The sequence below is a fragment of the Somniosus microcephalus genome, chromosome 11 (assembly GCF_052327205.1).
Source record: "Somniosus microcephalus isolate GS21.2 chromosome 11, FLI_Smic_1.0, whole genome shotgun sequence".
NCBI classification, from domain to species: domain Eukaryota; kingdom Metazoa; phylum Chordata; class Chondrichthyes; order Squaliformes; family Somniosidae; genus Somniosus; species Somniosus microcephalus.
The window spans coordinates 25,618,044-25,690,132 of NC_140997.1; the positions used below are offsets into that span (position 1 = coordinate 25,618,044).

Consider the following 72,089-nt stretch of genomic DNA (forward strand, 5'->3'; position numbering starts at 1 on the left):
AAGCCACTTCCATCAGCAAAATCCCTGGAGTAGAGAATTGATTTTTTTTTTTAATCAGTAAGCTGCAAAAGAAATATCCTCTTTACAAAGCAAACAATATTACAACTTAACTGGTTCAGAGCTCCCGAGTGAACAGAGATTCATACTTCAAGCAAGAAAAATAAAGCATATATTGCATTAACAAGAAACATCTGAAACGGTAATGTTACGGCGGCGAAGTGGGAGCAGCGCCGAGGAAATTCTCGGCCATACCTTCTCCCAAATAAAGTGAAATTGAAGATAGCAGCAATTTTCTTCCCAAGTACAGTCACAGCAGCCATTTTAAAAGTGTTACAATTTCCCCTCACTGACCCCAGGATGCCTCTGCCTCAGTCCAATGTGTACTGCAGTCTCCGGGGATAATTTTGACTTTGGGTAATTGTGTAAAACAGGTGATTTCGATTCAGCCGCCCTTTATACATCTCTCTGAATTTTCATTTCCATTGACCTCAGCCCAAGTCAAATTTACCTCCTCTGTTCCAGTAAAGGGAGTTGGGGAACGCTATTAGGAACTAGCGGTATGCTTTTATCATGAATAAATTGCTCTATAGTCCTTTATTTGTCTGAATTGTGCACAATAATTCAAGCCGAGAAAAGTAAAAAGCCCTGATTTTAACCCAACAAGAATGGGACGTGCGGGGGTTAAAATTAAGACAGCATGACACTCACTGGATCCGTGCTGCATATCTGCCCCACATCATTTTTAACAGGTGCGTTTTGGGCAGCGTGTGAAGCTCTTGCCCCAAGCAGACAAAGGGCTCATTGAAGAGGACCCCACGTGGAAACCTTGGGCGTGCCCCGCCCCGCCCCGCCCCAGGCTTCCCACAGTCTAGAGTTACCTTTGCCAGGGACTGTTCCCATGGGTCCCCGCGGGGCGGCAGCCTTCTGGCTGAGGGGGGTGATGAGGATACAGACGTGTTAGCATCCTGAGAGAGGGCAAATTATTCCATTACCATTGTATAGCTGTCCCTGCTATTGGGCTGCAGTTCAGCATTCCCACTGATCTGCGAGAGTGTAGACTGTAGGAGACCCAGACACTGACTGAACCTTATCCATACAAAAAGCAGGACAAATCCGACCCGGCCAATTACCGTCCCATCAGTCTACTCTCAATCATCAGCAAAGTGCTGGAAGGTGTCGTCGACAGTGCTATCAAGCAGCACTTACTCAGCAATAACCTGCTAACTGACACCCAGTTTGGGTTCCGCCAGGGCCACTCAGCTCCTGACCTCATTACAGCCTTGGTCCAAACATGGACAAAAGAGCTGAACTCAAGAGGTGAGGTGAGAGTGACTGCCCTTAACATCAAGGCAGCATTTGATCGAGTGTGGCATCAAGGAGCCCTAGCAAAACTGAAGTCAATGGGAATCAAGGGGAAAACTCTCCATTGGTTGCAATCATACCTAGCACAAAGGAAGTTGGCTGTGGTTGTTGGAGGTCATTCATCTCAATCACATGACATCACTGCAGGAGTTCCTCAGGGCAGTGTCCTAGGCCCAACCATCTTCAGCTGTTTCATCAATGACCTTCCCTCCATCATAAGGTCAGAAGTGGGGATGTTCACTGATGATTGCACACTGTTCAGCACCATTCGAGACTCGTCAGATACTGACGCAGTCCGTGTCCATATGCAGCAAGACCTGGACAGCATTCAGACTTGGGCTGACAAGTGGCAAGTAACATTCGCACCACACAAGTGCCAGGCAATGACCATCTCCAACAAGCGAGACTCTAACCATCTCCCCTTGCCATTCAATGGCATTACCATCGCTGAATCCCCCACTATCAACATCCTGGGGGTTACCATTGATCAAAAACTGAACTGGACCAGCCATATAAATACTGTGGCTACAAGAGCAGGCCAGAGGCTGGGAATTCTGCGGCGAGTGTCTCACCTCCTGACTCCCCAAAGCCTTTCCACCATCTACAAGGCGCAAGTCAGGAGTGTGATGGAATACTCTCCACTTGCCTGGATGAGTGCAGCTCCAACAACACTCAAGAAGCTCGACACCATTCAGGATAAAGCAGCCCGCTTGATTGGCACTCCATCCACCACCTTCAACATTCACTCCCTCCACCACCGGCGCACTGTGGCTGCAGTGTGTACCATCTACAAGATGCACTGCAGCAACTCGCCAAAGCTCCTTCAACAGCACCTTCCAAACCCGCGACCTCTACCACTTAGAAGGACAAGGGCAGCAGACGCATGGGAACATCACCACCTACAAGTTCCCCTCCAAGCCACACACCATCCTGACTTGGACCTGTATCGTCGTTCGTTCACTGTCGCTGGGCCAAAATCCTGGAACTCCCTTCCTAACAGCATTGTGGGTGTACCTACGCCATATGGACTGCAGCGGTTCAAGAAGGCGGCTCACCACCATCTTCTCAAGGGCAATTAGGGATGGGCACTTAAATGCAGGCCTAGCCAGCGATGCCCACATCTCATCAATGAATTTTTAAAAAGTTGCCTATTTAACACATCGACTATATAGAGCAGTGGAGACAAAAACCCTGGAATCATTTAATAAATAGTCGGATGCTATGATGGGGAGATTTTAGGCTCTCTATGGATGAATACACTTTGATGAGCCAAATGCCTTTCCTCATCTCTATTTTGGGTTATTAATGTGTCGATCAAATTTGGGCAACTGCCGCACTGGATTGTCAGCCGAGGCAATGTGCTTATTTCTGCATTAACAAATCTGCTAGACATCAAGAAAATACCAAAAATGGGATTTCATGAAAAAGCATGGGAAGTCATAAATCTTTGGAGCTGTGCAATATAAATTTGGGGGATGTGATAAAGTTAGATTTATGATCAAAAAAGGAGTGAAACAGATCACAAGCCCATGCTTAAGTGTGGCTTTATTTTATGATGAGATACATCGAAGGGGGGTGTAATTTAAAAAAGCCCACACAATAAAAATGGAGCAGCCAGAGCACCGCCCTCACAGTTAGGGCAGCTGGGGGCGGGGCTGAGCTGAGGCAATGACCTCAATTGCCTCACTGCCGTAGATCAGCTCTCACCGCATGCTTCACGGCAACGAATTTACGGCGCGGTCGGCGATGGTAAAATGGTGTCGCGCTTTAGCGGGGTGCTGCAGCTGACGGATTTGGACGATTTTATAACCCCGTCTCAGGTAGGGATCCGGGTGGGATGGGGATCCGGGGCCGGGTCGGGAGAGACAGGCCGGTCGGTTTACAGCCGCGGGACACGGGCCACAGTTTGACGGGAGAGATGCCCAGAGCTCCAGGGCCCGGGCTTTATTACACCTTCAGCCTCCAGGTTGAATTTTTTTTTTTACTGTTGATCAAATTATTTAATTGACTTCCAGTAGCGTTGAGGCGAAAAAGCTGGAATCATTAAAAAAAAACCAACTTGATGCCGTACTCGGGGTTAAATTGTAAGGTCTTTCTGACTGGATGAATTAAGATAGGCTGAATGGTCTTCATCATCTGTACATAGCTGGTTGTAGAGAGGAGTGGTTATTGTTCTAGAGGAGTGGTTTTTCTAGAGGAGTGGATATTGCTCTTATTGCTATAGAGGCGTGCATATTGTTACTGTTATAGAGGAGTGCTTACTGCTCTTATAATACAAAGTATTGCCCCAGTTAGATCCCAGCCCTACACTCCTCCATTCTGGGTGAAAGTGATAGCGTCCTCGAAGTCAGCTGAGGAAGTTCAGCCATAAGGTGAGAGTTGCACAGTGATAAATCTGGAATCTCTGAAATAGAAACACATAAACAAGGATACATAGAAGATAGGAGTAGGCCATTCTGCCCCTCGAGCCTGCTCCGCCATTCAATGCGATCATGGCTGATCATCCAAATTCAGTACCCTGTCACTGCTTTCTCCCCATATCCCTTGATCCCTTTAGCCTTAAGAAATATATCTAACTCCTTGAATATATTTAATAAGTTGGCCTCAACTGCCTTCTCTGGTAGAGAATTCCACAGGTTCACCACTCTCTGGGTGAAGAAATTCCTCCTCATCTCTGTCCAAAATGGCTTACCCCTTATCCTTAGACTGTGACCCCTGGTTCTGGACTCCCCCGCCATCAGGAACATCCTTCCAGCATCTAGTCTGTCTAGTCCTGTTAGAATTTTATAAGTTTCAATGAGATCCCCTCTCATTCTAATAAACTCTAGCGAATATAAGCCTAATCGACCCAATCTCTCTTCATACGTCATTCCTGCCATCCCAGGTATCAGTCTGGTGAATCTTCGCTGCACTCCCTCCATAGCAAGAACATCCTTCCTCAGATAAGGTGACCAAAACTGCACACAATACTCAAGGTGTGGTCTCACCAAGGCCCTGTACAACTGCAGCAAGACATCCTTGTTCCTGTACTCGAATCCTCTCGCTATGAAGGCCAACATACCATTTGCCGCCTTAACCGCCTGCTGCACCTGCATGCTTACCTTCAGCGACTGGTGCACAAGGACACCCAGGTCTCATTGCACTTCCCCTTTACCCAATCTGTTGCCGTTCAGATAATAATCTGTCTTCCTGTTTTTGCCACCAAAGTGGATAACCTCGCATTTATCCACATTGGGCCGATGCATGGCAAATGTAGTATAATCACCCAACCTGTCCAAATCATACTGCAGTTTCTCTGCATCCTCCTCACAGCACACACGCCTACCCAGCTTTGTGTCATCTGCAAACTTGGAGATATTACATCTAGTGTGTATGTATGTGTATATATATATATATATATATGTATATATATATATATAATTATTGTGAATAGCTGGAGTCCTAGCACCGATCCCTGCGGTACCCCACTAGTCACTGCCTGCCACTCGGAAAAAGACCCGTTTATTCCAACTCTTTCCTTCCTGTCTGCCAACCAGTTCTCTATCCAAATCAGTACCTTACCCCCAATCCCATGTGCTTTAACTTTGCACGCCAATCTCTTATGCGGGACCTTATCGAAAGCCTTCTAAAAGTCCAAATACACCACATCCACTGGTTCTCCCTTATCTATTCTACCAGTTACATCCTCAAAAAATTCCAGTAGATTAGTCAAGCACGATTTACCTTTTGTAAATCCATCTTGACTTTGTCCGATCCTGTCACTGTTTTCCAAGTGCTCTGCTATTACATCTTTTATAATGGACTCTAGCATTTTCCCCACTTCCGATGTCAGGCTTACTGGTCTATAATTCCCCGTTTTCTCTCTACCACCTTTTTTAAATAGTGGGGTTACATTAGCTACCCTCCAATCCATGGGGACTGTTCCAGAGTCTCTAGAATTTTGGAAGATTAACAGTAATGCATCTACTATTTCTAGGGCCACTTCCTTAAGTACCCTAGGATGTAGATTATCAGGCCCTGGGGATTTATCGGCCTTCAATCCCGTCAATTTCCCCAACACCATTTCCCTACAAATACTGATTTCATTCAATTCCTCCCTCTCATTAGACCTTATGTTCATCGACATCTCTGGGAGGTTACATAAGAAGTAGGAGCAGGAGTAGGTCATACGGCCCCTCGGGCCTGCTCCGCCATTCAATAGGATCATGGCTGATCCGAATCTAGACTCGCGTCCACTTCCCTTGCTTCTCCCCGTAACCCCTAATTCCCTTATCTGCTAGGAAACTGTCTATCTCCATTTTAAATTTATTTAATGTTGCAGCTTCCGCAGCTCTCTGAGGTAGCAAATTCCATAGATTTACTACCCTCTGAGTGAAGAAGTTTCTCCTCATCTCAGTTTTGAAAGGGCAGCCCCTTATTCTTAGATTATGCCCCCTAGTTCTAGTCTCACCCATCAGTGGAAACATCCTCCCCGCATCCACCCGATCAAGCCCCCTCACAATCTTATATGTTTCGATAAGATCGCCTCTCATTCTTCTGAACTCCAATGAGTGGAGTCCCAACCTACTCAACCTTTCCTCATACGTCAACCCCCTCATCTCCGGAATCAACCGAGTGAACCTTCTCTGAACCGCCTCGAGAGCAAGTATATCTTTTCTTAAATATGGAAACCAAAACTGCACGCAGTATTCCAGGTGTGGCCTCACCAATACCCTGTATAACTGCAGCAAGACTTCCCTGTTTTTATACTCCATCCCCCTTGCAATAAAAGCCAAGATTCCATTGGCCTTCCTGATCACCTGCTGCAGCTGCATACTAACTTTTTGTGTTTCATGCACCAGGACCCCCAGATCCCTTTGTACTGTAGCACTTTGCCGTTTCTCTCCATTTAGATAATAACTTGCTCTTTGATTTTTTTCTGCCAAAGTGCATAACCTCACACTTTCCAACATTATATTGCATCTGCCAAATCTCTGCCCACTCACTTAGCCTGTCTATGTCCTTTTGCAGGTTTTTTATGTCATCCTCACTCATTGCTTTCCCTCTCATCTTTGTATCGTCAGCAAACTTGGATATGTTGCACTTGGTCCCTTCCTCCAAATCATTAATATAGATTGTAAAGAGTTGGGGTCCCAGCACTGACCCCTGCGGAACACCACTAGTTACTGATTGCCAGCCCGAGAATGAACCATTTATCCCAACTCTTTGTTTTCTGTTAGAGAGCCAATCTTCCACCCATGCCAGTATATTACCCCCAATCCTGTGATTTCTTATCTTGATCAGTAATCTTTTGTGAGGTTATTTATTTAAAATTTTTTTTTAACTATAAACCCCCCAACTGTCTCGAACAGTTTAGTGGCCTTGAACCGCGTCTGATTGCATTAAAAGAGGGCAATGTAAGTTAAGAGAACTTGCCTGAAAGTACTATTCTCAGTATAAAAAGTTTCTGCTAAAACTAACATCTTAAAAACGAAAACAGTTGTGTTTGGGCGAGCACTTGTTCCTGATTGATGATTGTGTACTTTCACAATCGAGTACTGAAGCGTTCAGTATTTACTTCTGTTTCAGCATTGAAAGAAGTGTAACCGCCAAATTACAGCGAAATGTATGCTGATTTTGCCGTTGCCAATGTCCTGGTAATTTCATTATCATACGCTGGAATGCAAAAACAAACTGAGATCAATGTAAGCAATCGGGGAATATGTGGAACTTACACCATATGCCATCTTTTATTTATGCAAATGATCAAATCCTTTACGCATATTAGTCACAGCATGTTTAAGAAAATGTGGTCATGGAAGCTTTTCAATTTTTAATGTAACTCATGCCATAAAAATGTATTTGAAGATCCAGAGAATACCGTGTGGGACTCAATTTAGAAGAATTCTTTTTTTTTTTTTTTAAATCGCTGCAAAATACCAGAAATGTACGCAAAAAATTTTGGGGGGTAAATTGGAACCCGTTCAGGACTGGTATAAATGCAGGAAATACACACGCTCTGGTGTTTTTGGGGGCAGAGCTATGTCAGTGAGCCAGAGGGTGTCACTAGAAGTGCCACTAAATTAGCGCAAAAGATCGAGGAAATTTGGGCAGAGCATTAAAAACAGGTCGAAGTGACTTGCGCCCAAATTTCCTCAATCTTTTTGCATTGAAAGTCAGCGTTACGCAGTTGTTTCAGTGAAACTTGCCAGGAAATTCCGGGCCAGAATCTCTCTCTCTGGACCATTTGTCTCTCTGGTGCGTGTGCAGACTCCCAGCTCCCGGGGTATTTCCCCTGCTGCAGCGATTCCTCCCCTGACACCTTGGCCTGTCTTGCCTGCACAGCTCAATGCCTTCCTCAGCCAACCCCACTCCTGGCCTCTTGCTACTAAATTTCATTCCACGTCACAGACTACCTGCAAGCAGTACCATGTGTGATACTATCCTGAAGTGATTACAGTCAGCAATAGAATTGATAGTTTATATTCATGACTGCATTATCCGAACCCCAGGGTTAAATTTCTGCCTTGCAATCACTCCTGGATAACTGCAATTAATTGACATTTTTCATTGCAATACTTCTCATTAATATGCTTGTTGGCAGGTATACAAACTAATTGAACATTTAATATATAGTTTTTCCACATTAATTTAAATTTTGCTGAGAGACTTTTCCTTGTTACACCACTTATTTGTGTTCCTGTATTTTACGTTTGCTTAACAGAAGGATCTGTGTATTCCTGATTTGTACTGAAATTCACAGCAAGGGAGGCTGGCTAACTTTGCTGTATTTGTACACAGTTCCACTAGCCACACCTCCCCTGGAGTGATCAGTCCCGTACTCCAGTTTCAGACTTTTTCCAAACTGGGTTGCAGGACAGATATTAGCACCAGAAAAGAAGCCAAGAGCAGCTAACGGGGGTTGTATCATTAGCTTCGCCCACTTCACAGAAGGATCGTTTTATTCAAAGTACTTATCTTGCTGTAAATCTGTCGGCTGAACATGAAGCTGGAAAAGTGTGCCGACTGCCTCAGTAGGGTGAGAACACGTCATTGTGAACCTCTCGGAGGAATGTTGTTTGCTACTAGAAGTAACAATACGGTGCTAAATAATGGAGCGAGGGTTGATTTTCAGCTATCATGAATGTATCTTGCATACTTGGAGATAATGTTGATCTGTAAATATCGTGCATGTATGTTCTCAATGTGAAAGTGAGGGTACAGTTTGTCGAGTACTTGTATTCCGCAGCACTGCTTTTCCTTTTGTAAAAAGGTTAACACGTTAGTTGGAGAAGCACTTCGAGAGAATGTTCAGCAGACGGTGTTTTCCTCTGGGACCACTCTGACCTACTAATCTCGCTCATTGTGGATCAGCCTTGCTGCCGTTTCAGAAACTAAAGGAGGCATTTTCAGACAGGAAATTTGTAAACTTGCCTTTCAAAGTACAGAAAATGAGACGCTGTAAAACTCTCCTGTATACAAGCGTTTGTTGCAGGCGCCTTCTCTGCATGTCCTGATTCTTTTATTATATTGGCACAAAATTAGAGATCAGAGGCTTCCCCGCGGGCGGATGCCTCCGACCTGTAATAAAAAATCTACGGAGGCTTGCGATCCTGGGCTTCTCCGGGTACGCCTGGGCAGATACCCACATATCCCAGGGGCGCAGGCGGTTAGCAACGTGGGCCGGCCCAACCAATAAAACAAGGGAATCCCCATTCATACTTATGGAAGTTCCGTATGTACAGAACTCTCAAGTTTTTAAAATTTGTTTATGGGATGTGGGTGTCGCTGGCAAGCGGGCTGCTTTGCCCTGGATGGTGTCGAGCTTCTTGAGTGTTGTTGGAGCTGCACTCATCCAGGCAAGTGGAGGGTATTCCATCACACTCCTTACTTGTGCCTTGTACAGGAAACTTTCGATTTACCAGCACCTAAATAACCGGAAATGTCGGTTAACCGGCAAAATTCAGGAGTAGGTTCAGGTAACTTTTATTACTTGCCTTCCTCCATTTGTTGCTGTGCAAGGGTGTGGCTGCAGCTGTTGCTAAGCTACAGAGACGCTTGCAACTTGTGGCCATTGTTTTGAACCTGTTGCTAAGCAACAGGATTTGTTGCTTTATTATAGCTTTCGGTTATCCGGAATTTTTGATGAACCGGCACCACGTCGGTCCCGTCCATGCCGGATAAAAAAAAAAGTTTCCTTTGGGGAGTCAGGAGGTGAGATGGGAATCACTTTATAAAAAAAAAAAAAAAAATACACGAACACATGAAATAAATAAATTAAAAAAAATACATATTTAAAATGCCATTTAAATAAATATTTTAAATAAAAAGGTAATTTTTCAAAAAAAAATTATATGTTTTAACGGGGCTAAAAATGCACTTGCCTTATTTGAGTTTTTAATGTATAAATGATTTATTTTTCTATTTTTTAAAACTCATATGCTGGTAAAAGCAGGCCTTACAACCTGCTTTCACCAGGTGTAAGAATTTCACAGGCATTCAACGGGTGGAAGTTGGGCAAATAGTGCAACACTCCGCCCACAGAGGCCCGTCTCCCGGGGATGCGGAGGATCTGTCGAGAATATTCTTGACATCGCAAGTTCCGGGTTTTAGCGCACGCGCTTCGCACGCCTGAACCCGGAACTTGTGCGGCCCCTACGGACGCGTACACGCCTCGCACGCACCCAAAATACAGCCCATTGTGCCAGCAACCCTATATATCCAATCTGTTATAAAGAACTTGTTTTTTGTGTCTGGTGGGCCTGATTAGATGTAATGGGCTGCACAGTAAATTCTGCCACATTCTCTCTTAACCCTTCCAATACTGCAGGGTCATTGGATCCTGAGTTTTGTATGGTTTATGTGACCCTGCTGTTCAGTCAGCTAATGTTGACTTGCGAACGGTTGGCATTCATGCCTAACTTCCATCGGTCACCAATTTACACCGAGCTCTGCTGCCAGTCTTAAATGAAATGGCTTGTGGGACCGCATGTTGCTTTGGCCAAGGGGACCCTGCAAGGGGCATTTCTGTTGTTCTCACGCACGTCCTTTGCTACCCCACAGAACAGCATCAATGCATTTGTTATAAAGCATCTTTTGAACTAATTTTAAGGGGAGAGGGAGTCCCATTTACAATCAGAATTCAAAGTTAAAATATGCTTTTATTTTTATAGGAATGTGTGAAACCAGTGAAAGTGGAAAAGGTGGCGGGGAAATCCTCTGGTATAATCAGAATTGAAGATGATGGTAGTTATACTCAGCTGAACCAGGTAAAATCTACAAGTTCCTCTGGCTGTTATTAGGGCGCACTTGCGTTCCAGCGGAAGTGGGGTTAATGTTTGGGCACAGAAAACTTGATCATTTATTCTTTCCTGTGTTTCGTGCAACTAATGCAGTTGAAATCAGGTAAATGAAGGAAGAGCAATCGGACCTAAAACAATGTCTGCAGCATGAATATACGTCTTTGAAAAAAACAAGGCAATTAAAAAAAAAAAAAAGTGTTTAAAGCTGAGATGATTCTCTTGATATTTATTTAAAACTAATAGGCCTATTGAGCACCTTGTGCTTTTTTACTCTGGAAAGAATACTGTTGGGAGGCAGTTTGCAGTTGTCTACACCGGTATCCTGCTACAGGAGATAATTATCCCTCGTTAAATGAAATCTAGGATGGGAAGGTGTATTTTTTTTTTTTTACCTGCTCTCTCTGCATGCTTGTTTGTTCCGTTACCTGGCTTGTTTTCATTTCAGGATGGAGGTATCCAGAAACTTGAAAAAGCAAAAATAACCCTGAATGACTGCTTAGCCTGCAGTGGCTGCATCACATCGGCAGAAAGTGTCTTAATTACTCAACAAAGCCATGAGGAACTATACAAGGTTCTGAATCAAAACAAAGTAAGACACTACGTTATTGTGCCAGGTGTACATAATATTTCAGTACCAATTTTTCTTTGCAATCATCAAAATGCACACACCAACAAAGATTCTTCTCATTGGATGACAGATCTATGGGGTCACGCAAAGGAAGCTACATGTGTTTTTATTTTAAAGATGTACCGAGTTTTTAAATAATAGAGGGAATTTGAGAAGATGGGCGTAGAAAGGATAGTTTGTGTAAAGCTAGGACAAGAGAAGTGGAGGAGATGATTGTGAATTGAGAAAGCCACAGGCCAGGTATAATTAAAACCAATGTTCTGTCTAATTTATTTTTCATAATGGTCCCTTTAAATCTGCTGCGCAGCCGGGCATGCGCGATATCTTTTCCAGCGGCAACAGCTGGTGAGCGGCCCGCAGGACCACCCGACCGGTGAGCCTCGCGACCGGCCGCGCGCGGGGCCTCGCGACCGGCGAGCGGCCGCGCATCTTGGGGGGGAACGTGATTGAAATGTAATTTTCCAGAGTTAGTCATTAAACTAAACCACCTCTTAGTGATTCCATTCCTGATTTAGTCGGGAGGAGAGGGGTATGGATTTGGTGTAGGATTTTTATCAACTTGGGTCAGATGGGACCGTGCCATAGGATCTGGATGGGACAATGAGCTTAACGGTAACTTCTTCCTATGTTCTTGCGTTGCATCTAATGTAACAGCTCCGCATATCACAATCTGAATGCTGATGCCCGAAAAGAAGTGTTGTAGTGTTTAAAATAGTCCAAAAATGGGTTTTAGCGCATGTGCAGCGTATGCCTAAACCCGGAACTTGCACGGCCCCTGCTGGCGCATTTCGTACACACCAGCAGGGGCTGCAAATTAAGGCTCGGTGAGATTCTTTTTAAAGAAGTTCCAATTTGCAATCTAATTGCAATGTTGCAGTGCCAGTATTGTCACTGTTTTAAAGTGACAGCATTTGGTATGAAGTGTTCGATTTGGTAAAGGCATCCTCTTGGGACTGCTCAGAACAGTACTGTGATGAAAGCAGTAGGCTCTGGAATGGTTAAGTTGGCTAAAACTTATTTGTGTATTCATGGTAATAAAGATGACGGTGCTGCCTAGCTTTATTCTTTGATTCTGCACCTATTGACAGCATGACCTACTCTTGGCTCCTGCGTATGAAATTGCACGCATATGTTGCTAAACCCGGCACAGGACAGAGTATGCAGAGCTCCCTAAATAATATCTTAGATAATAGCCCTCAACACCCAACTTGTGACTCATATCAGTGTGACTCTGCAATTTTCCACACTCTCTGTGTATTGACTATCTGAATTACATTACCACATCTGAAAGTAGATCTGTGATTTGTGTTTGTACTGCTTTTTTTTGCCTTTTCTCTTCTGCACCCCCCCCCCCCCCAAAAGAGGCAACTTGTGCTGGCTTATGGTTCCTCGGGTGCTAGCAGCTTCCACTGCCTTGCTCGATTACTTCATGTTTGAGTGTCAGACTGAGCAGAGTCAGACAGTTCCTTCATGACAGGCATCACAGCTGAGCGTGCCACATTCTGACCTGACCTCCACGCCTTTGCTCTTTCTAGCAGAGATCGCTGGCCAGCAAACATGAGTAGAAACTGAAATTATACAGGGCCTTGGTGAGACCACCCCTGGAGTATGGTGTGCAGTCTTGGTCTCCTTACTTGAGGAAGGATATACTTGCCTTAGAGGGAGTGCAACAAAGGTTCACCAGACTGATTCCTGGGATGGGGGGATTGTCCTATGAGGAGAGATTGAGGAGACTAGGCCTATATTCTCTAGAGTTTAGAAGAATGAGAGGTGATCTCATTGAAACATACAAAATTCTTACAGGGCTTGACAGGGTAGATGCTGGGAGGATATTTAGAAACAGGGGTCACAGTCTCGGAATAAGGGGTCGGCCATTTAGGACTGCGATGCGGAGGACTTTCTTCACTCGGAGGGTGGTGAATCTTTGGAATTCTCTACCCCAGAGGACTGTGGAGGCTCAGTCGTTGAGTATATTCAAGACAGAGATCGCTAGATTTTTGGATATTAAGGGAATCAAGGGATATGGTGATAGTATGATCTTATTGAATGGTGGAGCAGGCTCGAGGGGCTGAATGGCCGACTCCTGCTCCTATTTCTTATGTTCTTATAAAACTGTGGTGGTTTTTTTTTTGTTCTCCCTTGGGACACTGAGGTCTCTCTTCATGCTCTCCTCTGTACTTCTGAATAACTCTTTTTGCTTAGTCATTAACAAAAGAACAAAATAAAATACAAATAATCAATAACACTATTTCTTTGAATCCAGTTGGTTGTGGTCCCACCAAAGTGATCCCACCACCAACGTATCTTCCCCTCCCCTCCCCTTTCAGCATTCCGTAGGGACCGCTCCCTCCGAGACACCCTAGTCCACTCCTCTATCACCCCAAACAACCCTTCCCCTTCGCCTGGCACCTTCCCGTGCAAGCGGAGGAGATGTAACACCTGCCCCTATACCTTCCCACTGTCCAGGGCCCCAAACACCCCTTCCAGGTGAAACAGCGATTTACTTGTACTTCTCGCAATCTAGTATACTGTATTCGCTGCTCACGATGCGGTCTCCTCTACATTGGGGAGACCAAACGCAGATTGGGTGACCGCTTTGCGGAACACTTCCGTTCAGTCCATAAGGGTGGCCCCGAGCTTCCGGTCGCCTGTCATTTTAATTCAACGCTCCATTCCCACTCGGACCTCACCGTCCTTGGCCTCTTGTATTGTTCCACGGAAGCTCAACGTAAACTCGAGGAACAGCACCTCATCTTCCGATTAGGCACTCTGCAGCCTTCCGGACTCGATATCGAGTTCAACAATTTCAGATCATAACCTTGGCCCCTATTTCATTTTTTCTTGTAATTTTTCCACTCCTTCCCCCCCCCCCCCCCTTTCCTTTTGTTTTGCTCTCACACCTGGCAGCTATCCCTTGCCCTGCCAGTACACTTTACACCCAATCTCAGCCTATTACCATCTCGTCTAGCTTCTAACACCTTTTATTGTCTCTTTTTTACTTCTTTTGTTTCTTTTATCCGATCGCAGCCCTGCCTCCGATCTATCTTTTCTTTCCAGTTTTGAAGAAGGGTTCGACCCGAAACGTCAACTCAAATTTCTGTCCACGGATGTTGCCTGACCTGCTGAGTTTTTCCAGCATTTTCTGTTGTTATTTTGGTTGTGGTCACTGTTTGAGTAGGCCACAGTGCAGCACTGAGAATACTTCCTGAGCACTGCTGTTTCATTGATTTTAGGTGTCTGGTTCCAAGCATCAGAAGCTGGTGGTGGTTTCAGTTTCCCCACAGTCCAGGGCATCGTTAGCTGCAAGATTTAACCTCACAGTTACAGACACCGCACGGCGGCTGACTGCATTCTTCAAAAATCTAGGTGAGTGGATTCACAGCACGGCAAAGCAGAATAAGGTACTTTTACTTGCACACCTACAATGGAATTTAGTGAATAAAACCTACACCATCGATCCAACCCTAAATGTTGTAGGTGGGCTGTATAAGTATTTCTCAATATAGATATCAGAGCAGATGTGGGTACGGTTCCCTCTCTCTTTTTTGGTGCACGGTCCCTTTACGTGACTGCGTGGCCCATTCAAGTTTTCGCACATGCGCGGTTTCTCCCATATAGAAGCCGGTGAGCGGCCTGCGCGGGACTTCCAGGCTGTTGCACCGCTTAGCTTTCACTTATCTGGGGGAGCATTGAGCAGAAACTGGGTTCTCCACACAGGAAGGGATCCAAGATTGAAGGGTGAGCCATCCTGTATAACATCCATGCTCCTCATAGTGACTGGTTTCTGGTTTTGATGCAGTGTTGTTGGAACTGTGGGAACGGGTCATCACATTTGAAAAGTACTTGGATGTGCACTTGAAGTGCCGTAACCTACAAGGCTACGGACCAAGTGCTGGAAAGTGGGATTAGGGTGGATAGCTCTTTGTCGGCCGGCACTGACAAGATGGGCCTCCGTCTGTGCTGTAAATTTCTACGGTCCGCCGGCACACGCAACTGGATAATGTGAGCTATCGGAGGGAGAAAAGTACATTAAAGTGGCAGGGTCTTTCTCAATGGCTTACAGGTAAGGTCGTATCTGAGTCATACAAACCAGGAAGCTCCCAGATTCAATCCACATTCTCTGCTGGGTTCACTCATCTGAGCTGGGGGAGCGGTAAGGATGCTGCAGCTGTGAAACCGTACCCAGCAAGGGAGTCTCTCCGCCTATGAAACCATTCCCAGCAAGAGAGCCAATGTCCATGCGATTTGAACTCGTGATCCTAGGCTTTATTTCTCTACGTGTTATGGAGGGATAGCATGCTCTCTATATTAGTGAGAAACTGAGCACGCTGTCAGTCTGTAACACATGTGTAGGGGGTTTTGCTCTGCCCAATTACAGGGGTCTTTAGTGCCTGTTAATGTATTGGGCCTCTGTCTCCTTTATACCCTTGCAGCTTATGTTAGCCTGCAGGTCGGGTGTCACTAAACACCCTCTAAGGAGATAGAGAACAACAGCTTATAGAGGAGGACTAGAATACGGTGACGACCCGCACAGTTTATACCTAATCTGCGGGGTACTCCTGAGCCCAAGGGCTTCTATAGTCCTCTCTCTTTTTCCCTAGCCTGCTGTTCCCTTGTTTGGCGGGTTCGAAGCGCCCTAATGCCCCTATCTGGTTCTAACTCCAGAATTTGGATGGAGAACGATGCACTTTAAATAGACACTCGGAGACAAGTAGTCCTTGGAAAAACAGGTGACAACCAATTTTATTTGGTTCTACCACAAACGTAATAAACACACACACTCTATAACTATAAATAAAATATGGGAGAGAACGGACATAACGAAAATGTTTTACGCTGTTTTAACTTTACCAAGTCCAATCCCACCAACCCACTTTCCTACCTAGACTAGACTGACAGTTGCAGGCCCTTGGATTATACTCACAGCCTACTTTGAGTGCGGTTGTTGGGTTGTTGCTGTTGTTGGTTGGTTTGTGCTTGATGGCAAAGGCTCCCGAAATAGCGGGAGTGAATGCCGTCTTCCACAGCCACTTCGGTCGTTGGTGTCTTGTTGATGTCCCCAGGACGGGAGTCGGTATACGGTGCGGTTTCTTACGGTGATGTTGCGCCGTCTGGTAGCGGAGTAAACTTTCAGTATGCCGATTGAGTCTGAGGCCTGATGGTGGATCTTCTCATCAGCGTGGTTGGAGTTCTTTAGATGGTAGTTCGCCCCAGCTCGTCTCTCCCTCAGCTTCTTAACTCGCTCTCCTGCTCTTTCTTCTGGTCTCTTTCTAATAATCTCTTGGTTCTGTATTTTATACCCAATTCCATTTCGGCCTCTTCGTGCCCAATTAAATTGGTGTTTACAAGTGTGAGGGCAGGGGTATTGTTTTGAGTGCACAGCGGCTCCTCCAAGTCTGCTGTCCCATTGTGTCAGTCCTGGGACTTGATTATTTTGGGCCACCTCTTAACTGTAGTGATCCCAAAACTATTGTCCCTAGTCCGAGTTGATTAAGGTGATGATGGCCTGTACTCCTAGCTCGATTAGGGGTGAGTCACATATCCTTGCTTCAGGCCCGACTCAGTCCCCTGATTGGCCTTTGAGAATGCACTTTGTTTCGATTGGCCGACATCTATGGCTCGCTTCTGAGCCACAGTCCCCTGTATTCAGATATCCCAGCCTGCTTTTCGGGACCACTGCATTGGCCGAAAATGTTGGTTTTAAACTGTATAGGGCAATCCAATTTTGGTCACCTTGCCCTTAGAGGGCTCCAATAAAACGTGGTTGTGGATTTTCAAACCCTACACATGTATAGTGACACACAAGCCATGTCAGCTTTTACAATACAAATCTAGCCTCTCTATCTGTTTCGTGCAGGTTACCATCGCAATTGCTTGTCTATAAGCTGGAGAAGAAAACTAAACGAGTCACACAAAAGAGAAAAGCCTCTTTTTTTCTGTAGTCAGGCTTGGTGGCATTGAAACTGGAGCAAATGCCTTGGGAGCAGAGGAAATGGCTGCTTGAAGGCCTGGGACACCTGCAGCAGTGGAGCAGGGTCGGCTGTCTGCGGGACAGGGCAAGGCATCCTAGTCCTGCGTGGCTAAAGTTTAAATTTACCATGGAGTACGGGGTGAATTGATCATTATGTGAATGATTCAGTTCTTTTGGGGGGGGGGGGGACACCAGTAACATGCTGGTGTTACTTGTGCCCAGTGTTGCTAAAGTTGTGATGACCCAAAATATGCACTGTGGGGGGGGGGGGTAAATTTTTATCTTCATCCTGGGTGGCAATCTGGCGGAGCAGATCACCCGGCCATTATAGAACCCGCCCAATTTCTATTCCACAATAATTTATGGCAACAGGTGCAGGAACCCCGGTTACACGGCCACAGATCCAGGCGTCCCTGTTGCATGGCAACAGGTGCAGGAGCCTCGGTTACACGGCACTTGTGCAGGAGTCCCGGTTGCACGGCCACAGATCCAGGCGTCCCTGTTGCACGGCCACCGGTGCAGGAATACCAGTTACATGGCCACAGATCCAGGAACCCCAGTTACACGGCCACTAATATGAAGTAATACTTACCTGAACCTACTCCTGAATTTTGCCGGTTAAGAGAGATTTCCGGTTATTTAGGTGCCAGTAAAAAGAGAGTTTCCTGTACTTTGAGTACGGCTGTAGAAGCCTGCAGCTTGATACACCATGGGGCAAAACTGCAATTAAAGTTTATTTGCGCAGTAGTTCTATAAATGTGATGAGAATTTTATTTATGGGCAAGTGAGTGTTTGAAGTTGGAGCAGTTCACTTTCTGCACAAGAAAGTGGAAGGCAGCTGAGACTGTGAGGGGTTAAATTCCTCCCTCACCAAAAAATCTAGAGAATGTTATTTTTTTCTCTCTCCCTTAATGACCCATCCAAGAAATTGTGTGACTGCCCCGCTTTAAAATGTGTGGTTTCTGAGAATGTGACTTTGTTTGTTTTCTGTAATTAATGACCAACTACCGGGCATTCTTCCATTTTCCGTTAAAGGAATTACATTCAGTGTGTGCACATGGGTGAATGAATTCGTCGGAGAGTATAGGTGATTATACACGTTCAGGAAGTGAACACATTAAAATGGTGTGAAGTGTATTTGAGAAACATAACTAAAATATTTTAGTATAATTTTGAGTTTAGTTGATTCCAACAAATACTTGGATGAAAATATTTGATCATGTTGTGGAGCATATTCCTGAAACTTGACGTGCTCTAAACCTTCTTTTCTGTCTTTCCAAACTATTCTCAGGCATTCACTATGTGTTCGACACAACCTTCTCGAGAAACTTCAGCTTGTTGGAGAGTCAGCGTGAGTTTGTGCAGCGTTTCCACAGGCATAAGGAGGATAGCAAAGCCCTGCCAATGCTGGCCTCTGCCTGTCCAGGTATTTATAATAGAAGGAAAGAAAGAACTTGCATTTATATAGCATCTCGAGACGTCTCAAAGCGCCATCCCCAATGAAGTACTTTTGAGGTGTAGTCACTGTTGTAACGTAGGCAGTGCGGCAGGCAGAATTGCGCACAGCAAGGTCTCAATGACAGCACTGTGATAATGACCAGGTAATCTGCTTTTAGGTGTTGGTTGAAAGATAGATATTGGCTGGGACACTGGGAATAACTCCCCTGCTCTTCTTCGAATTAGTGCCACGGGATCTTTACACCCACATTTGAGGGCAGTCGGGGATTTGGTTTAACGCCTCATCCGAAAGACGGCATCTCTGACCGTGCAGCACTCCCTGGACTGTCAGCCTGGATTAGGTGCTCATGTCCCTGGAGTGGGATTTGAACCAATAACCTTCTAATTCAGAGGCGAGAGTGCTACCACTGAGCCAAGGCTGACACCTAATACAATCCTCATGACCTGCAGTCCCATTCCCAAACAGCTATTTATTGAAAATAAAAACTGCAAATGTTGCAAGTAAGTCAGCATCTGTAGCAGCTGCTTAGATGGCTACTTCTTGAAGTAGTTACATCAAAAGATTTTGCCGGGAATCTGTTCCACTTCTATTTTGCAGCAACTTTTTTCAGTCTGAAGTTTGCTGATTTTTGATCACTGACTGAGATGTTTTAGCCAAGCTGACTGAGCTCCGGTTTACTGTCGGTACACAGTTACTGTTTTTAAAATAATACTTGCAGTTGCACAGTGCCTTATTACACTAAAACTTCTAAATATTCTTATGCCTTAAATTGCTTTTGAAGTGCAGTGACATTTTAAACATGACCTAGTGAAATTAAACCTGAATATTTAATTCATATTAAACTCCATGGGGGGAAAATTGGGTATCACCCCATTTGGGGCGCCATTATTGGCGGTGCGCAAAGTTTAGCGCCTGGTGCTAATTATCGCCTCTGACAGCAAACTTGGCTTTTATCGCCCCAGGAGGTGATTGGAGCGCTAAATCAGGCGCTTCACACCTGTCTTAAGGCGCAAAGGCCGAGTAGCGAGGCGCTACCTCAGAGTACTGGCGAAGCAAGGAAGGGCAAATCCGTGGTTGACACTGCCCTCGACCGTGTCAGTTCTATCTCCCGCACTTTGGCCCTCACCCCTGCCCCTCCCTCCCGGAACCACGATAGGGTTCCCCTTGTCCTCACCTTTCACCCCACCAGCCTCCACATTCAATGGATCATCCTCCGGCATTTCCGCTACCTCCAAAGTGATCCCACCACCAAACGTATCTTCCCCTCCCCTCCCCTTTCAGCATTCCGTAGGGACCACTCCCTCCGAGACACTCTAGTCCACTCCTCTATCACCCCAAACAGCCCTTCCCCTTCGCCTGGCACCTTCCCATGCAAGCGGAGGAGATGTAACACCTGCCCCTATACCTCCCCCCCTTCCCACTGTCCAGGGCCCCAAACACCCCTTCCAGGTGAAACAGCGATTTACTTGTACTTCTCGCAATCTAGTATACTGTATTCGCTGCTCACGATGCGGTCTCCTCTACATTGGGGAGACCAAACGCAGATTGGGTGACCGCTTTGCGGAACACCTCCGTTCAGTCCGTAAAGGTGACCCCGAGCTTCCGGTCGCCTGTCATTTTAATTCACCGCTCCATTCCCACTCGGACCTCACCGTCCTTGGCCTCTTGTATTGTTCCACGGAAGCTCAACGTAAACTCGAGGAACCGCACCTCATCTTCCGATTAGGCAGTCTGCAGCCTTCCGGATCCGCTCTCTATCGAGTTCAACAATTTCAGATCATAACCTCGGCCCCTGTTACACATTTTTTCTAATTTTTCCACTCCTTTCCCCCCCCCCTTTCCCTTTGTTTCTCTCTCACACCTGGCAGCTATCTCTTGCCCTGCCAGTACACTTTACACCTAATCTCAGCCTATTACCATCTCGTCTAGCTCTTTTACTTCTTTTGTTTCTTTCACTTCTTTTGTCCGATCGCAGCCCTGCCTTCGATCTATTTTCTTTTCTTTCCAGTTTTGAAGAAGGGTTCGACCCAAAACGTCAACTCAAATTTCTCTCCACGGATGTTGCCTGACCTGCTGAGTTTTTCCAGCATTTTCTGTTGTTATTTCGGATTTCCAACAGCTGCAGTATTTTGCTATCGTAAACCTGCAAAGTGTTGCTCAGTACTCAAAACTTCTTCACACAGCGTTGAATCTCTCCAGAAGTCAGTCTCTCTCTCTCTCGCTCTCTCTCTCAGACTGCGTGGTGCAAAAATGTCACCGACAAAAAAAAGCAGGAAGCGGTCGCCTTTCAATAGCGCTCCCCTAGTCCCTTTCTGACAGCATAACGCTCGCCTCAACCTGTCGTTGCTAGCGGCAGGCGGTAAGGCAGGGGACACCACTCAATATCCGGTCCGGGGCGCTAACAGGGCGTTGCGCACTCGACTGACGTCACAATTTGCCGGCGCAGGAGATCGTGGCGGTAGTGTTTAGCGCCGCCGCAAAATGTCTAGTTAATTTCGCGAGCGGCGCAAACATCGCCACGCCCGGGCGCCAGTTGCTTTGCGCCCCAATTGGCACCCTCTTAAAGCGCTAACGGGAGGCGCAAACAACTGAATTTTTCCCCCCATGTGTCTTTCAGGTTGGATCTGTTATGCGGAGAAAACCCATGGTAGTTACATTATTCCTCATATCAGCTCAACAAAATCCCCACAGCAGGTCATGGGCTCTTTAGTCAAAGACTACTTTGCAAAACAGCAGGTGAGTGACAATATATCATTATATTCGAATCCACAAAGCTTGTACTGTTGCAGCAGAGAATTAGAATCTCAATATCTGACAGAAAACTAACTGCTGGTTCTCCTGATCGAGGCCAGGGTTAGGCTGAAAAGAGAGCAAACGCCACCAAAACAGTCGTAATTTTTGTGCTCATTGGTGAGTGAATTTTCTCGAGCTTTCCCCGCTTCACTGCCGAAACTTGGATTGAAATCCCATTCATGCGCACGGGTAGGGACTCTGCTGAAGTTTTACTGGTAAAGTGGGAGAAACCCCATGGAAATTCGCCCCACTCCCAATGTAAGTGGGCCTCTGATGTCAGCATTGAGCACACTCTCTGGGTCAGATAGTGTGGGCTGGGTGCGGAGTAAAGGCTCCTCTAGTTTGCCGTAATGTGCCTTAATCCCAGCCGCAGAGGAGCACACCGATTGCACCAGTGAAACATTTTCCCCTTTCCTACACCTGCCATCCCTCTGGCTTCTCTGAGTGAGATTGGCAGTTATTACCAATGCCCCCCATAAACTGCACTGCCTCCTGCGCGGCCTGCCTTCCCCCAATGCACAGCACATTCAAATTTTTGTGTATGCGCGGTATCGATCATAGAATGGTTACAGCACGGAAGAAGGCCATTCGGCCCCTCGAGCCCGTGCCGACTCTCCAAGAGCACTTCAGCTAGTCTCACTCCCCCCGCCCTTTCCCCGTAGCCCTGCAAAATGTTTTCCTTCCGGTAGTTATCCAACTCCCTTTTGAAAACTGTGATTTGAGTCTGCCTTCACTACCCTCTCAGGCAGTGCATTCCAGACCCTAACCACTCACTGAGTAAAAAAGTTTTTCCTCATGTCACCTTTGGTTCTTCTGCCAGTCACCTTAAATCTATGTCCTCTGGTTCTTGACCCTTCTGCCAATGGGAACGGTTTCTCTCTATCTACTCTGTCCAGACCCCTCATAATTTTGAACACCTCTATCAAATCTCCTCTCAACCTTCCCTGCTCTAAGGAGAACAACCCCAGCCTCTCCAGTCTATCCACGTAACTGAAGTCCCTCATTCCTGAAATCATTCTTGTAAATCTTTTCTGCAGCTTCTCTAGGGCCTTCACATCCTTCCTGAAGTGTGGTGCCCAGAATTAGACACAATACTCCAGTTGAGGCCGATCCAGTGTTTTATACAAGTTCATCATAATTTCCACACTTTTGTACTCTATACCTCTATTCATGAAGCCCAGGATCCTGTAAGCTTTTTTAACTGCTTTCTCAACCCAACCTGCCCTGCCACCTTCAATGATTTGTTCACATATACCCCTAGGTCTCTCTGTTCATGCACCCCCTTTAGGATTGTACCCTTTAGTTTATATTTCCTCTCTTCATTCTTTGTACCAAAATGTATCACTTCGCACTTTTTTGCGTTTAAATTTCATCTGTCACGTGTCTGCCCATTCTACCATCCTGTCTGGCCTCCTCACTGTTCACTCTACTTCCAAGTTTTGTGTCATCTGCAACTTTGGAAATTGTGTCCTGTACACCCAAATCCAAGTCATTATTATATATCAAGAAAAGCAGTGGTCCTAGAACCGACCCCTGGGGAACACCACTGTATACCTTCCTCCAGTCCAAAAAACAACCGCTTGCCATTACTCTCTGTTTCCTGTCACTTAGCCAATTTTGCATCCATGCTGCCACTGTCCCTCTTGTTCCATGGGTTTCAACTTTGCTGACAAGCCTATTATGTGGCACTTTGTCGAACGCCTTTTAGAAATCCATGTACACCACGTCAACTTCATTGCCCTCATCAATAAACTCGATCAAGTTGGTTAAACACGATTTGCCTTTAACAAATCTGTGCTGGCTTTCCTTAGTTAATCCCACTTGTCCAAGAGACTATTAATCTTGTCCCTGATTATTGTTTCTAAAAGCTTCCCTACTACCGGGGTTAAGTAGACTGGCCTGTAGTTGCTGTGATTATCTTTACACCCTTTTTTGAACAAGGTTGTAACATTTGCATCCCCGTTTCTAAGGAGGATTGGAAGATTATGGCCAGTACCTCCGCGATTTCTTCCTTCACTTCCCTCAACGTCCTAGGATGCATCCCATCTGGTCCTGGTGACTTATCTACTTTTAAGTACAGCCAGCCTTTCTAGTACCTCCTCTTTATCAATGTTTATCCCATCCAGTATCTCCTCTAACTCCTCCTTCGCTATGTCTATGGCAGCATCTTCTTCCTTTGTGAAGACAGATGCAAAGTACTCATTTAGTACCTCAGCCATATCCTCTGCTTTCATGCGTAAGTCTCCTTTTTGGTCCCTAATCAGCCCCAACCCCCCTCCTTGCTACCCGTTTACTATTTATATACCTATAGAAGACTTTTGGATTACCTTTTGTGTTGGCTGCTATTCTATTCTCATACCCTCGGGGTCGGCGGGGGGGAGAAAAGAATATCGGACGGGCCGCGGTTCGGGTCGGGTCAGGGGGGAGAAAAGAATATCGGACGGGTCGGGGGTCGGGTCGGGTGGGGAAGAAAAGAATATCGGACGGGCCGCGGTTCGGGTCGGGTCGGGTGGGAGGGTGGAGAAAAGAATATCGGACGGGCCGCTGCAGCTATCGGACGGGCCGCTGTATTGTCGGGTTCACTCTCCTGGTACCTCCTTCACACTGCCTGGCTCGGCCTGCAATCTCCTACCCAGGAGGGAACTCTGTGACCCTCTGCCCTGCTCAGCGTAAGTCGTGCGCCACTCTGGTCATGTCGTGCGCACGACTTACGCTGAACGAAAAAACTTTCGGTTTTGAGGTTTTCGGTTTTCGGAAGTTCGGATAAAGGATAGTCTACCTGTAGTGTAATGGCACGTATATTATTTCTTAATTCTAGCCATATAGATTCTGTCCTTAACCCCTCCAGGAGATCCTCCCTCTCCAGCTCTGTAACATTCTCCTTAACCAATACTGCCACACCACCTCCTATCTTTCCTGAGCACCTTATATCCAGGAATATTTAATACCCAATCCTGCCCTTTTTTGAGCCAGGTCTCCATTATTGCCGTGACATCTTTTTCCCATGTGGCTATTTGCACCTGCAGCATACCAACCTTGTTTACTAGGCTTTGTGCGTTCACATACATACACTGTAAACCTCTTAGACCATCCTGTGTTCTCTCTTGGTCTGACCCCACCTAATACCTTTCTATTTCTTACTTTAGTGCTATCTGTCTCTACCCATCCTTTGTGCACTTTGTTTCTCGTTCCTAATCCCCCTGCCAACTTAATTTAAACTCTCGCCAACAGCACCAGCAAACCTCCCCGCAAGGGTATTGGTACCGGCTCTGTTGAGGTGCAACCCGTCCAACCTGTACAGGTCCCACCTCCTCCAGAACTGGCCCCAATGCCCCAGGAATCTGCCCTCCCTCCTGCACCATCTCTCCAGCCACGCATTCTTCTGCTCTATCCTCCTATTTCTATACTCACTTGCGCGTGGCACCGGGAGTAATCCAGAGATTACTACCTTTGAGGCCCTGCTTTTTAATCTCTTTCCTAGCTCCCTGAAATCTGCCTGCAGGACCTCCTCCCTCTTTCTACTTATGTCATTGGTACCAATATGGACCACGACCTCCACCCTCGGAATGTTCTGCAGCCGCTCGGTGACATCCTTAACCCTGGCACCAGGGAGGCAACATGCCATCCTGGAGTCACGTCTGCGGCCGCAGAAACGCCCATCCGCTCCCCTAACTATCAAATCCCCTACCACTATTACTTTCTCTACCTTTCTCCTCCACCGCGCCCACCCCCCCCCCCCCCCCCCCCGTGCAATGTAAAAGCCAGTGAGCGGCCTGCGCAGGACCGCTCAGACCACTGCGCACCTTCACGGGAACCCTGGTTATTATCCAATTCAGATGGATTAGTGCCGTGGGCCCACAACCCACAGGAACTGAATTGAGATTGTCCAAACACATTTCTTGCAGCACGCACAATCAGTAAAGATGGGAGTCAGACCCAGGTCCCAGAGATGGAAGGACTGTGTGCGCAGCATAGTTCCCTCAATCCAAAAGATCTGCCAGCAAAGGTAGAGTCATACCAATGAGCTCTTTTTATTTATAAAAAAAAAAAAAATGTTTGCCATCTTGGGCACTCGGTGAGATTTAAATGACTGCTGTTTCTACAGGCTCGTGAATATTTCGAGTGCAAGTCTTGCAGGACTGCCTTGTGTGCTGTGTGATGTCTGCCACATTATGCTGTGCCTTACCCAGGAGGTGGTGTACTTTTTGAAGGGCTGAAATGGGATGACCTGACTGAGATTTGATCAAGCTATCACATGGAGATGCACATACCTGGAATCTCCTTTTGTACCAAGACTCAAATCTGAAAATAGAGCTTTGAAGTTAGCACTTTTTATTAATTTATCCTGAGATTACAAGGTTGAGGGGGTGATCTAATCAAGGTCTTTAAAATGATAACGGGATTTGATAGGGTAGATACAGAGAAACTATTTCCTCTGGTGGGGGAATCCAGAACCAGGGGGCATAATCTTGAAATTAAAGCTAGGCCGTGTAGGAGTGAAATCAGGAAGCATTTTTGTCACACAAACGCTAGCTGAAATCTCTCTTTCTTCCCCCCCCCCCCCCCCCCTTCCCAGCCCTCCCAAAAGGCTGTGGATGCTGGGCCAATTGAAATTTAAGACTAAGATCGTTACATCTTTGTTGGGTAAGGGAATGAAGGAATATGGAGTTGAAGTACAGATCAGCCATAATCTAATCACATGGCAGAACAGGCTCGAGGAGCTGATTGGCTTACTGTTCGACATTCCCTTTGCATTCTATTCCTTCATAAATTGGGATTTTTTTCTTTGTTGGGTGGGGTGTTGTAAATTTCTCATTGGAAGCTAGTATGAAATGGGAATGAGTTGGAAAGTCTAGGTGATTACACCCACATGAAGGAAGCAGGAGGGCAGCGGCAAAACGTTCGTGTGTGATGTGTTGTACTCTATTTTCCTCATAGAATGTGGCACCAGATCAAATATATCATGTGACAGTGATGCCGTGCTACGATAAAAAATTAGAGGCTTCGAGGGAGGATTTCTTCAGCGAAGAATACCACACGAGAGACGTGGACTGTGTAATTACGTCAGGTGAGGAAAGCTTGGAGCAACGCTGCCTGTTGTGCTTACTGGCATTGATGCTTCTGCCGTTCTCTGCCTGCCTTCATTATCTTTTTGCTCCCTTGGCCTTTTCTCCCAGGCTTGTGTTCTGTGAGTAATACTATTCTGTGGGGTCAAACCGAAAGGTTTCTAAATCGGCCGAATGAGCAGCTTAATGCTTACAGCAGTCTGTCTGTCAAAGTGGAAAATCCAGATTGAAAAGTCAAACCTATATATAAGTCACACCTCTGCTTTGTAACTTTCAGCAAATCTTTATTAAATTCAATGGGTGTATGTTATTTTCCATAGGATCCTAGTGGTGGAATTTTATCACTGTTCATGGAGAAATCAGTGGAAGTAAAAAGTATTATTCGACAGTGGCAAAATGGTACTGCATAGCAGCTTCAACTCCTTTTCCTTGAAACTTTTAAGTGTTCTACGTGTCACGACCAGTCATGGTGCCATGAGTACCTTCATGAGGCCATCCTTCATTTGCTTGTGAGTTATCTGGTCGGTGTTGCATGTGCAGATACTTGTCATGTTGTGACGGTAATGTGACTCATAAACAAGTTTGCACTGCAGAAAGCATTATAAAGACACCTTTCATTGGAAGGGATCCTAGTTATTCCTTCCACTGAGCTAATTCAGTTTTGAGTTTGGTTTCCTGTATGAGACCAGTCTTCACAGGGCTCCATCCCTGTGCAGACTGCCGTTTGCTCATTTTAAAGTTCTGCTCCGTGATATACTAATGATGGAATCTCTGTTTTTGAAGGTGAAGTGTTGAAGATGTTGGAACAGGAAGGACTTTCGTTGACAAACGTGGACCCTGTGCCACTGGATACAATGTAAGTCAAGAAGTTTCTTTGTAAGAAGCACTTTAGTCTCTTTATAGGAACAAGAGTAGACCATTTAGTCCCTCGAGCTGGTTCAACCATTCAGTGCGATCACGGCTGACCTAACTCCATACACCCACCGTTGGCCCATGTCCCTTAATACCTTTGGTTAACTAAAATCTATCACTCTTAGATTTAAAATTAACAATTGATCTCACATCAATTGCTGTTTGCGGAAGAGAGTTCCAAATTTCTACCACCCTTTGTGTGTAGAAGTGTTTCCTAATTTCACTCCTGAAAGGCCTGGCTCTAATTTTTAGATTACGCCCCCTAGTCCTAGACTATCCAACCAATGGAAATAGTTTCTATCTACCCTATCAGTTCTCCCTAATATCTTGGAAAATTTTGATCAAATCACCCCTTAACCCCCTAAATTCCGGGAAACACAACTCTATTTTGTGTAATCTTCTCTCGTAATTTAACCCTTGGAGTCCAGGTATCATTCTGGTAAACCTACGCTGCACTCCCTCCAAGGCCAATCTATCCTTCCTAAGGTGTGGTGCCCAGAACTGCTCCCAGTGCTCCAGGTGTGGTCTAACCAGGGCTTTGTACAGCTGCAGCATAACTTCTACCCCCTTGTACTCTAGTCCTCCAGATATATAGGCCAGCATTCCATTAGGCTTTTTGATTATTTTCTGTACCTGTTTGCGACATTTTAATGACCTATGTACCTGGACCCCCAAGTCTCTGAGCCTCCACTGTTTCTAGCTTTTCACCATTTAGAAAGTACCCTGTTCCCTGTTCTATCCTATTTAGGTCCAAAGTGAATGACCTCACATTTGCCTACATTGAAATCCATTTGCCACAGTTTTGCCGATTCCTTTAGTCTATTAATATCTGTGATTTTATGCTTCCATCTACACTGCTTAGAATGCCGCCTATCTTTGTGTCATCGGCAAACTTTCTCTCCCATCATCTAAGTCGTTAATTAAATATGGTGATTAGTTGAGGCCCCAACACAGATCCTTGTGGAACACCACTGGTCACATCTTTACAGGTTAGGTTAGGTAAAAAAAGTTAATTTAAAAGAAAAGATTTCCACTCTTCAAAGTTTGATGTTATTTTTCTCTTTCATTTAATTTTGCCTTGGCATCCATCTGCTGAGGCTGCAGGAAAGCAGTATGATCTATACTGACCTGCTCTCCACTCTGTCTGTCTTGGAACCAGTCACAAGTACTGACCTCCTCCTCATTAGGTTATGTGTCTTGTTTGCATAACTCACATCAAGAGCTCTTGCCGAGGGAGGGGGTATTTGGATTGCGGGCGTCAACTCCATTCTTGTCACGATTATAATAGTGTTCATTAGTGTACCAACACACTTCCTCATTTAAAGGTGAAAATAAAACTTAATCTAAATTGCTGGGTGTACGAGTCAGTCTCCTGTGGCATTGTCAGCACTAAGTGGAATTGGAGGGGGAGGGATAATTGAAGCAGGGCTGATGAAGGACCATGACACTGGAGGGCAGAGGAAGCTAGAATGGGTTTAGAGGCCGGGAGGAAAGTAGAGGAGGGTTAGAGGCGGTAAGGAAGAAGATATAGCAAGTTAGAGGGCAGGAGAAGATCTGGCAGGATTAAAGGCTGTGGAGGCAGGGGTAAGGGAGAGCCGTTTTGGAAGTTGCAGAAGTGGGGGAGAACCTGATGTTACTAGATGGCCCAGCAAAGGGACTGGAGCCCAGGGGAACTGGATGCACTGTTTGAACCAGTGTGGTAAGTCCGGACAGAGAGCTCGATGGCCAAACGGAGGAGGAGGGAAAGAGGAGGAGGGGAGGGGAAGCTGTGAATTCCACCTAAAAGAGAAAAGTGTTTCCCACGTCGGAAATCCCAATCACAGCAACACCTACAGGTATAATGGGTAATGCAGGTAAATTCTGACACCTTTATAATGGATTTTGCCACAGATGGAGCTTGACACGGGGACTTTTTAATGAGAGTTTAGAAATGGAATGTTGCGACCCACTCAGCATTTTTAACATATAACAGATGTGTCTTGTCTTGTTCCAAACTAAGTCTATTTGACTTTCTGAAGTTTTTAAAAAAATTTAAAAAAAATCGCTGCATTTTGGTGTTTGCAGTATAAAAACAAAACAATCTTGGCTTCTGTAGTTAGATTGCCGAGAGATACGGATATCTGTAGAGAGGCTGTCTCCAGCTTCCTGAAGTTAATGATGTGTGACCGACAAGATGCCATCAATACGTTTTTCCAGCTCGTATCTTGTCGGGGAAACTCCAGGCTATGGGTGCAGTGTCTCAAAATATAATTTATTTTTTGCTGGAAGTGGTGCGTATGGAGGAATGCAAAGCTGGAAACTGCTTTAAATAGTTGACATAGTCCGAAAAGAGATTGTGGGGCTGAGTGAGCACTCAAGACAGGCAGGTGTCGCTCAGGAGAGTGGCTTGAACTTGTTTGACCTGAATTCAGCAATGTAATCCTGGTCAAATGTTACTTTTTGATTGTTGTTTGACAGTTTTGGAGTACTATTCGTTATTTCATGGTTACTGTCCTCACGTGTGGAATAATCTAGTTATTCCAAGAATAATTTCATAAATGGAATAAAAATGTGAGTGCACTTCTGCAGTAGGTGGTATTTTAGACTAGCTTTCTGCACAGCCATAAATATATGACCACGCTCGATCAGCTCCGACGGACGGGCCACGTCGTCCACGTGGCCGATACGAGACTCCCAAAACAAGCGCTCTACTTGGAGCTCCGACGCGGCAAGAAAGCACCAGGTGGGCAGAGGAAACGCTTCAAGGACACCCTCAAAGCCTCCTTGGAAAAAGTGCAACATCCCCACCGGCACCTGGGAATCCCTGGCCCAAGACTGCACAAAGTGGAGGAGAAGCATCCGGGAAGGCGCCGAACACCTCGAGTCTCTTCGCCGGGAGCAAGCGGAAGCCGAGCACAAACAGCGCAAGGAGCGCACGTCAACCCAAGCATCCCACCCACCGTCTGCCCCACCTGTGACAGAGACTGTAGGTCCCGCATTGGACTCATCAGCCACCTGAGAACTCATTTTTAGTGTGGAAGCAAGTCATCCTCGGTTCCGAGGGACTGCCTAAGAAGAAGAAATATATATATTCGATTAAGGATCATGAATTGAATATTTTAGCTATTTATGGGAAAGGTTTCACAATCCCATCACCATAAATGTTGAAAGATTAAAAATACCATTTTTTTTTAAAGTTCTGTTGCTTGGCTGGATCTGCTGTTCCGCCGATGGAAGGTTGAGCCCATTTGTGGGCTGACTCCATTTCCTAGACCGCACTGATGCAGTGACCGACTTGAGCTGCTATGTTATCTCTCGCACCAACTGCTCTGAAGACCGACCGGGCAGAGGGATTCCGGACTGTCCGGATTAGGGAATAGATCGTTTCGTTGCAAGAATAAAAGGAGCAAAACAGCAGCCTTTGGAAGAATGAGTTCTGTATAAAATACATTTAAAAGTTACAATTTTAAATTAAACATATGTGTCCATTTCCATGTTATCAGCACAAGTTTTTCACAGCTGCATCATTGCGACTGTTTACAGTAGACTGAGCAGGGCTTCCTGGAATTAATGAAGTGCCATTATTACAGCAAAGAGCCCAGATGGTGAGGTGGATACTAAAGGAAAGGGTGTGTGCTTTCAAAATACAGTACAACAGCTAAATTATACAACCCTTTGAATTAATTCAGATCACTTTTTAATGAATACTCTCATTTGAGAATGTATCCAATAATCTTCCAAGAACCGTACAGGAGAACAAAACCGCTACTATAGAATTTTAACTTTAAATGTAATTTATACAGAACTCATCCTTTCGACAGTTGCTGCTTTTATTTTTTACAATTAAGGAAATCTGTTTCCTCATCTGGATGGTCCTGAATACTTTACAACTGTCCTGTTGAAAGAATGGCACAGTGCATTGAAGCACCAGCATAAGGCACCATAGATGGCTGAAATTCTACACCCACTTGTTTTACAATAGTGAGGCACTGATAGATGGCCAGGTACTTTCCCAAATGCAGGGAGGAAAGTCCATGAGAATTGCTCCTGTGCTGTGTTCTCACATTTTCTAGCATCTGGTTTCCAGCACATTTGGCAGCTTTCTGAGAGTGTGGCATCCACTGGCCCACCCTCTGTGCCGCAATTGGTGTGTGGCTCAGAGAAACTAAGGGGGGAAATGGAAGAGAATATCTACCCCAAGAGGTGCCAGGGGAAGGCCCTGAGAATCATCAAAGATGCGAGCCACCCCAGCCACAACCTCTTCGCCCTGCTCCCGTCCAGTAAAAGATACCGAAGTATACGGTCTCGTACCAGCAGGTTTCGAAACCGCTTCTACCCCCAGGCCATAAGACTTGTGAACGAATAATTTATTATTATTTATTATTACTGTATTTCTATTAGTATTTTTATCATTGCTATGCCATATTTATTCCAATGTTGGGAGGACTTGTACTGCACAATGAAATGTTGATTTTTACAAGTCTGCTGCATATATGACATTGAATTGAATTGGAAGAGAAATAAAGTTTGTCCTCAATGTCTGATGGAACTTGCAAGGTTGGTGATTTACCTTTGGGCATGACCCACTTTTATATTTTTTAAATAACCTTAAAAAATGGACAAATTGTTTTTATAAAAAAAAAAAATTGTCCTCCAAATGGTATTACAGCATCAGATCTTTCTCACCTCTGTGCAGTTTGGCATGGCAGTGGATCAGTGGTATTTGCCTGAAAGTATTAACATGAAGTTCTGCTACAAATTAGTGTGTACAATTCAGTTCACCTGGAATTTCTAAGTCTTATTTTATTTATAGTGGAATTTTCAGCAACCTAGTCATGACCAGTTAAAGAGGTGTCATTAAAGTCTCACCACTCCCCCAAATAAAATGTTGTGCTTCAAGGATATGAACAAAACATATATTTCAAATTGATGGCACTGGAGAGTAGAAGAAAAATAAATTTGTACAGGAGAGGAGTTTTCTGTTCCTCTTATAGTTGGCTCCATCTTGCAACTAAAAGGGCTGATGGTCTCCTTCCAGGCTTCTAGTCCAAGGAACGCAGTTTTGAATGCATATGGCACACAACCGGATTAGTCATCGCCAGATCTGGCTGGATCACATCAAACCGTATCAGTCCCTGATTTCCTCTGCCAAAGCTGCTCAGTACTCCAGGATCACCTTGGAATGCAAAGATAACTCCCGGCTTCTTTTCTCCACTACCAACCGTGCCTTTAAACCCTTCTCCCCTGCCCCGTCCAACAACTGTGAGGAGCTTATGGACTTCTTTGTTTTTAAGATTGAGACTAACCGTTCAGCTACCTCTGCCGCATCCTCCTTTTCCCCCCCCTGCCCTAGCCCTGAACTCGCACCTTTCTCTAGTTTCTCCCCATCTTTCCTCATGCCCACTCCGAGCTCATCTTGTCCATGACCCTGTTGTCCTAGCACACTAACCACCCCCCCCCCCCATCTCCAAAGTTCTTTGAAAGTTTTGTCGCCTCCCAAATCCATGCCCATTTTTCTCGCAACTCCATGTTTGAACCTCCAATCAGATTTTTGCCCCATCACACCATCCTAATCAGTCACAAATCACATCCTCTGCGACTGACCATGGTACACCATCCTTCTTGACCTGTCTGCAGTCTTTAACATGGTTAACCACACCATCCACTTCCAATGCCTTTCCTCCATTGTCCAGCTGAATTGGACTGCCCTCGCCTGGTTCTACTTCAGTTGTAGCCAGAGAATCTACTGCAGTAACTTCTCTTCCCGCCCCGCACCACTACCTCTGGAGTCCCCTGAGGATCTCTTCTTGGCCCCCTCCTATTTCTTACCTACATGCTGTCCCTTGATGACAGCATCCAAAGACATTATGCCAGGTTCCACATGTATGATACAACGCACAGTTCTACCTCGCCACCCCATCTAATGACCCCTCCAACACTTCTGTGTTGTTAGACTGACTGTCCGACATCCAGTCCTGGGTGAGACGAAATTTCCATCAAATTAAACATTGGGGAAACCAAAGCAATTTTCTTCTGCCCCGGTCACAAACTCTGCTCCATCGCCACCCATTACATCACCCTCCCTGGCCATTGTCTCAGGCTGAACCAAACTGTTTGCATCTGCGGTGTCCTATTTAACCTTATACTGAGCTTCCAACTCCATATCTCCTCTGTCACAAAGACCACCTTTTTCCACCTGCATAATATCCCATCTCAGCCCTAATCCTCAGCTCATCTGCTGCTGAAACCCTCATCCATACTTTTGTAACCTCCAGACTCGACTTCCAATGCTCGCCTGGCCGGCCACTCAACTTCCACCCTCTGTAAACTTAATGGCCCAGAAATTCGGGTCGGGGGCTTCCCGTGGATGCAAGCCCCCAACCTGCACTTATCTAGCGCGCTGGCCGTTGTGCTGTGGGCCCCCGTGGAATTCCAATCCTGGGCCTGCTCCAACTGCCGGCGCGCAGTGCTTGCGTATCCCAGGGGCACAGTTAGTTCGATGCGTCCCCTGGGATCACGTGGGCCATGGAGAGCCAATCGGAGCAGGGAATGCCCATTCATAAGTTTGACCTGTCAAAACTTATAAATACTACAGGCCCCAAAACATCACTAAATCTTCAAATACATTTTTTTAATCACATTTTTAAATAAACTATAAATTACATGAAATAACTATTTTAAACAATAATTTAAATTTTTGAAAAAAGTAATTTTATTTTCTAACGGGGCTAAAAATAAACTTACCTTGCTTTAAAGTATTTAAAAATACTAGACCTGTGGGGGGGAAAAAAGTTTTAATTTTAATTAATTCACCACTTACCTTGTAAAAAGCAGGCCTTATGCCTGCTTTTTAAATGTGTAACTTCCTGAGACTTACCCTCCCGGGAAAACCTGCAAAAAAAACGTAAGTTCGATGCGCACGCGCTGCCTCTCCTGCGCATGCGTTCAAACTCTGAACCCCTTCGTTCAGGGGAACGGAAGTGCCGGTTTCCCGCGCATGCAGGAAACCGGCACTCCCATTGGGCCTACGGGTGAGTACCCCATGCGTACTCACCCGTGGAGACCCGAATTTCTGGGCCGATATCTCCAAAATTCTGCTGCCGGTATCCTAAGTCACACCAAGTCCCGTTCACCCATCAGCCCTTGGCTTCTGGCCCACCAATGCCTTGATTTTAAAATATTCATCCTTATATGATCCTTCTATGACATCGCCCCTCCCTATCTCTGTAACCCCCTCCAGCTCTACGATCCTCCGAGAATTCTGCATTCTTCCAATTCTGGCCTCTTGTGCACCCCCACTCCCTTCGCCCCAGCATTGGCGGCCGTGCTTTCAGTCGTCTAGGCCCTAAGCTCTGGAATTCCCTCCCTAAACCTCTTTGCTTTTCCTCCTCTCTCTTCCTTTGATACTCCTTAAAACCCACCTCTTTGACCAAGCCTTTAGTCACCCGTCCTAATATCATCTCTTTCGACTGGTTGTCAATTTTTGTCTGATTATGATCCTGTGAAGCGCCTTGGCCGTTTTACCTCGTTAAAGGTGCTATATAAATGCGCGATGTTTTGTCAGTGTTGGTCTGTTACTGAGTGCTGAAAAACCTTACAGAAACCCAGGTTCACCAGGCTCTCTACTTTTAGGCTTGCTGGGATTGGGAGCTCACTTCGCTGAATCATGTGCGCCTGTGCCTGTCTTGCCCCACCATGCTGCAGTATGTTCATGTACCATTGTGTCAGCTGTGGCTCTGTGGGTAGCACTCTCACCTCTGAGTCAGAAGGTTGTGGCTTTAAGTCCAGCTCCAGAGACTTGAGCACAAGCTGTCACTCCAGTGCAATGCTGAGGGAGTGCTGCACTGTCGGAGTTGCCATCTTTCAGATGAGATGTTAAACCGAGGCCCCGTCTTCTCTCTCTCGAGTGATGTATAAGATCCCATGGCACTATTCAAAGAAGAAGAGGGGAGTTATCCCCGGCGTCCTGGCCAATATTTATCCCTCAATCAACATCATTAAAATCAGATTATCTGGTCATTATCACATTGCTGTTTTTGGGAGCTTGCTGTGTGCAAATCGGCTGCTGTGTTTCCTACATTACAACAGTGACTACACTTCAAAAGTACTTCATTGGCTGTAAAGTGCTTTGAGATGTCCTGAAAAGCACTATATAAAGGCAAAGTTTTTTTTTGGCATAGTCAAAAGTCAGGTTTCCACTCTGTGCAATACTGCTGCTATCTTCATTACTTGGGCGGAAGGTAAGCAAAAGTCACTGAACTTGGCTGGGATAGCAGAGCCTAAATACCAAACTCGGCCTCTAGCAGAACAGACCTGTCTGGTTCTTTTATTGATGAGAATAATTTCCGCACCACTACGTGATGGGAGCCACATTTGGCGATTAGCTTTACAGGCTTCCTGTAAACAAGCCAGTTACAGCTATAAATAGACTTGAAAAGATGGTCTCTACAGAAGGTAATTGAGTCCTCGGGCAGTAATTTTTTTAAATGTCTGCAGGTTTTGTTTGTTTGCTTTTTGTGTAATGCCTATGTGTTTGTAATTGATTATTCAAGATGATTCATAACACTGCAGCTACCTGGGTGGAGTTCAAACCCTTTCAGAAATTAACTTTGTATTAAATTTCAGGTTTTTCCCAATGCTTAGGATATGCCCCTAACATTTTATAGTTACACTACAAGCTGAAATTAAGCACCCAGAATGAATGCACCTACTTCCACATTCAATTTTTTTTTTTAAAGCAGGATCTGATGATGGAGATTTAAAATATCTTGTTACCTATGAATTATCCATCTAATTAAGTCCATAGGGGGCTCAAGATGGTCACAGGTTTTGAGGACTGGTGTTAAAATGAAAAACTGCACTTCCATCACAACTTCTCTCCTGTACAAAGCACACAGTAATGGTTTTAACACAAAACCTCAGTCACTAACATCAAATTACAGCTAGACGCTGATAATATTATGTGGGGTTCTAAAGATTGTTAGCCACATGCATTTAACTGCTGCAGTTTATATAGATCTATAATTTAATTGACTTACCATTTGTGTCCTCAACAATTTTTTAAGCAGCTTAAATATATCCAATTAAGTACCAGAACCAGGCTGTCTTGTGTCTGTGTCCTAATGGTTTATATAGCTCTTCCTTCCGATTCCAGACAAGTTTCATTAGAGTAATGATGCACTTTAACTGTGTTTACATAGTTCGATGTTTCAGAGGCTTTTACGGACTGTTTGGTTACATTTGAGTAATTTTGGTATCCACACACTGATTAAGTAAAGGTTACCCAAGTTTAATTAGAAATCTGTTTACAACTATGCCTGCTACTTTATGGATGGGGTTGAATTTTTGTGCACATCAAGTGAGGGATTTCAGTGCGAAGGAATGAAATATTTTACTACTAGTTACACCCACGTCGTACACCTCCCCCCCCCCCAACTCTGTTCAAGTTCATGTTGCTTGTATGAGTGACCATGCATGGTGACACTGCAAGTTAGATGCTAACACCATCCTCGGAAGAGCATGTTATACTGCACCAATGCCATCTTTTTGTTTTTCACACCAGCTTCTCTTGTGGACTCCATATCCCCTTGACTTTATGACACATTCATGTTACCTTAATAGCAGGTACAACACTCGCAACCTGCAGTTCATTGCCGCTTGTAACTCTTGTCAGCAGAAACAAGACTACCACCACCTCCGCAGCGCCCCCCCCCAAAATTAAAAAGGAGAAACTGACCATTAATCCCAGTCCAGCTGCAAGTTACAGGGTCAAAGTGACTAAGACCTACAGTAAATCATCAAAAAAAAAAAAAATTAAAGTCATCATGACTTGGACAAGGAGAAATGACTTGAATATTGCTACTGTGATGCTGTTTTTCTTGTGATAAATTTGCATTGTGCTAAGCTCTGGTTAACAGTCAGAGCCAGCATAGAAAACATTGCAAGTGACAATGCATCAGTTCTGATGATTATGCTTGGTAGTGCCAGTCGAACTTCTTGAAGCGACAGATGATGTGCCAGTAGTAGGTAATTTTGCTGCATGTAGCTAGATTATGCAGTTTCCCCTGCAACATCACATTCAGCACATCGCTGTCTGTGTGAGCAGTGGTGCTTCAGGTTTCGGCAGTGTACTCAATGTATGGCTAATACAGGCAGCACAGCTGACGCCCATTGAAGAATATGGCCCCAGTAATTGGGGGTTTGGCCTATTATAATTGTGGCCTGAATGAGTGAGTGTCAATTTGGTGCTGGACAATGGCCAGCTTTGTGTTTCGGATCAGCATAAGCTAGAGTGGGAACACCATCACCTCCAAGTTCCTCTCCAAGTCGCACACCATCCTGACTTGGAAATATATCGTCGCTGGGTCAAAATCCTGAAACTCACTCCTTAACAGCACTGTGGGAGTACCTTCACCACACGGACTGCAGCGGTTCAAGGCGGTGGCTCACCACCACCTTTTCAAGGGTAATTAGAGATGAGCAATAAATGTTGGCCTTGCCAGCGACGCCCACATCCCATGAACAAATTTTTTTTTTTTAATTTGATTATTCATTTATTGAGGACCCTTGGAGACTATCATCCATCACCCTGTAACAATTCAGCTAATGAATGGTCAATGAGATTGAGGGCCTAAAGGAAAGAAGCAAATCTTATTTTTTAAATTCTTTACCAATCTTCTCCCGAAACCCTGTGATTTTAGAACATGAACTTTTAAATAAATTCAGTTCAGTACCATAATGGGTTACTTTTACTTCTTTTTCTACAAGATTTTGTTTTGATCGGCACTCAGTCCCAATTTGGCAGCTCACCGGGTGCCAATTGAATGAAAGATATAGGAAATCTTGTCACGTTGATCCAATACGTCCTGCATTCCTTAACTTGGTTTTTCAGATTATTTTTGGTGCAGTATTGTGAGGGTATTTTAATGTACTTTGGCCGTGTTGTTGCTGAACTCTGTTCATCTGTTTGACATCGCATTACATTGATGAACACTAAGATTTATCTCAAAGAGCAGAAATATAAAATAATTTTCAGAAACTCTCGAATAAATTCTGGGGAAGGGAATTTTTTTTTTTTTTTTTTTTTAAACAGTTTTGCTGAAGATGCTCTTTGACATATTAAGATCTCCATGGCTGATATGAACACTTTCTCCATATTGTGAAATATTTGTTCAAACTACTAATAATTTGGTACCTTTCTGTTTGAATCAACACCAAAGAATTTGGGAATTCATGTCAATACAACTTGTCTTTTAGGTTCAATAGTGAGGCAGAAGCTGAAGTTACTGGTCATTCTGGCGGGGGTTCTGGTGGATATCTGGAACACGTTTTCAAGCATGCTGCTAAGGAGCTCTTTGGAATCGAAGTACATGAGATTATCTATAAAACACTCAGGTAGGTGGTTTCACCTCCTAAGTACTGAAATTTCTTTATTATAGGCCTGGAATATTTGGTCAGTGGCGAAGCGAGGGCGATCGCCACTGAGCACAAAGATCTTGTGATCTCTGGCGAAAACTAGGTTTCTCGATGTTAAATTGATTGCTGTGCTGTCAAAAGGGTATCCCCAGTGCGATGCAGCAGTGACATAATCAAGCTGGCTAAGCAGCCAATCACATTGTAAATTTTTTAAAAAGTGAATTGAATCGGTGCTTTTTATTTCCTGGTTTGCTGTCTGAGAATTCCTCAGCGAGCGAAATAAAAATTGGGACATACAAATAGGGTTATGGTAGAAGCTGAAATATCATAAACTTAAATATTTTTTTATTGTTTTAAAAATCTAGTAATTTTCTATCATAATGGAGAAATATGACATTACCCAAATACAAAATTCATTTTTCAGGGCCAGCATGGTATTTCAGCAGTCAATATGCTGTTAAAACCCAGTTACGCCTATTCCAATAAGGCTTCATTTTTAATGGGATGTTTAACAGCGCAATTAGATCGGAAAAAGCTTGCGATTTCGTCAATTCAACTGATTTCACTGATTGTCGGCTATGGGGAGTTCCACAGCGCAGCCTGTGGCGGTGCTTACCTAATCAATGCATTTCAGTTTCGTGTACACCATGTGTTGATGTGAAGTCAACCATACAAATTTGAACCGAGATCACGGTGACCGCAGCACTGAACTAAAGGATTGCGATAGTTAAGAATTTTTACCATGCTGATCTGTATTGTACCTGTTCCATGCTGTGTTGTCTGTTAGTTGCACTTGTCCAAAAATCCACTGAAAACAAGGTTTCAAGGATAATTTAGAAATATCCTGAATAATTTTTTAACCTTTACTTGCTGTAGCTGCTTAATATGAGCAGCATTTTATTATCTTTGATTCTAGCATTTGTAGCTTACTTGAATTTGTCTGTTCATTGGACTCGCTGCTAGTCAATCGACGAGCCGAGGCAAAAGGTACACCGGAATCTCTTCGGCTATAGCTCTTTAACTGGTTGTGGATGTTGCTGCATGCAAAGATTGTCAGTTACCAGCGAAGACTAAGGTGCGGGCAGGGAAAATAAAAGAATGGAGGGACTTTGCATTGCAAGGAAACTACATTACATTCAAAAGTACCCCACCTATCTGACATATAGTTGTTGAGAATAAATGTGTATTTTGAGCACACTTAACACCGCAACCCACAATTTCTGCATCTTTCACATGATGCTTGGTAATTTTACAGTAAACCACCCCCTAATCTTCCTTCCCTTCAGATCACCTGGAAACTGAGCTTTTGGAGTTGCAGAGTATTTTTTTTCAACAAAAAAGGTTTAATCACCACCTTGGCATTGCATTTTTATATAACCGTTACTGGACAATAGTTCTTCTAGCTGTAATCTTTCCTTTCTGTAGGAATAAAGATTTCCAGGAGGTGACACTAGAACAGGACGGGAATGTGCTACTCCGCTTCGCATTAGCCTATGGATTCAGAAATATTCAGAACCTGGTGCAGAAGCTGAAACGTGGAAAGTTGACGTATCAGTACGTGGAAGTGATGGCTTGTCCTTCAGGTAAGACTTTAAGGAAACCTTTTTGTGGGGAAGGGATGCAAACCAGGGAGTAAGTGTGAGAAATGCTTGCAACGTCTCGTGTGGCAGAAGAAATAAACAGTCTGCATCACTCGAGTCTACAGGAAATTTGTTTTAAAACGCAATGTACAATTCCGGCTGCTGTTGTCCACTCCTCCAGGATTTATTCAGTACATTTTCTTGTACTCTAAAGTTTTTGATTTTCTTTCTTGAGTTTTACAAACTGCTCGATTTTCCCATGGCATTGCAGACAGGGAGTCAGAACCAAATGTACTCTTCAGCTTCAGCGGGGACTAATTGGATGCAAGTTAATTCCACAAATTTAAAGTCATACGTTCTGTCTTTCCTTTTATCTTTCATTATTAATTCCTAAAGTCCACATTATAATGGGAATTGCCTATGTAAATTTGTCATGCTGTAATTACACACGCCTGCCAGTGGCGGTGCTGCAGTGCCTCTACTGAGGGGTAGGGGTGTCATTACAGTGACAATTTGGAACGGCCAGTTTCTATTATAAATGTGGCCATGAGGATTTATATCTGAAAAAAGTAGACGGAGTGAAGATTTTTGATATTTCAATCCCCTATGGCATTTCACATGGCGGGCGGGTGGTCAAGACCAAACATAGTCTAAAAGTGAAGTAAAATTAAAGGGCAGGGGATAATGCGACCAGGGTGCATAGACATAATTCAGTGTCTATTTTAAACTACATTCTGTCCTTATTATATTTCCTTTTAAATATTCCTATTAAATATTCCTATTTATAATGGAAGCTAACTATGTAAACTTGTCACACTGTAATTACATCCCCCTGGAAGCGAGGCACTACATCTTCACTGGCAGAAGGATGTACTTGGAGCACGACAGGTTCACGCAGGAATTTACAATGGAAAAGTTGATGGGAACTGTGCGCGTGTAAGATTTTTAATAATTGTAGATAGATTACTAACTAATTTTATTAATATTTCAGTATAAATGAACACTTGCAGCAGATTCCCATCTGCAATACCAATTTCAGTTGAAGGTGCATGGTAGTTAATTGACCCATTAGACATGTTGCAGCTGTACAACGATTGACATTCAGACTTAATGTAATTAGCTGCAAACCAATTTAAAGGTTAAAACAAAATGCCCAGGGGTGTCGTCCTGCTTCCTTAAAATTATAATTCAGAGCTTTTTTTTTTAACGTATTAATTTCTCCGGAAAACCAATTACTAATTAATCAAATCTGCTGCTGCCTCCAGGTTGTCTCAATGGCGGAGGCCAAATACGAACAGAGGGATCCGAGTCTGGTAAGGATTTGTTGCAGCAAGTTGAGGAACTTTACACAACTGTGACGGTCCAGGCACCTGAAGCCAACGAGTCCATTAAGGAACTCTATGAACAGTGGTTTGGGGGTGCTGATCGCAGCAAATCTTTGAAAATGCTGCACACAGGGTACCATGCTGTGGAGAAAATGAACAACGCCCTGAACATTAAATGGTAGCGAAATCTGAAACGTCAAAGTCTGATTGTACCGAAAACACATGCTGGACGTTAACCAGATCCACTGTGGTTCCTTTTATTTGAATTGGTTTTTTGTGTTGAAATCTTCATGTTCTTAAGACACAAGCTTACAATTTACAAATAGCTGTTCAACTTGCAGTCTGAACTGACTCTTTGCTGGTCTTAAGTGGAAGGAAAATGAGAAGTATGCCTCACAATGGCTCAGGTAAGCAGTAGCATTGCCAGTGGCTCAGAACAGGATAAATGTGTGAGAAGAAGAATTCTTACCCCTTCAGGTTCAACTTACCCCATGAAACCTGAAATAAGTTGCAAGTGAAGGGCAGAGGGAAATGCTTCTAAAATATTCCACTATTGAAGTACTGTAAGTTGAACACATTTTTCTGCAAAGATACTAGGGCTGATTTTTGATTTCGCCAGGGTGGGGGGGGGGGCGGAGAAACAGGCCGATAACCTAAATCGTGGCGCAGCATTTACTGCTCTGTTCCTACTGCTGCTCTGGCTACTGACATTTTGCTGGAGGCCTTGAAAGGGGTGGCCCGGGTGCCCTCCCGAAACAGGCAGGAGCCTAATTAGCCCATGTAAATCAGTGTCCTATCATGTCAGTTGGACCCTGGTGCAATTTTGATGTATCCCGCAGACCATTCAAAGAAAGGTTAGTTTAAGGTTTAAAACTGATTTTTATTGGGTGCGGAAGAGTACTAACGTTCCTGGTCCCCAACAAAAGTCAACCCCTGCAGTGCCCAACTTTCTGCCCCCAACCTACCTGCACAAGCTGGGCTCTGCACCAGAGCCGTCCGATTTTCAACCCTGTCTGATGACCGAGCTGTTCACCACGAGCAGCTCGCTGACCTGCCACTGTCTCCTACCCAATGGAATTGGTCAACTGAAAATCAACGGCAGCTTTTATTTCCCTTCCTTGCCAAGACATGCATGAAGAAAGTATCAGCGACAATACCCACAGGCAAGCAGCTCCATAGGAAATAAAGATCTACGTGCTTTCTGGTGCTGGATAGCAGTCGGGAAGTGTCCAAGCTGGAAAAATTCAGTACCAGTTGCCACTACTTGGAAGTTTCCCAGCACCTATTTTGGGAGCAAGCCAGTGCCATATGTTGATCACACGTGACAGGCTGTGAGCAAATTCTTGAAAGTAATAAAATAACAAATAATACTGGGAAACATTTCTTCTTGTTAATTACTACCGATGTTGTAAATGATCAAGATTCAGCTAACAGTTAACCTACTTTTAATAATAGCATTTCTAATGATTTACGGCAAAGGTTCAGATTCTCAAAAATGTTGATTCTGGTGCAGTGTCTGGATTTTATTCCCTACTTTCAACCTCTCCTGTGGAATTACGTGAATAAAGCTACATTTTTAAAACATTTGTTGAGGAGGGAAAGGGAAATTTAAAACAAGAAAATGCAAACATGTGATTCTGTTACAGCTTTCTTGTACAAACAAACTGTTGTATATTTGATTTGTGTATAAAACCTGCTAAAGGTGGCCATGCACTGTGCCAGTCAGCAATATACATTATGTAACTCTGTAAATGGTAAATGTAATTATTTTTCAACATTCAAAATAAAGTGTAAAACTTCCTTAATTATTCTATACGGCTAAAAAGTATATCATACTTATTTTAAAAGATCAGAAATACATCAAATGATTAAACTGGTAATAGCCTAAATTTATTTAACTTTGCAACAAAAAAGACCAAATATGTGCCACAGCCAAAAGTAAAAGCCCCTACATACAGGGAGACACAATGGGGAACCGTATCATAACATTCTATAATAATGCACTGAATGTGGCAATTCTTTTTGGTGTAATGCTGATCATGTTTTCATTTAAAGGCATATCGTGGACAGAGTCATGTGTAGTGGCTCATTAAAATCATCATTTTTAAATTTCGGATCTTTAAAACTTGGTACCCTTTGACTCCCCATAGCTGATTATTATCTACAGGTCTAAGTCTAAGTTCTAAATGGTTAAGAAATCCAAACCTGAAAAGTCAAGTACTGTTCTCTGGTGTAAGCTCATTTGCAAAATTCAGTCACAGCATCAGGTACAGATTCAGGCAAGGGAGTCACTGGTGGTGGGAGAGAAATTGCCAAACAAGTTAAATTTAAAGGAATGGGGACAATTCAACAACACTAACTTGCATTTATATAGCGCCTTTAAAGTAGTAAAACGTCCCAAGGCGATTAACGAGCGATTATCAAACAAAATTTGACATCGAGCCGCATGAGATATTAGGACAGGTCAAAAGCTTGGTCAAAGCAGTAGGTTTTAAAGGAGCGTCTTAAAGGAGGAGCGAGAGGCAGATTTTTTGGCATGAAATTCCAGAGTTTAAGCGCCTCGGCAGTTGAAGGCACGGCCAGCCGGCAATGATGAAGCGAAGAAAATCGGGAATGCGCAAGAAACCAGAATTGGGAGATCTCGGAGGATTGGAGGTGGTTACAGAGATAGGGAGGGGCTTGGAAATGAGGATGAGAATTTTAAAATTGAGGCGTTGCCAGACCAGGAGCTAATGTAGGGATGATGGGTGAACGGGACTTGGTGCAAGTTAGGATACGGGCAGCAGAGTTTTGGATGAGCTCAAGTTTACAGAGGGTGTAAGGTGGGCGGCCTTGTAAAGGGGTATGTCACAGTACATAAGAAATAGGAGCAGGAGTAGGCCATTTGGCCCTTCGAGCCTGCTCTGCTATTCAACAAGATCATGGCTGATCTACCTCAAATCCACCTTCCCGCACTGTCCCCATATCCCTTAATTCCCAAAAATGTATGGACCTCTGTCTTGAATATACTCAACGACTGAGCATCCACAGCTCTCTGGATTAGAGAATTTGAAAGATTCACAACCCTTTGAGTGAAGAAATTTCTCCTCATCTCAGTCCGAAATGGCCGACCCCTTATTCTGAGATTGTGACCCCGTGTTCTAGATTCCCCAGTCAGGGGAAACATTTTCTCAGCATTAACCCAGTCAAGCCCCTTAAGAATTTTATGTTTCAATTAGATCACCTCTCATTCTTCCAAATTCTAAGGAATATAGGCCTAGTCTACTCGATCTCTCCTCATGGGGCAATCCCCTCATCCCAGGAACTAGTCTAGTGAACCTTCGTTGCACTCCCTCTAAGGCTTGTATGTCTTTCCTTAGGTAAGGAGACCAGAACTGTACACAGTACTCCAGGTGTGGCCTCACCAATGCCCTGTATAATTGTAGTAAGACTTCTTTACTCTTGTACTCTAATCCCTTTGTAACAAAAGCTAACATACCATTTGCTTTCTTAATTGCTTGCTGTACCTGCATGTTAACTTTCTGTGATTCATGTACAAGGACACCCAGGTCCTTCTGAATGCAAACATTTCCCGGTCTCTCACCATTCAAAAAATATTCTGCTTTTTTGTTTTTCCTACCAAAGTGGATAACTTCACACTTCCCCACATTATATTCTATTTACCATGTTCTTGCCCACTCAGTCAACCTGTCTATGTCTCTCTGCAGCCTCCTCACAGATTACTTTCCCTCCTAATTTTGTGTCATCAGCAAACTTGGATACATTACACTCAGTCCCTTCATCTAAGTCATTAATATAGATTGTAAATAGCTGAGGCCCAAGCACGATTTCCCTTTCATAAAACCGTGTTGACTCTGCCTAATCATATTACGAATTTCTAAGTGCCCTGTTACCACATCCCTAATTATAGATTCTAGCATTTTGCCTACTATCAGGTTAACTGGCCTATAGTTCCCTGTTTTTTCTCTTCCTCCTTTCTTAAATAGCAGGGTTATGTTTGCTACCTTCCAATACTTGGAGAATATTCTGGAATCTAGGGAATTCTGGAAGATTAATACCAGTACATCCACTATCTCTGCAGCTACCTCTTTTAAAACCCTAGGATGCAGGTCGTCGGGTCCAGGGGATTTGTCGCCACTTAGTCCCATTAATTTCTCCAGTACTATGTCCTTACTTATACTGATTTCTTTAAGTTTCTCATTCTAGACCCTTGGTTCTCCATTATTTCTAGTATGTTTTTTGTATCTTCTACCATGAAGAAACATACAAAGTATTTGTTTAATGTCTCGGCCATTTTCTTATTGCCCATTATAATTCCTCCTGTCTCTGCCTCTAATGGGCCCACTTTTACTTTCACTAATCTCTTCCTATTTACATACCTATAGAAATGTTTACAATCTGTTTTTATGTCTCTTGCTAACTTACTCATCCTTTTTTCTCTTTCCTTATCAATTTCTTGGTCCTCCTTTGCTGAATTCTAAAATCCTCCCAATCCTCAGGCTTACTACTTTTTTGGCACTATTATAAGCCTCCTCCTTTGATCTAATACTATCTTTAACTTCTCTTGTTAGCCACGGTTGGACCACTTTTCCTGTGGGATTTTTGTGCCTTAAAAGGAATGTATATTTGTTGTAAATTATGTAATAATTTGTTAAATTGCTTATCTACTGTCAGACTTTTTAATGTCGTTTCCCAATCTACCTTAGCCAACTCGCCCCTCATACCTATGTAGTTTGCTTTGTTTAGATTTAAGACCCTAGTTTTGGACTTAACTAAATCACTTTCAAACTCAATATAAAATTCTATCATATTATGGTCACTCTTCCCTAAAGGCCCCTTTATGGCAAGGTTATTAATTAACCCTTTCTCATTGCACAACGGTGGCATAGTGGTTAGCACTGTTGCCTCACAGCGCCAGGGACCCGGGTTCGAATCCGGCCTCGGGCGACTGTCTGTGTGGAGTTTGCATTCTCCCCGTGTTTGCGTGGGTTTCCTCCGGGTGCTCCGGTTTCCTCCCACAGTCCAAAGATGTGCGGGTTAGGTTGATTGGCTATGATAAATTGACCCTTAGTGTTAGGGGGATTAAATGGGAATATGTGTTGGTGTAGGGGTTACGGGGATTGGGTGGGATATGTGTCGGTGCAGGCTCGATGGGCCGAAATGGCCTCTATCTGCACTGTGGGGATTCTGTGATTCTGTGAATACTAGATCTAAAAAAGCCTGTTCCCTAGTTGGTTCCTCAACATACTGATCCAGAAAACTATCGTGTATACATTCCATGAACTCGCCCTCCACACTATTACTGCAGATTTGGTTTGCCCAGTCTATATGTAGATTAAAGTCCCCCATGATTACTATATTACCCTTGGTACATGCGCCTCTAATTTCCTGATTTATACTCTGCCCTACATTACAGCTACTGTTTGGGGGCCTATAAACAACTCCCACCAATGTTTTCTGCCCCTAGCTGTTTCTTAGCTCCACCCAAACTGATTCTACTTCTTGATTTTCCGAGCCAAGATCCTTTCTCACGACTGTCTTTATCCCATCCTTTATTATCAGGGCTACCCCTCCTCTTTCCATTTTGCCTATCTCTTCTGAAGGTTATGTATCCTGGAATATTTAGTTCCCAACTTTGCAACCACATCTCCGTAATGGCTATTAGATCAAACCTATTAATTTCTATCGGTGCTATTAATTCATCTATTTTGTTGTGAATGCTTCGTGAAAATGCTTCACGCATTCAGAAAAAGTGCCTTTAGTTTTGAATTTTTTTTCTATTTTTCCCTGATGGCACCTTAGTCACTGATACCCTATTACCTTTGTTACTCTCTCTGTCCCTTCCTGACCCACTCTGCTTATTTTTACCCAAAACTCTGCTCTGCTCCAGAGCCTTGACATTTCCCTTGCTGCTTTTAAATGTACTCTTTCCTGAATCCTCAAACCACTCCCCTTCCCCTCTCCTCCCCTCCCCTGACCCCCTTCATTAGTTTACAGCCCTGTCTCCTGCCCTAGTTATTCAATTTGCCAGGACACTGGTTCCAGCCCAGTTTAAGTGGAGGCCATCCCAACAGAACAGCTCCTTCTTTCCCCAGTACTGGTGCCAGTGCCCCATGAAGTGAAACCCTTGCCTCGTACACCACTCTTTCAGCCACGCAGTTAACCTTCTAATCTGTTTATCCCTGTGCCAATTGTCGCGTGGCTCAGGTAACAATCCAGAGATTATTACGTTTGAGGTTCTACCTTTTTAATTTGGACCCCAACTCCTCAAACTCAGCAGAACCTTATTCCTAGTTCTACCTATGTCGTTGGTTCCTACGTTCCTCCCCATCCCACTCCAAGTTCTTCTCCAGCCGCGAGGAGATGTCTTTAATCCTGGCACCGGGCAGGTAACACAGCCTTTGGTACTCCCTGTCGCGGCTGCAGAAAACAGTATCTATCCCTCTGACTATACTGTCGCCTACCACTACCACTCCCCCCTCCCAAACTGGAATGGCCTCCTGTACCACGGTGCCGTGGTCAGTTTGCCCATCCTCCCTGCAGTCCTTGTTCTCATTCATACAGGCAACAAGTACCTCGTACCTGTTGGACAAGGCCAAGGGCTGAGGCAACTCCATCACTATATCCTAGGTCCCTATACCTTCCTAACACGCAGTCACACCCTCCTGTCCCCGACCATTGACTAACTCTAAAGTATTACTTACCCTAAGGGGTGTGACTGCTTTCTGGAACAAAGTGTCCAGGTAACTCTTCCCCTTCCCTGATGCATTGCAAGGTCTGCAGCTCGGACTCCAGCTCAACAACTCTGAGCCGAAGTTCCTCGAGCTGCAGACACTTACCGCAGATGTGGTTACTCGGGATCTCGTTGGTCTCCACCAACTCCCACATGCTGCAGTTATGACACACCACCTACCCTGCCATCTCTCACCTTATTTTATTTATATAATTAATTAGTTTTTATTCAAATGATTATTTTTAGTTTTAATTAGTTAATTTAGTTTGTTATTAATTCAATAAAGTTATTGTAGTTAATTCTCTCCCAGTTCTAAATTTAATCCATTTGCCTAGTCTAGAGAGCAAAAGAGCTGTAATACTCACCAACCAATCACCTACCTGCTGTCCTGGGACGTCACTCCTTGATTTTTATTGTTGTTTTTGAATTCCAATGTGCCGCCGACCCTCCTCTCGCTGCTGTTCAGGTCTGCTCTGCCCGAGGCCTTCTCTCCCGCTGTTTTTGTCCCGCCGCTCTTCCTCTCGCGTTCGCTCTGCCCGAGGCCTTCTCTCCCGCTGTTTTTGTCCCGCCGCTCCTCCTCGCGTTCGCTCAGTAGGAGGACAACAATTCTGGAAGCTTCAGAGAGACAGCTTCTTATCAGCAGGATTTGCTGAAGTTGAAATGGTAGACAAAAATGAAGTGGCAGTTATGAGGCTACCGACCAATGACCAGCACTTGACCTCTGTCCTCCCTACTTTGCTGGAGTAATTGTTTCTTTTAATTCTTCAAGGAATGTTTCTTTTTGACTCTTGGAAACTTTAACCAAAAGCTACCACCTCTTACCTTTGATGCAAAGTGACTAAGGATGGAGCCATTAAACAATATTGGTTTCTCTGATGTCAATTGAAACTCCAATATCTCCACGGCAGATCCTTTCTCCTGTATTCAGAATTCCTGTTCGATCTGCACCTCCCCCTCTAGTCTCTTAACCTCTCGATCATTTCACTGCGTACTGCCGGCGTGAAATCGGCCGTGTCCGTTTCTCTACTCCCCTCCCTCACTCCGATCTATGTCCCTCTGACCTTTGCAGAATTCCATTCTCTCAAACCCAACCCTGACATCATCATCAAATCTGCTGACAAGTGAGGCATTGTTGTTATATGGCTGAAGCACCTCCACTTTGGTGGCTGAACTCCTCTTGAAGCCCCCTGGACCCCCCCACAACTGAACATCAAGCCATCCCAGACCTGTCACTGACCTAATCTCTGGAGATCTTCCACCCGCGCCCCCACCCGACCTACAATCTCATAGTCTCCCATCCCCACACAGCCCACTTATACCTCCTCCAAGCAAAACAGCATTTTGATGGCAGGTCATCGACCTGAAAGTTTAACCCCACCCTCTTCATTCTACAGATGCTGCCCGACCTGCTGAGTGTTTCCAGCATGTTCTGTTTTATTCCAATATGTCTTCCATTGTTAAGACTGCCTCCAAGAGGCTCGGCTTCTTTGTGCCAATAACAATGTTTAACTCCTTATAAAGCCCAAGTTCTTCCAATACATGATTACTGAGTCAATTTTGGGAGAGACTCTTCTATCACTACTGGACAAAACATAGTAAGAAGAAAACCAGTGCAAATGCTTCCTTTCCCTTCCAGGGCTTCTGTCTCCCAACCCTGTCAATGGGCTTTCCACAGACCATTTATTAAAAGCACACTGACTCCCTCAACCACCTGGATTATGCACCTTCCCTCCTAGCTCCCTGTAAAGACTTGAATCCCTTTCAGTTCTTCTGCCTTTGTCACATCTGCTCTGAAGCTATTTTCCACACCAGAGATTTTGAAATATCCTTCTCCCTCATCTGGGATTCCCCTTGACCGGATCCTTGACCACATCTGCCCCACTTCTTCCCTCAACACAAGGATAACAGGATTTTCACAGGAAACCATTCTTCATTTTTCTACCAGCCTAACTTCCAGCTGCCCTTCCATGGCACTTTCCCATGTAAATCCATATGTAACACCTGCTCATTCACATCTTTCTATACCATTGTCTAGGGTCCCAGATATTCCTTTAATGCGAGACGACAATTTGCAAATTCGAACCCAATTCCTTCATCGCTTCTCTTTCATTGTCTACCTTTACAAGACTGTCCTCAAACTATTCCGTTCCTATTTGTCCAAATACAGCCAGCACTTCTCTTCCTGCCTTTCACTATCACTTCCAGAATTTCCCCAAGGATCTATCCTTAACCCCCTCCTCATCTCCCATCAACATGCCTTGCCTTGTTGAAATTATCCGCAGACACGGTCAGCTTCCGTATATGTACTGATGTAACTCCGCTCTAACTCTAAACCACTTCCCTCAACCGAATAACGACTTCTGTGCTGTCGACATCAGGTTGTGGATCAGTCAAACTTTCTTCTAACTGAACAGGGGGAAGCCAAAGCCATAATTTCTGGTCCCACCATAAATGTTATATACGGACTCCATATCCCTCCTTGGCCACCTGCTCAGGCTAAACCAGACTGTGCAAAGCTTGGCGTCCTGTTCAACCCAGAGCTGAGCTTTAAGTACCACATTATACCCATCACCAGGACCAGCTCTGCAACTGGACCCACCTTCACTGATGATGAAACCCTTACCCAACTTTTGTTAGATTTAGACGCAATTTCTCCAACTTCCCACCCCTCCATAAACTCCAACTTGTTCAAAGCTCAGTTCCCTGTATCCTGTCTCCTAAGTCCCACTCGCCCATCACCCCCATCCTCACTAACCTAAACTGGCTTTTTGTATTGAATTAAAAAATACTCGTCTTCAAATCCCACCATGGCCTCACCCACACAATCTCTATAACTTCTTTCACTCTCTTATCGCCTCCGTAACTTCCGGTGATCTGACATTGGCCTTTTGTGTATCCTCCATCTCTTCACCCCAATATTGGGGGCAGAGCATTGCCACTTTGGTCTTATTCTCTGTAGCTCCCTCTCTAAGTCCTTCCACCTCTCTATTTCTCTCATCACCTTTAAAAACCTTCTCGAAACCCATCTTTTCAAGCAAGCTTTCAGTCAGATCTTCTAGCTCTCACACCATGGCTCAGCAGCCACTCCTTTATTCCTTTTATCTGTTTTAGTTTTTACTCCCCCACTCTGTAAAGTTAGGGCATGTTCTACATTAAAGGCATAATATAAATTCCAGAAGGTACTGTTATTGACACCGTACTGCAATTAAGCAAGATCCAGGAAAGCATAGACGACTAGACCTACTTACCCTAACCCACACATTCCTTCCCCCATATGTCCCAAGTTCATTAGAAATGCAGGATTACACTGGACTGGAACTATCTCCATCCATCAGGCTCTCAAACTCATTCAAAAATTGGTTAATCCACTAGATGGCATCTCTAACTTTAGAAACTTCACTAAAGCCTTGTCTAATTTCATGGCATGTTTTCCAGTATATCCACGGCCCATTAGAAGCATCGTAGAACAAGTTATTTTCTCAGCACGAATGTTTTTGGCAGATAATTTGAGTCTGGAAAGCAGATATTGAGCCACAACTTTAAGTTTAGTGTGAACATACACAGCCCCAAACCCATTCCATTTGGATTATGTGTAAAACAGCTCTGCGGTATTGGAACTTTTTCGTGCATTTTACTTTTATTGTTTTAGGCCTTCCTGAGTCATGCAGCCTTGCCCTATGGTAGACAAGTTCTCTGCGGTAGACCGGCTCTGTGGTAGACAGGCCCCCTGCGGTGGAGAGGTTCCCTAAGCCACTCGGTAACTGGCCACGATGAGAGGGTGTGTGACACCAGTCCAAGTGAGGTCACAGTCCTACCACTTGATGCTAAGCACAGTCTGTTAATGCTCCTACACACTGCAGATATAATGTGCTTTATGCACCTGCTCCGCTGGTTGTGGAAGTGACAGTGGATGGAATGAATACGAATGGAGAAAGAAAGTAAATGAGGAAAAAAGCTATTTTTTGAGTAAATTGAAAGTAATTGACTTAGATAGATTTGACATTAGCTGTTGATAGAAATATATCATTGGTTTCTCGGTAACGATACAAGCCCAACACTCTCCTGGAGTTAGTGAGCGCCTCAGCCAGAGATCGGCATCTCCAGCTATGCCGCCTGAGGCTTGCGATTTCCCACATGTGTGGACTGTGTCAGTAATCTTCAACATTTAGCTTGCTTTTTCTCTCTCTAAGCAGCTGTGAAAAGATAAATAAATACTGAAAAGAGAGAGAAGCACAGGGGATAAAGGATGTGGGGAAAAAATGAAATGGGGAATAAGTTGATGCCCCTCAGCTGTCCCCTGTGACAGTCATGTTATGTTTTTGATGCAAGGCAAAGCTTGAGGTGTACAGATTGTGACTGGAAATCTCAGCCAGAATGTGCCGAATATTAATAACTCTGCTAATATTAATTGAGATTCTTATCCTGAAATACCCTTAACAACTAGACTGTAGGCGGTCAATGCTCATAAAGAAGCTGCTACCAGCAGAAAATAAACCTCGAACATTATACGAACAGAAACTTTGCTGCTCACCCTGGGACACAGGGAGAAGGCTGTAAATTGGAGTCTTTCCACTCTGTTGAAAAGGCTCATTCAGTTCTCCTACCGCCAGCTCCTGATTGGTGCTTTAACCAATAAGGCCCACCACAATCATTCAATTCGCTCCCTCCACCACCGGCGCACCGTGGCTGCAGTGTGCACCATCTACAAGATGCACTGCAGCAACTCGCCAAGGCTTCTTCGAGAGCACCTCCCAAACCCGTGACCTCTTCCACCTAGAAGGACAAGGGCAGCAGGCGCATGGGAACACCATCCCCTCCAAGTCACACACCATCCTGACTTGGAAGTATGTCACCGTTCCTTCATCGTCGCTGGAATCCCTACCTAACAGCACCGTGGGAGTACCTTCACCACACGCACTGCAGTGGGTTCAAGAAGGCGGCTCACTGCCACCTTCTCAAGGGCGATTAGGGATGGGCAATAAATGCTGGCCTTGCCAGCGACGCCCACATCCCATGAATGAATTTTTAAAAATCAGCTTCGTACACCCTTAAGTCAGGCTATTGCTTGACCAGTGCCTCATTGCCTCTTTCATGATCCCTACAAGACATCAGCTACCAGTAGGCCACAAACAGTTTAACCTTTTCAGTAAGAGTAACAAAAATACTCATAACATGCATGAAATAACTGGCAACAATTTTAATCTAACAGGTAAGAACACCATGAATAGTTGCAAGTGAGCTGTGACGATTCTCAGCATTGCAACTGTTATTTATATGTCACTGTTTGCATTGACACATTAGTTTAAATATAAAAACAAATGAATGAAGATCATTGTGCTGCGATATGGGGCCATAAATATAAGATAGTCACTGATAAATCCAATAGGGAATTCAGGAGAAATTTCTTTATGCAAAGAGTGGTGAGAATGTGCAACTCACTGTCTACCACAAGGAGTAGTTGAGGCGAATGCATTTAAGGGGAAGCTAGATAAAGCATGAGGGTGAAAGTAATAGAAGGATATGCTGGTAGGGTGAGATGAAGGAGAGCAGGAGGAGGCTCTTGTGGAACATAAACACCACATAGACAAGTTGAGCTGAATGGTTTGTTTCTGTGCTGTAGACCCTGTGGGGGGAATTCGAATCCCCAAGAATGGGTGGGTAGGGGTCCTCTTTTTATTTGAACCCAAAAAAAAACAATTAGACTGTAAATAAACAAAAGTTCAACTAAATCTTAACAAATCAAATTAAAATTTGGTTTTCCGAATTGATGATGCACTCCAGTCCCCGCGGCGCCCACCGGTCGCGGAAATACTCAAGCGTACCGGCGGACACCGCGGGTGGGTAGGGGTCAGGTGTGAAGTAAAAATTGAAGCGTGACCGCAACCCGGCCCCAACGTGTCCACTTCCGGGTTTAACAGAGGCGTATTTGGCTGCGTGCGAGTAGCCTGCTCGGCACAGGTGGTGCAACCATTAGGACGGGTGGGTCGGTAATTAGCACAGCATTTAATGTCATTAACACATGTAATGAGGCGATTTTGAATTGAATTAAACAAGCATTTGAATTTGGGCTTGGGGAAACTCACCAGTGAAAAGGAGGCAAGTTTGAGCTGCACTTCACGGAGCAGTTTAAGGTTCAGATTGTCCGAGCTCAATAAAGACTCGGTTCTTCCAGCTGCCGAGTCAGTTCCCTCTGGCAAACGTTCCGCAGAGAGTTTTGGTCAGCATTGAGGTTCTGGGGAAGTTTGGAGGCTTGCAAACTCACCGCAGCAGGATGGGAGGTGCCATGGATGTCGCGACACTACATTGGACGAGGAAGTCAATCACCATCCATGGCGGCAACAACGTGCGGCGGTGAGATCAGCAGGTGCACAGGAGCGAGGTGCAGAACAGCAGAGAGGAGAGCTACAGAGGGGCCGAGGTCTCAGGAGGCACTACCAATGTGAGAGGGTCTACCGACAGGCTTCGCTTCCTTGAGCTAGCTGAAGAGCAGTGCTTCCATCACTGATGAAATAAAGTCAGCATGCGTGTCAGAGATATTTTAAATTCGGTCACCAGCCATCTGTGAGTTCCCAGTCTCTCCATCTCCGAGTGAGAGGGACGCAGATGTGCCACTTATTTCCATGACCTTATTCTCTGCATCTGTCAGCTACACAATTTGTGGCTGCCCACCTTCAGTCCTCTTGTTTTGCGCTCTCTTCTATAATGGGCGAAAAAGCAGACCTGTGAGTGACTGAAGGTTACGTATTTAACCGATCAGTGATGGTGACTATTGGACAGCTGCATCACATTGCTTAAGGATTGGGGTGAGTGGCAGCGGTGGATGGATACATGGGGAGGTGAGGAAGTGCATAGAAAGTGAAGGATGGGTGGTGCTGAAACTTAAGTGGGTGTGAGGAGTGGTGTGATGGAGTGCGTTTGGCAAGACAAGAGTGAAAGTGGGGGGAAGTTTACACCACAGGATGCAGGTGAATCAGCAAATGTACTCTCTTTTCTTGACCTGGTTAGGTCACTAAACAGCTTCCTGCACTGCATCCAACGCTCCTGCTGCTCACCTCCTCAGCCTCCTCCAACCATGCCTTCTTGGTGCCAGCTGCAGGTTTCTTCCCCCCCATTGCTGAGGAATAGCATGTCCCTCCTGCTCCTGACTGCACCCAGCAGTAATTCCAGGGAAGCATCGTTGAATCTGGGTGCTGGCCCTTGCTATTTGTCAATCCATCCCAAACACCTCCTTGCTCCTCCAAATTCCCTTTGCTGCATTGGCCCTTTAAATAGTGGACTTCAGATCGCATCACATGGGTGCAAATCACGCCTGCTGCGCAGCTTGAAGACACGAAACCTGTAAGGAAAAATTTAATGGGCCCTATATTCCGATCCCTATGGGTGTGTACGCGCTGTGTACACACCCGTAGGGAGATCGGAAATGCCGGTTTCAGGCATGCGAAGCGCATGTGCTGAAAACCGGCATTTCCGATTTGTCAAGAATGGTCTTGACAGATTGGACGCCTGCCCTGGAGAAGGGCCTCTGCGGGGGGAGAGTTCCACTTTCTGGAGACCCTCCGCCCGCAGAAAACCTTTAAAAATCTTACACCTGGTAAAAGCAGGCGTATGCTTTTACCAGCATAAGAGTTGGAAAAAGTAACAAAAAACATTTTTTTCACTCATTTATCATTTTAAAATACTTTAAAAAAAGGTAAGTTTATTTTTAGCCCCGTAAAAATCTTTTAAATTCTTTTTTTCAAAAAATTTAATTTTTGTTTTAGATATTTAATTTATTGCAATTTCAACTCATTTTAAAAATGTGATTAAAAAAATGTATTTAATGTTTTAGTGTTTCTGGGGTGATCTCCATTCATATATTTGACAGGTCTATGAAAGGAGATTCCCTTCTGTGATTGGCTCCCCGTGATCCCAGGGACGCTGCGAACTACATGCGTCTCTGGGATACGTGGGCGCTGCGCATTTTGAGTTGGAGAGGCCCAGGAGTGGAAGTGTCCGAACCTCGGGAGCCCTCCGGTAAGTCCGTAGGTTTTTTCCAGATCGGAGGCCTCTGCACGATCGGAAAATACGGACCAATGATTCATTCAGGTTGAAATCGGAAAATCCAACTCGCTGACTTTACTTCCGGGTTTCGCACTCACATTGCTCCCCAGCTTGGAACCCGCCGTTATATTAATCACATTCCCCCCAGCTCAGAACCTGCCGTTTCATTAATATTGGGGCCTGTGGCCTAGAAATTCAGTATAGCCACTTTTGGGGCGGTAAAGTCGGGCGGGCGCTAAAGTTTGCGCCCGGTGCAAAGTCGAGGGCACTTCGCCGATATTCAGTAGCTTCGCCCTAAGAGGTTGCTTGAGCGCTAAAACTGGCGATGCACGCCTATCTTTAGGCACTAAGCCGGCGGTGCTGAGGGATAGCGCCGAGGCCGGGCGCAGCGCAGGTGCGGTCATTTCTTGATTGACAGCAGACACCGTGGCGCCGGCCAGCTCTTAAAGGGGGAAGGGTCGACTTGCTCTGCTGCAACGGCCTGCACACTGCAGCCTTCCAGCTAGGCCTGAACAGTGCTGGTGATCAGAAGGAGCCATGGCAACGGTACAGAAGGCCCGTGAGCGTGCCCTGCGCTTCTCAGCCCATGACTTGAAGGTGATGGTGAGGGCCTTGGAGAAGAGACAGCACATCTTGTTCCCGGACACTGGCAGGAAGCCTCCCACCAGCGTCTATAGGAAAGCCTGGAGGGAGGTCGCCCGCTGGGTGTCGGCCACCGACGATGCCCCCAGGGACAATGTCCAATGCCGGAAGAAGTTTAATGACCTGACCAGGATTGTCAGGGTGAGTACCCTTTCCAGTCTCCTCCTCATCCTTGCATGTACACCTGACATGATGGGCAAAGGGACCTGAAAGCCCTAATGGCCAGCCCTCAGCCAGCAGCTATGGGACAGTCATGAACATCAATTGCACATTCTGCACTTTACACCATGGGAGGCAGTGCACACCACATCAGGGCTACACACTGGCCAAGCTATTCCACCATGGGAGGCAGCGCACACCACATCAGGGCTACACACTGGCCAAGCTATTCCACCATGGGAGGCAGCGCACACCACATCAGGGCTACACACTGGCCAAGCTATTCCACCATGGGAGGCAGCGCACACCACATCAGGGCTACACACTGGCCAAGCTATTCCACCATGGGAGGCAGCGCACACCACATCAGGGCTACACACTGGCCAAGCTATTCCACCATGGGAGGCAGTGCACACCACATCAGGGCTACACACCGTACTTACAGGCCGTCCTTTCTCTTGCAGGCAAAACTTGCCAACAACCGAAGGCACCAGGAGGAGACCGGGTGAGGCCGCCCCCAGATCCAGGAGCTCACTCCCCTGGAGGAGCACGTGAGTCGCCTCATGGGAGCCCGGGTGATTGGGCCCGTCGCCTGTGGAGATGCCGACCCTCTTCTGGGCCACAATGGTATGGACATCACCTTTTGGACCTCTCTCGTCGCACTTGCGCATCCGATCTACCTCCTTTGCCACTGTCTGACCAATGCGCTGAATGCCACCAGTCATGCCTCCCTCGCTGACGCCCTCTCCTCACTCTAAAGCTACTCTTGTGCCTTCCTGCTTTCAGCTGGTGACGAGGAGCTCCCTGAAGCTGCCAGTGACAGCCCCTCCGAGGAGGAGGAGGAGGAGGAACAGGAAGGCGGACCATCAGGGCAGCAGTCAGGTGCGGCTGCAGATGCCGAAGTAGTGGACACGTCTTCCCTGGAGGAGAGCCTGGAGGAAGTGTCGGAGGGGAGTGGAGCTGCTGGGACCAGTGGCGTCCAGCAACCCAGGAGGGCTGCGGTTGGTCCGCGGCCTTCCCCCCAGAGGGGGGAAGGATCGGAGGGGAGTGCAGTTGCTGGGCCCAGTCGCCGCCGGCAACGTGGCAAGGGTCGGGCAGCTCTGCCCCCTGCTCCCCAGCGGGAGAGTCCGGACTCCAGTCCGGCCACGTTCAACTCAGAGGAGGCGCGCCACCTCGATCAAATGGCCCAGGATTCGGATCGCCGGCACACCGAGCTGATGGGGCAGTGGCACGGATGCCTGAGGCGATCGAGTCCCTGGCTAGTAGTGTGCGCGAGTTCGGGGCCTCACATGCCGCGAGTGGCCGGCTGATCAGTGATGCCGTCCAGACAGTGGCTGCTCTGTTGCGGTCGCAGACCAGGGCAACAGGGGCACTGACTGCTGCCACACGCGCTGCGTCAGCCAGGCATCACCTGGACACCAGCCGCGCTGCAGCAGCACAGCGGGCTGCCCTTCGGCAGATTGGTGCGCATGCTGCAGTGCGGGCCCGGGCGAGTGCCAGAGTGCCACATCACCAGCCAGGGCCTACCATCCGCCAGATTGCACACATTCCTCCAGCCATCACCGCCACTCCCCCAGTGGCGCCTCAATGGCAAGCGGCTGCGAATGATGTTGGCCAGGCACAGCTGCGCCAATCACCAGCCGGCCCCTCGAGGGGCAAACCCCGTCTAGGCCGCCCCCCAAGGGCATCTGCCGGAAGGACATCTGACCCTCAGGAGCCTTCCCCCAGCCTCGCAGCAGCCACTGGGCAGAGCTTGCGGAGGAGCAGCAGGCCGGGCAGGGGCCCCAAAAGGCTCGACAAGGTGTCGCCCTCGCGGCCCAATAAGTAGACGGTGTGGCCAAGTGTTATTTTATATGGCGATGCCTATGTTTCTTTTGGGGATGGTTGTTTTGTTTCTGGGGATGTTTTTTGGGTTAAGGCCAAGGATGAAGGCCATTTTTGTCCAAATGTTCAGTTATTCCTCCCCAGGTTGTGGGAGTGAGTCATTTGATGTACTGTTTTTTGGGGCCCTTGAATGTTTCTGGGTTTCATGTGGGAAGGGGTTTCATTGGTCTAAAATAAAGATTTCTCTTTATTCAGAGAGTGTCCATGTTTGTTGCTGTAAGTGTTTGTTGCCTTCGCCGGCTGAGGGCTTGCGGAGCGGCTGCGTTCATGTTCCTTCATGGCCACAAGGCATTCCCTGACAGGGGGCTTAGAAGTGACGTTCAATAAGCCGCCGACGGACGGCCCTTGGACCTTCTCGCTCCCTCCTGGGATGGTACTCCTGCTCCTCCTCCTCATGCTCCTCCTGCTCCTCCTCCTGAGGTGGTGGTCCAACGTGAGGTGGCAGTGCCTGAGTCCTGCGGAGAGCCAGGTTGTGCAGCATGCAGCAAACAACGACGAATTGGGACACTCGGTCCGGGGAATACTGCAGAGATCCGCCGGAACGATCCAGGCAGCGGAACCGCTGCTTGAGGACGCCAATTGTTTGCTCGATTATGTTCCTGCTCGCTTGATGACTCTCGTTGTATGCCTCTTCAGCAGGGGTCCTGGGTGCGCGGAGCGGGGTCATGAGCCAGGTACACAAAGGATAGCCTTTGTCCCCGAGAAGCCATCCTCTTGGGGGAGGCTGTGCCTCGAACATGTCACGCACAGTTGTCTGCCGCAGGATAAAGGCATCGTGGCTGCTGCCTGGAAAGCGGGCATTGACAGCTAGGATGCGCTGCTTGTGGTCACACACCAGCTGCACATTGAGGGAATGGTAGCCCTTCCGGTTGCGGTAATCCTCGGCATGCTCCACAGGTGCCCGCAAAGCCACATGCGTACAGTCAATGGCGCCCTGCACCAAGGGGAAGGCCGCGAATCTTGCAAATCCCAGTGCACGCTGATGCTGCCTCTCCAGGGCCATGGGGAAGGAGATGAATTGGCGTCTCCTTCTGAAAAGGGCATCGGTCACCTGGCGGATGCAGCAATGCACGGTGAACTGGGATATGTTAGCAATGTCCCCAGCAGCGGATTGGAAGGAGCCGGTGGCATAGAAGTTCAAGGCCACCGTCACCTTCGCTTCCACCGACAGAGACGTCCTGCACCCGAGCTTTGGACGCAGATCTCTGTGAAGCAGATGGCAGATCTCTCCAACCACCTCCTTTCGGAATCTCAGCCTTTTTACACATCGCGCGCCACTCATGCGCTGCTGGCGGTATGCCCTGACTGGGTAAGGCCTATGTTGCCGACGCCTGTTGCCCCCTCTGCGTCTAGCCAGGGCTGCCCCTCTCACACCGCGTCTGCGAGCCCTACGGACATGACGCTGAAACTCAGCGTTGGCACCCCATGCAGCCCCCATAATATGCTGCCAAACAGTCAAATATCCAAGAGGCCACTTGCAACGCTCTGGCCTGAAGCCAAAAATACCTGAGCTAGTGTTGGCCCAAACCAGAAAGCTGTCTTCCTTGGTCTCTCTCCAGAAATCCGTTGCACAAGAGTGTTTGCTGCAAAATGCCTGCCCTTTATAGTGCAGGGTAAGTGCCCTTTAATTTACGCTCCCCGGGGCCCGCGTCGGCTCTGTTGCGTTCCACTAAACAAGCGTTCGGGCCGCCGGCCGCACAATGGGGCGGTCCCACTGAAGTTCTGGATCGGGGCGCGCAAAGGGCGTTGCACGAGGATATGACGTCATTTTCTGCACGCGCAGGTGAGCGCGCGCTAAACTTTGCGCCGGCGCTAAATGTGTACTTAATTTGGGGCGAGGCGCAGATCGCGCTGCGCCCAGACGCTACACGCATAGCGCCCGAAATTCACTTCTCTTAAGGCGCTAACGGCTGGCGCAAGCAACTGAATTTCTAGGCCTATGTCTCTATTTATAAAACCAAAACGCTACTGGTACTTTTATGGCTTTAAGCACCTGCACTCACACTTTCGGGGAAATATGTCTTTGAATCCCTCGGTCTCTTTGTTCATCCACACCCTACAGTGTCTTTCCATCAAGGGTATACTCCCATTCCTTGTTTTCCTTCACATGTATCTTACATACACATCTCTGAGCATGCACCAGAGTTTCACACCTCTGATGCCCTTGTTATTTACAAAACATCTGTTCACAATGATGCAACCACCATTCCTAATTTTTTTTTAAACCGTGCTAATCACTCTAAACCAGTGGCATACTGCAGGCCGATAGGATAGGCATTGTTATGCTGCCAATGAGAAAGTATGTAAAATATCCTTGTTCTGTAGCGCAGTATGGACAATAACACTTCTATTCCAGCTCCTAAAGACAGCATTACAGAAAACTGTAATTAACACATAAACTGAATAGAAAAGGGAAAAAACTGCAAATGCTTGTAATTTGAACTAAAAACGGAAACTGGTACAACAAGGTGATTAGGATTGAGAGAGAAAGATAGATTAGAATTTCAGACGGGATCCTATCTTCACTTGTCAGACACTGAATAGCTGACTGGCTATTCATTTATAGCTGTTTCTGTTTTTATTAGGTTTTAGCTTATAGCCTTGGGCTGGGTCACTCATTCATGTATTACCCCAAACCAATCTGGGATCATAAATCATTGTGATGTATCACCAGCATTTGTGCTTGTGTACATTTTAGACAAATACAGCAACACTGACACGGGAGTTTTGCATTTTTATTTGCTCAGCACATTTACTAAATAAAGTAACTAATTAACAGTAATTAGTTAGGTTGGGGGGAGGGCAGGGGGAGAGACTGAATGCCAGAGCAGTGCATCAGTTTTAGATCATTAAAAGTGATACTGTGACATTCCTATTCATAGAGCATCATTACCACACAGCGTACTGTAGATAAGTCATTAATACCTCACATATGGTGCATCTGTTAGTCTGTTGCTGGTCCAGGTAGGCTATTAAAGCTTGCTTCTGTGCTGAAATGTTAATTAATCAGAGCAACTCCCACAGGAGAATACTTCTGTCTCAGCAACTGACATGTTTAACCCTTTGTGAACTGAATGAAGTTTCTTAATTAGCACCTTCTGGTTTATTTTATAGTTAAATGTGAAGAGTATGAATCCTTTAGGGGATAAGAATGAGAATAAAACATTTATCCCATCATCACCTCTCCTGTAAAGTAGTTTAACAGGGGCACAATATCTTTATTAATCATCATTGTGCTTTTCTGTAAACTCATTCTACTGCCAGTAGTTGTACGTGCACAAATATTACCAAGTGGTTTTTGAAATACTTTTATTGCAATTACTCTCTGGTTACAGCACACCATCATACATCACGTTAATACAGGTACACTATCCCTTATCCGAAAGCCTTGGGACCAGCTGAGTTTCGGTTTTCGGAATTTTTCGGATTTCAGAAGGTATTATTATAAGACTGGGAAATTTGTATTTAATATAAATTTTAAAGGTTCAGGCTACCTCTTGCGACTGTTCCGTGTCTCATTCCCCTTCCTGCTTCTCTGGAAAGCCGGATATCGGCTGACTCCTACTAAGCTGGCCTGCAAATCAGGTCGGGTGGGGGGGGAGAAAAGAATATCGGATGGGCCGCGGTTCAGGTCGGGGTCGGGGGGGGGTCCAGGGTCGTGGGGGGGGGTCCGGGGTCGGGTCCGGGGTCGGGGGGGTGGGGGGGGTCCGGGGTCGGGTGGTGTCCGGGGGGGGGGGGGGGGGGGAGTCGGGGGGGAGAAAAGAATATCGGACGGGCCGCGGGTCGGGTCGGGGGGAGAAAATAATATCGGACGGGCTGCTGCAGCTATCGGACTGGCCGCTGTATTGTTGGGTTCACTCTCCCGGTACCTCCTTCACACTGCCCGGCTCAGCCTGCAATCTCCTACCCAGGAGGGAACTCTGTGACCCTCTGCCCTGCTCAGCGTAAGTCGTGCGCCACTCTGGTCATGTCGTGCACACGACTTACGCTGAACGAAAAAACTTTCGGCTTTTAGAGGTTTTCAGTTTTCGGAAGTTCGGATAAAGGATAGTCTACCTGTAGTATACAGTGTGCATGGTACAGAGCAATAGCGAGTGGCTTGCAGACAACCCAGAAGACAGACTGATCATTGGCGGGGTGGGCGGTGTTAGGATTCACTACAGTACGTTGATGGGAGAGCAGAGTGTGCAGCATCCCTGACTGTGAAGTTTGAATTACGATAGGTGCATGGAAAACATATTTGGTCCCTTTTCCTTCAAGATACAAGTGCCAGGGCTCATTTTGTTACAGAGTCACAGTCCTGTTCTTCCCTTTCCAAAAGTCCCCGGCAAAAGTGATTATTTAAATCTCGGACTCTACTCATCTTCCCAGTGATGATACTCGCACCAACCCACATTTCCTCTTCTTCCTGGAAATAACTACAGATAAAGATTATGGGGTGTGGGAGGGGGGTCATCCGAAACCCTAGTTATAAATTCTGACCTGGGAATATGGTGGAGATATCTATTGCATCATTCAATCCTGATGACACTTTTCACTGTCATCTTTTCAATTGATCTGCTGCATTGTATTTCTGTGGCACTACAGGAACAGGGGGGGGAAAAACAGGAAGTTTTGAGAAAATGCAACTAGTTAGGGCAAAGCTTTTAAGTGGGAATATCAAAAACATAGTAAGAAACAAAAATTGTGTGCTTCCACGTTAAGGCAGAGGTGAAGAACTGAAGCCTCTGACCCAACAACACAAGTAATCACCAGAAGACACTTTTAAACTGGCGGATGTGCCTTTTATTACCAAACTAGTTATGTTTATGTTATTGAGATATTTAAAGAGAAGCGTCACAGCCCATAGTGCAGGATGCCAGTAAGATTATAAAGGTTAGAAGAGAAGTTAAGAGAAAGTGATGGGTAGCTAATGCCAAGCTTGTGTTTTAACAGCCTGTAGATCAGGAGTGTTAAAGCTTTTTGCCACTTAGGTGCACTTAGGAGGCTGAGGGGCAGCTTAATTGAGGTGTATAAAATTATGAAGGGCCTAGATAGAGTGGATAGGAAGGACCTATTTCCCTTAGCAGAGAGGTCAATAACCAGGGGCATAGATTTAAAGTAATTGGTAGAAGGATTAGAGGGGAGTTGGAGAACTTTTTCACCCAGAGGGTGGTGGGGGTCTGGAACTCACTGCCTGAAAGGGTGGTAGAGGCAGAGACCCTCATCACATTAAAAAAGTGCTTGGATACACACTTAAAGTGCCGTAACCTACAGGGCTACGGACCAAGAGCTGGAAAGTGGGATTAGGCTGGAGAGCTCTTTTTCGGCCAGCACGGACACGATGAGCCAAATGGCCTCCTTCTGTGCCGTAAATTTCTGTGAATCTATATAATGGAGTCTTGAGGGCTCCATTATATAGAGTTTTAATAAATATTCCCATTAATTTACATTTATCTTAAGCTAACAGATCTAGGTGTTCTGATTTAGGATTAATCCACTAATGAGGTAACAACAGTAAAACAGCAGTTTCTAATTCTCCAGACCTTTGAAGTGCAAACAAGAAATATATGCACAAATAGAACTAAGATGCTTGGCTTTGAGGACCAGAATGTCAGAGCTGAATGTCCAATGGCCCACGGACATTTCAGTCAGGAGAAGGTGCTGGGAGCCTTATTTTAAGCTTAGAAAATAAAAGACAGTTATGAATGAGTGAGAAGTTCTCTGCCTGTACAAACCTAGCAATGTGTCGCAAGCTAAAAGAGATCAACACTTACAATGAATGGAAGAGAATGCCTCTCAGTGTCAGGTACCTTCAGGTGGTTGCAATTCTAGATTACAACCTTTAGTTTCCAGACTAACAAATGCTTTCTAACCACAAATAAATTAGTAATACATCTGAAAGGGAATAACAAACGGGGTGTGGATCTCTTTATGTTGGGTTCAAATGAAGTTTGCCCACTCCCTCCTCACACCACCTCGGCCCAGCTACTCTTGTTATTGTTGTGTCTGTACCTTTCTACCGAGACACAATTAGGACTCAATACCCAGAGATTCAAACATGAGGTTACTTTATTCAAAAAGAAGGTTCTGGAGAGTATAGAACAAAGAGAACAAAAACCCAACCAAGAGAACAAACCCAACCAAGAGAACAAACCCAACCATTTATCTGCTGTGACAGCGCCACCGCAGGTGGGAGGAGAACACATAATACATAACAGTTATGTCCTCTTATTATTTTCTACTCCTTAAATTCTTTCCATGTCATTTCTTACTGAGAGAGATAACAGGATACCTGTTTCCAGGTCGCTCCCATTTTTAGCTAGCCCAGGTCCACCATCTCAACTAATGATATGCTCAAGAGCCACTCTTGGGAATTCTGGTACTCAGTGCACCGCAGAGCGCTAGGATACTGGCCCCACGATTCCCCAGTTAACTCCAGATTTCAATCATGGGCAGCTGCCTTGTGGAGGCCAGGAACTTCTCAACAGGAATAGAAAATAAATATGTAGGACCAATAGTTTTATTTTAACAAGGCCCTTTTGCTCATTATATGGAAGCTTGATGAACACTGTCTCCTTGCCTACTGTTGCTGAAGAGTAAGCAAAGGAACGGGCACAGCAACAAAGACCGGGGGCCGGAGGAGCAGGGGGGTAAGCAGACGACATGGGAGGGCTGGAGGAGCATGGTGGGTGGGAGGCCTTGTGCTGGGGATCGTAGGCCTGGGGTGGGGGGGAAATCGGAACCCTTGGGGGGTGGGGGGAGAGAAGCAGGTGATCGGAGGCCTTGTTGGGGGGGGGGAAATCGGAGTCCTCGGGGTGGGGGGGTGGTCTCAGATTGCAGGGCTGGGTCATGCAGGGACCCTGGATCCAGGAGGTAAGTGTAAAGGCACTTACCTCCTGGATCCCGCAATCCTCGCCTTGCATTAGCTGGCGGGTTTCCCGAGGCGTGCGAAACCTGACCAGCTAAAGTTAAATTCAAAATGGAGGTTAAAGCAGAAGCTTCCAGCCTCATTATGATATTAAATAGACGACCTGCCTCCTGGTAACGGATTGGCTGCCCGCCCCTCGTCCCGCCTCTGTTAAAACTGGAAGTGGGCGGGTTGGGGTCGGGATTCCATTTTTTAACACTTTAACTTCCCACACGCCCTCAACCCACCTGTTTTTTTTTTTTAGGTTAAAATTCCCCCCCGCAGACTCCAAATATACCATAATATCCTACACTCTGATCTGAAAGCATACCCATTCTTACCAAAACATCAGTTGCTTGATTCGGGGAGTGACACCGCTCAGGAGAGAAAGAACTCTTTGCCTCTGTATTTTATAGGCATGCCCTTGAGCCCGATCGTATGACATATACCCGAGTTGTATCATTCCCGCCTCTGAGTCAGGCCCCACTCCAGACTGTCCCAGCGAGTGGAGTCGGAGTTCTGAGTTTACATCCAGTGGGATACTCGTGCCCGGTGGGTGTGGATGGCACCCCCTCATCGTACGGGTTGTGGGAGCCCATAAAACTCCTCCTGCTGTATCGGACTAACCACCCGATGAGATGGTTAAGGAGATGGAAGGAGTGTTCACAACTCAGCCTGCGAATTTTTTGTCTCATGATACTCCTGTAAAGTGCCTTGGGACTTTATACTACATTAAAGGCGCTATATAAATACAAGTTGTTGTTGTTGAATCCTTCCACTATTTCACACTGTTCTCCAAGAGAAGAGTGAGAAGATATGAGAAGATATATATAGATTGAAAAAAATGTTCCCGAGAAATATTTCTCCACTTCAACTTAATAAATAAAGCTGCAGAAATGTTCCGATCATGTTAGAAATGCTGTATGATTTAAACCACGTGCATTTTGAAAGCTACAAAGGACACACTTGGAAGGTTAGGGAAATATCTTTCCCTGACGCAGTGATTTTTGTACTGGCCTCCAAACCAAAACCTGAGAATTTAAAAAGTCTAATCATTGACAAACATCGTAGAATTGTTCAAAGCACAGTGGTTCAAACAACTTTTTAAATGAAAAAAAACCATGAAATATTCCTGATATTTTAACAAGGCTCAATTTGTCACTATTGTAGTGATTTCAATAAGGCTTCTGCAAAATGCATAGACAAAAAAAGGAAAATTGCGGTATCAGAGATACAGGAATTATCATCTTTATGGGTATGCAAGAATTGCTTTGAAAATCTTCTCCATTCTGCTGTAATTGGGATTGTGATTACAGTCAGCACATCAGTGTACCATCTTTAAACAGGTATGAAGCAATTACAACTAATTAGTAGTGGCAAAAAAGGATGTGCTGTTCTCCATGTGTGTGCAACTCCTGGGAACTATACATTCTAAAGATAAATGATTTTCATTTTGTTGTTTAACACAGCACCAGTTCGTATCAATAATAGGTTTATTACAACAACATCCGCCACCTCAAAATGTCTGCAGTGGTACACAAAAGTATTCTAATTAAATAATTAAAATACAAAAATTAGAACTGCTCAATTAACTTTATTACTGATTAATGGCTGATGCTGGAAAAATAAACATTGTGCAGATGGTTATATCCTGCTGACATTAACATTCTTACAGCCTTTTCAAATTGCACCTAATTAACATTAATTATGCCTCAATGCCAGCCTGAAATACATCAGCAAATGGAATGAATCTGCCGGCCTTGTTTCAGTAAACATCCGAAAATCAGTAGATGTGAACTAACCTACAAATATCGTTTCACCCGGTTAGAAGTGCACTAAACACAAGAAACATATACAAGCTCTCAGAGTAAAGAGGTGAACAGGAGCTCCCCTCACAGTCTGTTTACTTTTCCCCTTTGTCAGTAGAAGCTCGCCCCCCTGCCCTTTATATCCCAGCCTAAAGCGGGAACTCACCAAGTGAGGAACAGTGGATGCGAGTGTAAATCAACAACAACAACTTGTATTTATATAGCGCCTTTAACGTAGTAAAATGTCCCAAAGCGCTGCACAGGAGTATTTTAAGACAACAAATTTGACACCGAGCCACACAAGGAGAAATTCGGGGAGGTGACCAAAAGCTTGGTCAAAGAGGTAGGTTTTAAGGAGCATCTTAAAGGAGGAAAGAGAGGTAAGCGAGGCGGAGAGGTTTAGGCAGGGAATTCCAGAGCTTAGGGCCCAGGCAACAGAAGGCACGGCCACCAATGGTGGAGCGATTATAATCGGGGATGCTCAAGAGGGCAGAATTAGAGGAGCGCAGATATCTCGGGGGGGTTGTGAGGCTGGAGGAGATTACAGAGATAGGGAGGGGCGAGGCCATGGAGAGATTTGAAAACAAGGATGAGAATTTAGAAATCGAGGCTCTGCTTAACCGCATTCTTTCTTAGCACAGAACACTAGAGTTATGACATGCTGTGGTATTCTCAGTAATGTGTGTTTTTAAGGAGCATTTCTCAAAACCAACATATCCCAAAATGACAATTTTCTCACCTTTTTAATCTATTATTTTGATAAATGCATTCACTAATGGGAAATATAGCTGGATTGCAGATTGTCGGTGCAAAAGAAACAGTCATTAAGGCACTCACTTCTAAGCTGTTACTTACAGCGTCAGTTCAACAAAAGTGTTATCAAGCACATGCCGGCTACAATTCTTTTTTGCGTAGTAAGTAGCAAAACAGACCGCAGCTGGAATTAACTGTAACAAGGGCATCTGTCTCATGGAATTGACCTTGCTATTTCTGAGAGTGCGGAGAAGCCTGGATAATTTGTACTGGGATGCCAAGGGACAATCTCAGAGCCTTCCTGTGGCTGAACACATGCTCTAACCACACTGCTTCTGGAGTTTGATGGCTAACTCTGTATTTGCACCTTTCCATACGAGTAGCAACAGTTCCAGGTGACAAAATTGTCCGGGGGGCGCGGGGAGAGAGATTGACAGAAAGGAATGGCGATACGTAAAAATCTGGCACTGGTATTCTGCATTGGCTTCTCGGACCGACGCAGAACGTTGAGATTCAGTTGCAGCACCTCTTCTATTTCTACCACAAACAGATCTTTTGTCAGTTCCTCAACCCAGACTGCTAGAGATGGGGGCACCTCTCCACCTGGAGAACAAACCGATAGGATGCATGTTTTAAACTCGACCATTAAAACAAAGTTTTTAATGTAGTTGCCAAAAGGAGTGTGTTTAATATGCAGTTTGTGTCAAAATGATTTAGCTTCTTCGGAAGAAAAACATTGACCAACCGTCAGACTTTGTAAAAGGCAGCAGCCCTAACCTCAGCCAACATAGTCTGTGGCTTTCCCAGATGAATGAGGCTTATGTGAAGTCAAGAACCCTTGAACAGGAATAACTGGAGCCTGGACGTGACAGGGTATTTAAAGGATCAACTTTCTCATAGAAAACCCCGTTTACATTACTGAGCAGACTCCACAACTCTGGCGGCAAAAAGTCGTGCACTTGCAAATGCTTGTGCATGCACAGTCACAAATTGCAGCTTGTATTTCTGGCTGTCTGACCTTTCCCAATAGCTGGAGAAGGTCCATAGAGACCACTAAACAGAAAGCTTTACCAGCTGCTTCTGCCAGAAGACAAACGGTAGCCGGCACTGGTAGAGGCAGGCATTGGCAATGCTCTAACTCGACTACCACTAGAAGACCCTGGGAAAACCACCTGCTTATGGTGAGTCTTGGCAGTAGCACCTCTTCATTTACATTTACAAACATGTCAGCTGTGGCTCAGTGGGCAGCACACTTACCTCGGAGTTAGAAGGTTGTGGGTTCAAGTCACACTCCAGGGACTTGAGCACATAAAGCTAGGCTGACACTCCAGTGCAGTGCTGAGGGAGTGCTGCACTGTCGGAGGTGCCGTCGTTCGGATGAGACATTAAACCGAGGTCCCGTCTGCCTTCTCAGTTGGACATAAAAGATCCCATGGCACTATTTCAGAGAAGAGCAGGGGAGTTATCCCCGCTGACCTGGCCAATATTTATCCCTCCACCAACATAACAAAAACAGAATATTTGGTCATTAGCACACCGTTGTTTGTGGGACCTTACTGTGTGCAAATTGGCTGCCGCGTTTCCCACATTACAACAGTGACTCCACTTCAAAAAGTACTTCATTGGCTGTAAAGTGCTTTGAGACATCTGGTGGTCGTGAAAGGCGCTATATAAATGCAAGTCTTTCTTTTTACCTTATTTCACTGCTGCCATAGTGGTACTGCCACCAGCAGCAATTTCATAAGATGAATGCAATGTAAGCTCATCGGCATCTGATTAACAATCTCAGTTGTAGGTTTCCTTAAGTCTTACTTGCCCTGCTAGGGATAGGGAAATTCCAGGAGTGAAGACTCTCCATTTCCTGCCGGTTATGAAGCAGGAGCCATTGTGGACGGGTCCGCTCTATTCTCTGCAGCATGGAGGGACCCAATCCAAACCGGAGCTTACAGGAGAATCTTGCCCAGTTTGTATTCTCCACTTCTGTTCACTTTTCCAGCCCCATGGAATTTTACACTTTCTTGTGGCCTATCAATAAAGCACCTATTAATTTTCAATTAAAATGACATTCTGTAAATGTCTAAGGCTGAATATTGAATGAATAAATTCTGTGAAATATCCAGGCCCCACAGGACCTCAGAATTTACAACACACACAAGGACGAATTCAGCCCATCATTTCTGAGCCAGCCGGAGCCATCTATTCTAATCCCATTTCCCTGCCCTTTCCTCATATTCCTTCTTTTCAAACAATTATCCAATTCCCTTTATAGTCTCTATTTTGTAGTAAAGCATTCCATGACCCTCTGTGTGAAAACAAAATTCTTGTAACTCTCCGCCTTCTGATGATACTCTTGAGTCTAAGCCTTCTTGCCACCAATTCCCAGTCAGTGGAAACAATCGTTCACTATTCACCATCTCAAAACCTTTAATAAATTTATAAGCTTCTATTAGATCCCTCCTTAATCTTCTCTGTTCCATTGCAAAAAGCCCTACTTTTTCTAGCCTTTCTTCATAACTATCACAACTGGAACATTGCCAGATTATTGCATTCAATGAGCCAGCTGCAAATGTGCTAGATTTTGATTTGCTATCAACACGTTACAGTAATCCTTGCGAGGGTTCAACACATGTGCTGCGCTGTAACTGACCAGAAACTGAATGTCCTGGGCTTTTATAGTCACTGGTATGCAATCCCGTACGCCTCTCCTCCAACGTCTCACAGACCGTTGACCCACAGGCTCGGAAACATTTCTCCAACACTCGGCTGGGTCCTGGGGACTGAACCTGAACCTGGGCCAGGGCGAGGGGACTGGGGACTGGGGACTCTGACTGAGAAAGAGAGATTCAGGAAGGGAGCCTCTCACACACACATACATCAGGGAGTCTCACACATACAGGGCACAATACGGTGAGTTCATCCTACAACTGTTACAACGGTTGTTAATGTAGCATGTTCCTTTTTTACAATAGCAGCTGAAATGAAAAAAAATATGTTTATAATTTTAAAAAGAAAAAAAAAGAAAGACTTGCATTTATATAGTGCCTTGTACGACCACCGGACATCCCAAAGTGCTTTGCAGCCAATGAAGTACTGTTGTAATGTGGAAAATGCGGCAGCCAATTTGCACACAGCAAGCTCCCATAAACAGCAATATGATACTAACCAGATAATGGCCCAGAAATTCGGGTTGGAGGCTTCCCACGGGCGCAAGCCCCCGACCTGCACTTACCTAGCGCGCCGGCCGTTGAGCTGTGGGTCCGCGTGGGATTCCGATCCTGGGCCTCCTCCAACTGCCGGCGCGCAGTGCTTGCGTATCCCAGGGGCGCAGTTAGTTCGAAACGTCCCCTGGGATCACGTGGGCCATGGAGAGCCAATGGTAGCAGGGAATGCTTCATTCATAAGTTTGACAG

General features: G+C 45.5%; 1 protein-coding gene across 1 annotated transcript; it reads left to right on the top strand.

Moving 5' to 3' along the window:
• The first annotated feature begins 3,028 nt into the window (after positions 1–3,028).
• On the top strand, positions 3,029–43,582 carry ciao3 (cytosolic iron-sulfur assembly component 3). The gene is made up of 11 exons (XM_086000383.1): positions 3,029–3,182; positions 10,515–10,610; positions 11,089–11,232; positions 14,505–14,637; positions 18,534–18,668; positions 21,319–21,437; positions 26,433–26,562; positions 27,344–27,416; positions 38,708–38,845; positions 40,292–40,449; positions 41,712–43,582. Exons 1-11 carry the CDS (start codon positions 3,117–3,119, stop codon positions 41,951–41,953), a joined length of 1,434 nt encoding a protein of 477 aa, XP_085856509.1. The 5' UTR covers positions 3,029–3,116; the 3' UTR covers positions 41,954–43,582.
• Positions 43,583–72,089: the final 28,507 nt, after the last annotated feature.

What these genes read in the sequence shown, in the direction of transcription:
- ciao3 (XM_086000383.1), top strand. Translation starts at nt 3,117, where the DNA reads ATGGTGTCGCGCTTTAGCGGGGTGCTGCAGCTGACGGATTTGGACGAT. An exon ending in TGCATTCTTCAAAAATCTAG is followed by an intron (nt 14,638 to 18,533) that starts GTGAGTGGATTC and finishes AACTATTCTCAG; the next exon opens with GCATTCACTATGTGTTCGAC. An exon ending in ATTATCTATAAAACACTCAG is followed by an intron (nt 38,846 to 40,291) that starts GTAGGTGGTTTC and finishes TCCTTTCTGTAG; the next exon opens with GAATAAAGATTTCCAGGAGG.